Genomic DNA, 72089 nt, shown 5'->3' on the forward strand with positions numbered 1-72089 from the left:
TATCTGAGATTCAACACTGCAGCTACCCATCAAGCTTATGAACCCACCTGGGCTTCAGAGACACTGACAATAAAGGAGATGTTGCATTTTGGTGCTTTGATTTTCAGCATACCACCATTGCATTAATTTGGTTGTAATAGACAAAAAGTGAGATAGGGCAGGGACCTTGGCAGGCACCAAGAAAGTTGATAATTGAGAGCCCTTGGTGCCATGTTGTGGAATGTAAGTTTGTGTATCATGCGAATTGGCATGTGAGTGTTAATGTCCAGACTATAATAGGAATCAGTTACATTAGCTTACGATAACTATACTAATTCCCCACACTGGAAATACTCCTCCTTCCACAAGTTACAACAACAAACAATACCAAGCCACACAACACACAGACAGACTCAACCGCAGTTTCAACTGGGAAACTGTGAGCATCCTAGACCAAGCCAAATCTGAAAAGGCTAAGGAATTCCTGGAAGCTTGGCGTTCAGACTGATCAGCCCTCAATAGAGATAAACCACATTTACACACCATTCTGAAGAGTCAATAAAAAGCTAAGAAGGAAACAAAAAGAACAGAAGCCTTCCTCTCCAGCAGCCGACACCCAGATAAGCAGGGATTCACACCAGGCAAACAATCTAGCAGAAAACAATACCCTAATCAAGGAACTACCAAGGAGAAAACCACACCCCCACAACACTGGCAGGGCAAGATACTGTATATAAACAGAGAGTAAACCCCCACACTCACACTGAGGATGTTACCTAGTTGGGTAATGAAGTGTCTGCAAGCAAACCACCAAGCTCAGAGAGCACCAAGGACTCCACAGTTCAACCCTGAGCTACCTACAGTACAGTATATTCCCTTCTATTGGAATACAAAGCCATATCAAACAATAACATACATTTATCTCCTGACCCATCCTCCTGTTCTGATGGTCCAAGGGCAGAAAGCCTCAATCTTTTGTGGCTGGTTTACTTTGAAATGTTGGAAAATGTGGTGGATGTACAGCAGTGTCCAAAGGGGACCAAGAAGAAGTCATAGTGACACAAGTGGTGTGCCTTTCCTATATGTGGTGTGGTATCACATGTACACCTAAAAGGGCCAGAGCTTGCAGCGCAATGCTGCAACACTACTTCAATCACACTAATGAAAACGAGAGCTTGTGAATGCACTCATAAAATGGCTATTGTGTGTGGTTTGCATGTGTATAATGGGGCAGCCCTTCAGCAAAGGATCGTTACCTTGTCATGGTACTGGAGCTTGAGCACCTCAATGATGCCATGAGCTAAACCGTGAAGGGCCACCCAAGATGGGAAGGTCATGACAGAGAGGTCAGACTAAATGCGATCCATGGGGAAGGTAACGGCAACCCACCCCAGTATTCTTGCCGTGAAAACTAAATGGATCAGTACAACCAGAGATATGTCGGTATACCATCGGAAGATGAGACCCCCAGGTCGGAAGATGGTCAAAATGCTACTGGGGAGGAACAGAGGATGAGTTCAACTAGCCCCAGATGTGATGACGCAGCTAGCTCAAAGCCGAAAGGACGGCTAGCAGCCGACAGTGCTGGTGGTGAATGGCGAATCCGATGTTCTAAGGATCAACACACCATTGGAACCTGGAATGTAAGACCTATGAGCCAGGGCAAATTGGATGTGGTTCTTGGTGAGATGTCAGGATTAAAGATAGACATTTTGGGCGTCAGTGAACTGAAATGGACTGGAATGGGCCACTTCACATCAAATGACCACCAGATCTACTACTGTGGACAAGAGGACCACAGAAGAAATGGAGTAGCCTTCATAATTAATAGTAAAGTGGCTAAAGCAGTGCTCGGATACAATCCAAAAAACGACAGAATGATCTCAGTTCGAATTCAGGGCAAGCTATCTAACATCACAGTGATCCAAATATACGCCCCAACCACAGATGCTGAAGAAGCTGAAGTAGAGCAGTTCTGTGAGGATCTGCAGCACCTACTGGACAACACGCCTAAAAGAGATGTTATTTTCATCACAGGAGACTGGAATGCTAAGGTGGGCAGTCAGATGACACCTGGAATTACAGGTAAGCATGGCCTGGAAGAACAAAACGAAGCAGGACATAGGCTGATAGAATTTTGCCGAGACAACTCACTCTGCATAACAAACACTCTCTTCCAACAACCTAAGAGACGGCTTTATACATGGACTTTCCCAGATGGACAACACTGAAATCAGATTGACTACATCTTTTGCAGCCAAAGGTGGTGGACATCTATACAGTCGATAAAAACAAGACCTGGAGATGACTGTAGTTCAGATCACGAACCTCTTCTTGCACAATTTAGGATCAGACTAAAGAGATTAGGGAAGACCCACAGATCAGCTAGATATGAGCTCACTAATATTCCTAAGGAATATGCAGTGGAGGTGAAGAATAGATTTAAGGGAATAGATTTAGTAGATAGGGTCCCGGAAGAACTATGGACAGAAGTTCGCAACATTGTTCAGGAGGCGGCAACAAAATACATCCCAAAGAAAGAGAAAACCAAGAAGGCAAAGTGGCTGTCTGCTGAGACACTAGAAGTAGCCCAAGAGAGAAGGAAAGCAAAAGGCAACAGTGATAGGGGGAGATATGCCCAATTAAACGCAAAATTCCAGAGGTTAGCCAGAAGAGATAAGGAATTATTTTTAAACAAGCAATGCGTGGAAGTGGAAGAAGACAATAGAATAGGAAGGACAAGAGACCTCTTCCAGAAAATTAGAAACATCGGAGGTAAATTCCAGGGAAAAATGGGTATGATCAAAAACAAAGATGGCAAGGACCTAACAGAAGAAGAAGAGATCAAGAAAAGGTGGCAAGAATATACGGAAGACCTGTATAGGAAGGATAACAATATTGGGGATAGCTTTGACGGTGTGGTCAGTGAGCTAGAGCCAGACATCCTGAAGAATGAGGTTGAGCGGGCCTTAAGAAGCATTGCTAATAACAAGGCAGCAGGAGACGACAGCATCCCAGCTGAACTGTTCAAAATCTTGCAAGATGATGCTGTCAAGGTTGTTGTTGTTGTTTATTCATTTAGTTGCTTCCGACTCTTCGTGACTTCATGGACCAGCCCACGCCAGAGCTTCCTGTCGGTCGTCAACACCCCCAGCCCCCCCAGGGACGAGTCCGTCACCTCTAGAATATCATCCATCCATCTTGCCCTTGGTCGGCCCCTCTTCCTTTTGCCTTCCACTCTCCCTAGCATCAGCATCTTCTCCAGGGTGTCCTGTCTTCTCATTATGTGGCCAAAGTATTTCAGTTTTGCCTTTAATATCATTCCCTCAAGTGAGCAGTCTGGCTTTATTTCCTGGAGGATGGACTGGTTTGATCTTCTTGCAGTCCAAGGCACTCTCAGAATTTTCCTCCAACACTACAGTTCAAAAGCATCAATCTTCCTTCTCTCAGCCTTCCTTATGGTCCAGCTCTCGCAGCCATATGTTACTACAGGGAACACCATTGCTTTAACTATGCGGGCCTTTGTTGTCAGTGTGATGTCTCTGCTCTTAACTATTTTATCGAGATTTGTCATTGCTCTTCTCCCAAGGATTAAGCGTCTTCTGATTTCCTGACTGCAGTCAGCATCTGCAGTAATCTTTGCACCTAGGAATACAAAGTCTTTCACTGCTTCTACATTTTCTCCCTCTATTTGCCAGTTATCAATCAAGCTGGTTGCCATAATCTTGGTTTTTTTGAGGTTTAGCTGCAAGCCAGCTTTTGCACTTTCTTCTTTCACCTTCATCATAAGGCTCCTCAGTTCCTCTTCACTTTCAGCCATCAAAGTGGTATCATCTGCATATCTGAGATTGTTAATGTTTCTTCCAGAGATTTTAACTCCAGCCTTGGATTCCTCAAGCCCAGCTTGTTGCATGATGTGTTCTGCATACAAGTTGAATAGGTAGGGTGAGAGTATACAGCCCTGCCGTACTCCTTTCCCAATCTTAAACCAGTCCGTTGTTCCATGGTCTGTTCTTACTGCTGCTACTTGGTCGTTATACAGATTCTTCAGGAGGCATACAAGATGACTTGGTATCCCCATACCGCTAAGAACTTGCCACAATTTGTTATGGTCTACACAGTCAAAGGCTTTAGAATAGTCAATAAAACAGAAATAGATGTTTTTCTGAAACTCCCTGGCTGTCAAGGTAATGCATGCTATATGCCAGCAAATTTGGAAAACACAAGAATGGCCATCAGATTGGAAAAAATCAACTTATATCCCCATACCAAAAAAGGGGAACACTAAAGAATGTTCAAACTATCGAACAGTGGCACTCATTTCACATGCCAGTAAGGTAATGCTCAAGATCCTGCAAGGTAGACTTCAGCAATTCATGGAGCGAGAATTGCCAGATGTACAAGCTGGGTTTAGAAAAGGCAGAGGAACTAGGGACCAAATTGCCCATATCCGCTGGATAATGGAAAAAGCCAGGGAGTTTCAGAAAAACATCTATTTCTGTTTTATTGGCTATTCTAAAGCCTTTGACTGTGTGGACCATAACAAATTGTGGCAAGTTCTTAGTGGTATGGGGATACCAAGTCATCTTGTCTGCCTCCTGAAGAATCTGTATAACGACCAAGTAGCAACAGTAAGAACAGACCAAGGAACAACGGACTGGTTTAAGATTGGGAAAGGAGTACGGCAGGGCTATATACTCTCACCCTACCTATTCAACTTATATGCAGAACACATCATGCGACAAGCTGGGCTTGAGGAATCCAAGGCTGGAGTTAAAATCTCTGGAAGAAACATTAACAATCTCAGAAATGCAGATGATACCACTTTGATGGCTGAAAGCGAAGAGGAACTGAGGAGCCTTATGATGAAGGTGAAAGAAGAAAGTGCAAAAACTGGCTTGCAGCTAAACCTCAAAAAAAGCAAGATTATGGCAACCAGCTTGATTGATAACTGGCAAATAGAGGGAGAAAACGTAGAGGCAATGAAAGACTTTGTATTTCTAGGTGCGAAGATTACTGCAGATGCTGACTGCAGTCAGGAAATCAGAAGACGCTTAATTCTTGGGAGAAGAGCAATGACCAATCTCGATAAAATAGTTAAGAGCAGAGACATCACACTGACGACAAAGGCCCGCATAGTTAAAGCAATGGTGTTCCCCGTAGTAACATATGGCTGCGAGAGCTGGACCATAAGGAAGGCTGAGCGAAGGAAGATCGATGCTTTTGAACTGTAGTGTTGGAGGAAAATTCTGAGAGTGCCTTGGACTGCAAGAAGATCAAACCAGTCCATCCTCCAGGAAATAAAGCCAGACTGCTCACTTGAGGGAATGATATTAAAGGCAAAACTGAAATACTTTGGCCACATAATGAGAAGACAGGACAGCCTGGAGAAGATGTTGATGCTAGGGAGAGTGGAAGGCAAAAGGAAGAGGGGCCGACCAAGGGCATGATGGATGGATGATATTCTAGAAGTGACGGACTCGTCCCTGGGGGAGTTGGGGGTGTTGACGACCGACAGGAAGCTCTGGTGTGGGCTGGTCCATGAAGTCATGAAGAATCGGAAACAACTAAACGAATAAACAACAATGGGGCAGCCATGGAAACACAATCAGCATCTGCTCTACCAGGCCAACTGGCAGGGGCAATCCTGGCCGTTGCTTCCTAGCCCTTCCCGTAAGATGTTCCCATTTCTCCTGCCCCCTCTTTTATCTGTTTTTTTTCCCCTGGGCCTGCCTCGAAAGCACTGGCTTAAAGTTAATCTCCATTTTCATTTTCTGAAAATGATTCTGGCCCCTTGATTTGGAAATAAAGCCAATACTGGAAGCTGGTATTTTTCTTTGCAGGATGCCAACTTCCTTGAAAAAGAATTTAAACAAAACAGTTGGATAGATCAGGAAATCTGGCAAGCACCCATTAAAAAAATAAAGTGCAAGGCCAGGCTTTGCGGCAAGAAAATGGAATTACTACGTTTTGTGTTCCTTCCTGCAGTTTTCAGGATATTGCTCAAAAAGCAAAGGAATGTACTTACTTACCTCAGATAATAACAGGTAAGAAATCAATGATTTCTACATATTATTTATGTATCAACTTTAAGGCAAATTTGTTAATGAGGGAGTTGTAATAAAAATCATATGTCCAGATAGTAAAGCAATGAGGCAGACAGCCAGTTCTTTTTAAGGGTTTCTTAAGGGCTGAGAAAAAAGCACACATCTGAATTGTTCTAGATTATGCCTACTTCTTGTATTAAAGTGTTAGTTGATTTGTACGCAGCTTTCCCAAAGAATTGTGCCAAAAGTAGCTTGCAACAAGAAAAATGAGAACATATACTTATTTCTCTGGGCACATCCATTTGGGAGTTGTTACAATCCCAACAGATCTAGCAACCAGGTTGAGCAAGGCTGAATTGTAGGCTTAGCCATTAATGAAACAGTTTATATACAACTGCATTTTGATGCAACTGATGGTCCTACAGAGTGTTTCTGTATTGGAAGGCACGCTGGACTATAAAGTAGTCAACCCCAGTTTAGCACACCCAGAGAATTGGGATAACCAAATAAATGGTGGTGAAGTTAAAGATGGCTTCATGTGTTTTGTGAACATAGTCTTTGTTTGACGTTAATACTCAGGCTGGGGAGGGAGCATTCAATATCATGGGCCTGAAGCCCAAAATGGGACAGTGAGCAAGTGGCTGAGTACAAATTGTCAAAAAGAGGAAATGCAACAACTAAACAAGGCATATATTCACACAACCACTGTATATGCTGATGAAGAACTAAGTGACCTTCCTTGACTATACAAAAAAAGTATATTTACACTTCCTTTTAAAAACTATGTTAAGTGTCCTTGAGATGCTTCAGACATTTACATCAAAACAGGTTTTAAGATATTGCAGTGTTAATGAGCATATCAAGCTTCAGTCTCCACTATTGTATTTAAATTGTTTTCCATTTTGGGCTGAAAAATCTTCCCTACCATGCTGAGAACATTCTCTGAACTAAGTAACCAGCCAAGTCGATTTTTGGCCTGCTGGAAAGTGTAAAGTATATCACAGATGCTGGAACCCTTGAAGTAGTGGACCCTCTGTTCCAAGTCACCTAGGGCTGTACAAGATTGGAAATTTTTGATATGTTAATCAGTTTCAAAACTCTTTTATGTTATCTTTTGGGAATGGTATGACATTCTTTCAAGGGGAAATCAGCCAGCATCTTGGTTTTCCCAGAAAGCCCTGCTTAGTGGTGTTGTTTCCCTTTTGGGAAATTAAGAAAAAGGCTTTTGCCTTAAAAAAAATGTTGCTTCTTTTGCCACTGATTGGGGGTTCCCATTATAACTTGCTGATAATGTACAGGAAAAGGTTCATTTTGTAATCAAAAGGCTGAATCATTCCACAAAATAATTATTTGGTTTAGGCACAATAGGGTTTTTTGAATAGTAGCAAATAATTTATTCTTGCAGTATGCCATTTCCATTAAACAATATTGTAAAGCCTGAATTACTAGACTTCTTAATTGGTCTGCTTTTTTCCAAGAGATTTAAAAAGAAAACTAAAGATACTTCCTTCAAAAGCAAACCTAGTGGTTTAAAAGGTTCCCCATGCCAGATTTGTGGGAGGAAAAAGAGGGAATAAGAAATCAGCCTTGCAATTCTATGCCCAATTGTCACAAAAACATTTCTCCTCTTACTATATGAATGTTGAATCATATCGCTCTTTCTCCTTTGTTTTAACTGAAATGGGTCTGTTCCCTAGCTAATGCAGCCATGAACCAAGATCTTCCATTAAGCAGCATGAGGAACACCTCCAGTGGCAGATGTTAGGAGCTGTGCTCTTTTCATCTCAACAGCAAAAGGCAGTTTTAACAGTACAATAGGTGCAAGGAAGGGCCAGAAATATATTGCCCTGCAGATCTCTTCCATTTCTGAAAGCCCCCCTCAGAAACTGCAAGCAACAGACATCCATCTTTCCCTCTTGTAGCAAATCATGGGGTCTGGAATGCTATGGCTGAAAGCCGAATACCTTACTGACACAGGAAGATAAACAGAACCCAGCAGCCCGTCCCAAGAGGAGATGGTACCATGCTTCAGAGAAGAATTCCTCTCCCCACCCCCATCCCCCTATGAGCAAACACTTAGGGTCCCTCTCATCCTCAAGGCTTATACAAGGTGAAATCTGGAGTTGAGATGCAGTCTCAGGAAGTCAAAGGGATTAGTGAAATTTCAAATAGCTGAACAATATATAAAACATCCAAATGCTTTCTTGCATCTAAGTTAAAGCTTCACATAAGCAACAGGTCAGAATACTCCTTGGGATGTTTTGAAGACCTTTTTATCCAGTTGGAAGTGAAGGGAATATCCAGCATGTAAAACATCTCAGAATTCAATCTGGGAAAAAGAGGTAAATGGTTTTGTTCTTTCCCTCATGGGTATTCTTACACATCAGGGCCATAATCCCATGGTGCCCTCTTTTGCCCTCCTATTCTCTTATGGCCTTTCTTTCTTCTTCTTGTTTGGCTCAGGAACAGGCAGATTTGCCTCAGTTTGAACGGAGGGCACAAATAGAGAGCCGTTTAAAACAAACAGATGCAAGTAGCTGTAGGATCACCGGTTTATTTAGGAAATGCATACGCCACTCAATCCAACTGGATTCTAGGCAGCCTACCATGTAGAGAATAAAATACACTGAAAACAATAGCACAGTAATAGACAATATATAACTGTAAAAAAGTCCTAAACTTACATGGCTCCAGAATCTGTATTTCATCTGGGATTATTATATTTTTATTCTGCCTGTTATATATGGAATGGAAGCCTGATGATATTGGGTTGAAAACAAGAAACCAAGAGAGTAAAAAAGATGCTACTGGGAAAGATCCAAATTTACACACTACTGTGACTTCCAATTTGTGCAGGCATTCCCAGACTTCCATTTGTACAAGCTTTTGGTCCAGTTTCATTCTGTTTGGGGGAAATATAGCAGTCTAGAAAGAGCACTGTTGGATTTAAATTGTCTCATCATACCAAATCACTCTCTGGAGATAAAAGGTCAAGTTATATATTTAGTGAAGTGAAATTCTGAAGGTGGCAATCTCAAAAGAATGCTGGAAATATTCACTGGAGTGGAAAAGATTCTAAACCATGTTTGATAGAGCAAGTTAGTTTATAAATCCCTAGTATCAAATTCTTCCTCCTCCCAGTTCAGTTTCAGCAACTTCATTGCTAGTAATTGAAATAAAATGCCCAAACTATTGAAACAATTTAAGACATTTTAGAGTTTATTTTAAATGATTGTAGCTAAAACCATAGCAAAACAAAATAAAGCTAACTTTTAATTGTTATTCTGCAAAACCTGAAAAATACGGAAACTGTTGAAGCATTTTATAGTAAAAATATAAATGATAATTAAAAGGTACGAAAATATGAAATACAGTAGTAGAAACAAAACAAATGCTTTTTTTGATTAAAATGAACTGGATTCTCTGACTCTTTGGAGCACATCTAGAATTTTGAAAAAGGCTGACTCAAAATATCTGTCATGGGAGATAATGCTTATTATTCACAAAATGGCTGCTATAGCGTGTGAAGTCAGTCACAAAACACCCAATTTACAGCAAGGCAAACTTTTGAGATCAACAAGCAAACTGATCTCCCATCCTGTACATACACTCACTCATTCACTCACCTTCCCCTTACTTCTGCCACATGAGATCCATTCACCTGAACCATACATGCCTCTTACAATGACTTAATCAGGCAAAAATATAAAGAAATATGATTCTGTGTAAATTAACCCTGAAAAAGCTTATCAAAAAAAATTTTTTTTTGTTGCAACTGCCTGGACAAGTCCCTGCAGTTTTCTTGGCAAGATTTCAGAAGTGGTTTGCCATTGCCTGCTTCCTGGGGCTGAGAGAGAATGAGTGGCCCAAGGTCCCCCAGCTGGCTTCATGCCTAAGGTGGGACTAGAACTCCCAGTCTCCCGGTTTCCAGCCTGGTGACTTCCCCACTACACCAAACTGATTATCAAAAATTACTATTCTAATATTAATATATAGCATATTCATCTTTCATTTCTGCTGCCTTATCACCTTTTCCCTAGAAATACCACTTATAATGTATAATGGTACGTCCATGAAGCATTAGATCTTAGTACCTATAAGGAAACTATTTTATTATTATAGAGGCAAATGATACATACTAGCATAACACAATGCAATTGAGTGCATATTTATTTAGAGGCTAATTTAACTAAGAGAAGGTCATAGGCCTAGGAACAATGCCTTCATTCAGGGATAACAGGGATGGGGAACCTGCACCTCTCAAGCCACTGGATTCCAACTCCCATAAGCCCCAGCCAGCATGTGCATGTGCTTATGTCCCATAAGCCCCAGCCAGCCAATATGAACTGGAATCCAGCCACACGGAGGCCACTGGTATGTATCTAAGATTTAAAGGACCAGAAAATGGCTTCCTCCCTTCTCAGCATGTGTAGACAGTCTTTGCTTCTCTTCCTCTCCACTGTAACAACCACCGAAGAGCCAGTCATGAGGAGCAGAAGCAAAAACACTGTTCCACGTTTATGTCAAAATACGTAACAGTGATTGAATATTGACAGAAACCCCTTGAGAGCAGGAGCCTTTCCAGAAAGTTTGGTCAAGACCATCTATTAACACCAATGAACATCTACAACACACTGAAATGGCTGGCACAAGAATTCATCTCTCTCTATGAAGGAGCTCCCATAGATGTTCTGTTTCCACAAGCTCTTTCGCAAGCAGGACATGCTTGAGTTTTGGTTAGTTTTTCTCCTCCACTACTCCAGGCTAATACAAAGGATAAAACATTATTTCCGTAAGGAGAATATACTCCCCGCAAATAAATTGTTAGTTGTGTTGCAAGAAGACTGGTTGGGCAGTACAGTACGCAGCTCTCTTGAGAACGCTGAATTCCACTGACTGAAAGGCTGCAGGGGAACTGTGACTCAGAGTAGACACTACAGAGTAGACAGAGTAGTTCAGAGGGGAGCAGTAACAGGCAACTGGACTGTGTTCCAGAGTTTGATAGATTGGCACGCGAGAATGTTTTCAGAAGAGACTTCAATTCTGCTTTATTCGTGGAATTTTGTGAGGGGTCCATCTGACATAATCTTCCATTTGTAATTCAGTCTTTTTCCACCATCACCTCTCTCAAATGGCCATGGAGAAAACAACAATAGTTGAACACTGGGTTTTGATCAGTAAAGTGAAGAGCCCTCCATCTTGATTTCTGAAGTCCTGTTTACCCTAGGCAAGGGATAGGCAAACTTTTTGTGCAGAGGGCACATTTGGAATTTTGAAAGCATCTTGTGGGCACACTCACAAATGGCCACCAAGGGAGATGTGATTGTTGTCCATGAATATGATGTCCATAAATATGATGCCAAAGGCTGATGCTTTGCTTAGCGATATTCCAGCTTCCTCTTTTATCTATTTTTATTAAAGGAATCAGGCAGGACCAGGGTACCAAGGAGCCACCCTGGTGAGCACAATCACCTCTTGCCCTCCTATGCAATCCAGCAAAAGCTTCTTGTTTCCTTTCATTCCCATCCACCAGTTAATTTATGGAACAAGTCTTCATCCAATGTCTCATTCTGGTCTTTGGAACGGGTTGACAGGAAAATATAGCCACCAATGTATTCATGAACCACCTTGCAATTTGCGCTCAAGCAAGCAAAAGCAATAGATACATTCTGATCAAACTCAATGGCAACCTGAAGGGGAAAGACAAAGATGTCAAAGGAATTGAAATACCAAGAAGAATATAAGTGCTGTTGTTGCAGTTTTCTTACTGCTCTATATTCATTAGTTGTAAAAAGAATCACATGGGGCACAAACACCTTAGGGTTAAATTTGGGTTAAATTTAACATCTTAGGGTTAAATTTGGGTTAAATTTAACAACTTAGGGTTAAACTTGGTAAATCCTAATGCAGTGTTTCTCAACCTCAGCAACTTTAAGATGCGTGGACTTCAACTCCTAGATTTCCCCAGCCAGCATTCTGGCAGTTGGTCCACACATCTTTAATGTTGCTGAGGTTGAGAAACACTGTCCTAATGGCTCACTTTCTAAAACATTGTTTTCCAGAGAAAGCATTGCTTTTTCATTTTCCACCAAGCATCAGAAGTAGCATAAAGGAGAAGCTGCTTAACACCATTCCCTGTCGGGACTGCCGGCTTAAAACCTCCCTCCTTCAGCCTTTCTACACTTTTGGGAAAGAGTCCCAAAGACTCCTTGTTTTCTTTCTTCCTGCAGGGAGAAAAAAATCAGCTTTGGAAGGATAATTTTGAGTAGACTCATGACAGTAGGAAACAGGATTAAGCATCTCCTGGCATCATTTATATCCCTGCTTGAACCGGCAGCCTCACAGACCATTTTTCTTCTAAAATGTTTCTGTGATGATTTCCCTTCTTCAATATAGGCAACTTTTCGTGCAATACTGCAACTCAATAGTTAGAAATCAAACCCCGGGGACTGTTTGTTTGCCTTCTCTCTATTATACTTAGTTTCATCCTAATTGGAACCATAAGCTTTACTCTGAAACTTTCTCCTAAATGCAGATACATTTTGGCTGATAGCGATGATGAGGAAGCACTTACCGTAGATCATACATGGAATCACTGAGGCCTATTCCATGTATTAATGGAGACACTAATTCATGGCATATTGCTGTTCATAAGCAATCGCGTATGGACTGGGTACTGGAATTTGATTTAGCCTGTTGCCTAGATTGTACCCCTCTGGAAGGCAGGAATAGGAAGAGATGCCTCAGAAGAGGCTTTCATTATACCGTTGCTGTGCCTTAGCACAGAACTTTTCAGAGGGTCCAAAGGACACCACCGTCCATTTGGGTACGTCCAAAGTTTTCTATTCTCTTTTCTGTCCACTAATCATTCATTGAAAAAGAAAGGTAGAAAAGCGGTTGCCTTTGTTGTTGCCGGAGTGAGACGCCATGGGTCTGAAAGCACCCTAAGCTGCCTGCCCAAATGCAAACAATTGGCTCGGCATAGTGCCATGGAAATACGGGGTTCCCAGGTCTGCTGCTTTGTGGCATCCAGCAACCTCGTGAGCCTTTAGCATCTGAAAAAACTGAAAGATTTTTCTTCATTTCGCTTGGCAGATTTTCAGATGATGTAAAATATGGAGGTCTGGCTTTCCACCTTAGAGTTGGATCATGCTAATAGTTCATCTGGTCCAACAGTCTCTTTCTAAAATTGGCTGGTCTAATATAGCCAGAAAATCCACTCGACAGGTATGACTAGCCTTCCTGCTATATGTACCACAGCAAGCAGTACTGAGGAGTCTCTGAAGAGATCTGCCTTCCATCTCCACTGATGTGTGCCTAAAAGTCCTTTTATTGCTACCAAGCTTCCGTTTATTATATCTTGTGGCTGAATGATCAGTTAAAGGGGAAGAGCCATTCTTGGGGCTGGTTGACTCCCTAGTTCTGCGGAGACCAGTTTTATGCCCTTAGGGTTTGAATTAGATCTGCCATGGCTTGGATTTTATTGCATCTTATGCTGATTGATTAATTGTATTTATGATTTCATTGGAATTTTAATTGTTTTTATTGTGAACCGCCCAGGGTCCCCTGTGTGGGGGAGATGGGCAGTGATAAAAATTTGATAAACAAACAAACAAACAATTTATTTATTATGCCAAATGTTTTAGCTTCTCTTCCTTGAATCTTTTAACAATTCTAATGAGGATATTCTGACTGCTGTGATATCTCTTCATATATTTCAACTGGATCCAGAATTAGATGCCTATAATCAGACTGGCCTATTCAGCCAACCCTCCCTTCATGTTATACAAAGTATGCTTGGGACTATGCTAAGATAGAGCCAGTTTGGTGTAGTGGTTAAGGCACTGAGCTAGAAACAGGGAGACTGTGAATTCTAGTCCCGCCTTAGACACAAAGCCAGCTGTGTGACCTTGGGCCAGTCCCTCTCCCTCAGCCCTATGAAGGAGCCAATGGCAAACCACTTCTGAAATCTTGCCAAGAAAACTGCAGGGACTTGTCTAGGAAGTCACCAGGAGGCAAGACTGACTCGAAGGCAACAACAACAATAAATGCTAAAGTAAGATTACGCTTGGGGGAGGGGGCTGAGGGAAAAGGGAGATTCTTGAATATCAGATAAGAAGCATCTTCTGTCAGCAGAGCCCCCTCTCAACCAATAAAATAGTTGGAGAAGGTTGTGGTCAGGAAAGGAGAATATATGTTTCCACCCACCCCCATTTCATTTTCTAGATCCAACTCGTTTTCTTCTCTGCTCCAGAGAACTTTTCTTCCACTAGCAGTAAACAAGATCCTTTGCAATTCTTCAGTCAACTATTCTCAGGTGAAGAAATTTTTAGTCAAGTAGCAACATAGCAGAAATGGTTGCCATCCAGGAAATGTTTCATTTTACCTGCTGTATCTCCCAGTTCACATTCCATTGTTTCATATTTGAGTATCTCCATGTTGTAATTGGGTCCCCAGTAGCTGTGTCTATCCTAATCAGCCTGTTATAAGAAATCCCCAGGAGATCATCCTTCTTGCTTCCTTTAAATCTAAGGGAAAGAAGAAGAGAAAAACCCAACTGCTTCTGTTTCTCTAAACATTTATTCCCATGTGCATTAGTTCCACCCAGACTGAAGGGCAGAAGAAGAGAAAAGACCTATAGCACCCTTTTCACAAAGCTAGTGAGTTAAAAGAGCATGTTGGGATTTGCATTTTGGGCATATTCCATTCAACTTCTCACCCCCAAATCCATTCTTGTGAGTCCAGGGGTTACCTGTATTTTCCTACATCCCTTTTGTTAGTGTGTGTATGTGTGTGTAGGCATTTTTCTTTTAAAAACTCTGCTGTACCATTTGGGAGAGTGCAAACATTGAATGGCAATTGCACTTTGGTTTGCATATCAGTTCAGGAAATGCAAGTATTATAAGTTAGCATGCAAATGCAAACTGGAGAAACTTCCCCACGCCTACTGGCGGGAAGAACTGACTCTAGTGCAGCCCAAGCTGAAGCCCCTGCAGAGGAGGAGGAGGAGGGAGGAGACAGGGAAGGGTGCCATCAGTCATAAGCTACTCCATGGCCAGAGGATGAATGGCAAATTATAGGATGCAGCAGTGGAACTTTGCTCCTATCCTTCTCTTGCATCACAGAGACATTGTGGAAAGGAATATTTCCTTCCATTTCAAACTAACAACCAATAAAAAAGGATGAGAAATGGTTTCAAGGAAACAGAATGTTTAAAAGAGAACGCAAGCATGTATTACTGTCTTCACATCATAGACTGTGCTTCCCTCTACTGACCAAATACAGAAATGCTAAACAGTACAGATGATTTTGCACTTCTGCATTTTTATTTTTATTTTATTTTTATCCTGCCTTTATTATTTTTTATATATAACTCAAGGCAGCGAACATACTTAATACTCCTTCATCCTCCTATTTTTCCCACAACAACAACCCTGTGAGGTGGGTTGGGCTGAGAGGGAGGGACTGGCCTGAGGTCACCCAGCCAGCTTTCATGCCTAAGGCGGGACTAGAACTCTCATACCATGCCTGATTGGCTCTTGGGCTGAGAGAGGGACTGGCCCAAGGTCACCTAGCCAGCTTTCATGCCTAAGGTGGGACTAGAACTGTCATTCTCCTGGTTTCTAGCCTGGTGCCTTAACCACTAGACCAAACTAGCTCTTGCCTAAAAACAGTTGATCTGGATGATACTGTGTTCTGCCTGTTAACTCTTCTGTATTTCTCAATTGCTTTTTTACTTACTTAACACAAAACCAACCAACCAACCAACAAATCTGTTAAGCAGGGAAAAACAGAATAATTGCATGGTGTTATCTGAGAAAGCCATTGTTTGTGTAGTCCTGCTGTGATGCCTCATCTTGACTCTGTGTGCATTTGTGTGTGTGCGTGCATACATGTTCCTGGGAGGGAGGAGCAAAGACTGTTGGGAGTGAATGCCAAGAGTATATATTCCCAGCAGGGTCACCCAAGTTGTGAAGGTTACCCCAAAAGCAAGCAGGGACCTATATTGGCCAGCAGCGATGTAGGAAGATGCTGTAGGCTAATGAACACATTAGTGATGATGGCAAAGCTATCATTTCATACTGCATGGAAGAAGGCAGTGATAAACCACCCCGTATTTTAGAAAGAAAACCCCATGGATAGACAAGATAAAGTGATTGATGATGTAGTGCCGGATGATGGGCCCCTCAGGTTGGATGATGGGCCTTCTTCAGGTCACTTAACATGAGGAAGAGCTGAGGATCTTTCAGAATAATCAAGATGCTTATGATGTGGCTAGATCAAAGCCCTTGGGATGTCTAGTTGCTGATGTTGTGGTGCAGGAAAAGAAAAGTCAAAGTTGCAAAGACAGAATTATAAGTGGGAACATGGAACATAAGAAGCATGAACATGGGAAAGTTCAACACAGTGAACTATGAAATGAACTGATGACACATTTACATCTTAAGCATAAGTAAATTGAAATAGATTGGAACTGGACATTTTCAATTAGGGGACCATATTGTTTACTACTCAGGACGTGAAAAACGAAGAAGGAATAACATTGCTTTCATAGTCAAGAAGGATATAGCAAACACAGTACTTGGGTACAGTGCAGTCAATGACCAAATAATATGAATGAGACTTTGCAGACAACTCTTTAAATTGTGATATCCAAGTTTATGTTCCAACAAGTGGAGCAAGACCAGGTTATATGCTCTCCCTTTATTTATTCAACTTATACGCTGAATATATATACAGAGGGAGGTTGGATTGGAAGAAGATGAGCAAGGTTTTAAAACTGGAGGGAGGAACATCAATAACCTGTTCTATGCTGATGACACTACTGTGGTAGCTGATAATATGAACAATCTGGAGCACAGTGAAAAAATGGGACTAAGATCAAACATAAAGAATACCTAACTAATGAAAACAGGTATATCAACAGCCTTGACAATGAAGAGTTTGAAATGATGGATAACCTCTGCTTTTTAGGGTCAACTACCAACAATAAAAGAACTAGCAGTGAAGAAATACATCATAGACTAGCACTTGGTAGAGTAGCAATGAAGGCCTTGGAAAAGATATTCAAATGTGATGTGTCTATACCTACAAAGGTCAGAATTACGCAGGCAATAGTTTTCCTTGTGACACACTATGGAAGCAAAAGTTGGATTTTCAAGAATCAGGATGGAAAGAGTATTGACACATTTGAATTTTGTTGTTGGAGAAGACTCCTGAAAATACCCGGGATACCCAAGAAAACAAACAAATGGATCAAAGAACAAATCAATCTAGAATTCTCATTTAAGGCAGAAATGACCAGGCTCAAATTACCATATTTTGGACACATTTGTGAAGACCTAGCTTTCTTGTGAAGTTTATAATGCTGGGGAAGATGGAAGGGAAGAGAAGAGGAAGATGACCAGCAGCAATGTGGATGAATTCAATTACAGTGGTGATGGGTGCACAGCTGGAAGACCTGAAGGGCCAGGTTGGGAGAGATCATCCTAGAGAAAATCTATCTATGTGGTCACTAAGAGTTGTCACTGATTTAATGGCAGATAATCAATCACAGTCAATAGAATATCTAAGTCTGGGTTAGATGCTGGCAGAATAACCTAAAAATGATGGGGGAGCTGTCAATAATCAATTCCAGAATAGGTATGTAAGTATGTATTGTAAATATCTAATGCCAGGTGCTAAGAACAGGGGGAACTCTAGTGTTGAAAGAAACTTTATACTCCAGCAGTGCTGCTTATTTAATCAGATTTAATAACCATCATTTTCATGTTCTAAAATAACCTCCACTTTGAGTCATTGTGGGAAATGAAATGGTAGCTGCTTGATACTGAAGGGCAGAGTACATTTTTTAAGGGATGCCACAGGGCAGATGCTGCAGCCCTGAACTCTCCCTTAAAGGTACCAAGAGTGATATAGGAAGAGATCATATTGTATATAAGCCAGAAACAAGAGTTACTTTACATAGAATAGTAATTTTAAGAAGATTTCCAAATCAGAACTCTGAAGTGTATTTCAACTGAAAACAGATAATTTCTATTTTTAAAACTGAAGTAGGAACATTAGAATTACCTTACAATATAATAGGATAAGCCGAATTCTGGAAGGGATTGCCATGCCTGGATAAACCTCAGTTTGGCTTCCATAAGAGACAGGTGCATGATGTTCTGGTGGGCTTCTAGAATGCGAGCTGCCAGCTAAGGAAACATGGAAAGGAAAACACAAGTTTTAACTGAAGTAGAAATGAACAAACAGCATTCATATGGTCAAAATACACAGACCACATACTTTTGCAGCCTTACAAATCTGCTACTTTAAGGAAGCAAACCAAATACTGAGCGTAGAATACAATGGGAAAACCCAGCAGATGTGAAGAAAGGATGTGAAAATGCTGGCAACTCCATCAGTATGGACACCCTTTAGCTTGGCTCTTCCTCTTCTCCTTTCTTTCCATATGTGGATGGCAGTGATATCCTCCTGACCACAACAGTACTTCTGTAACTTGGGTGACAAGCAGCTGTGGTTTCCTGCCAGTTTCCTACCACTTTCTTCTCTTTGATTCCAGCAGGGATTCAAGATCTGTCTGGTGTACAGTATCCAAGAGGACTGAAGGTCAGGGCTGCATTGTAATACCTGGAGTTGACCATAAGACTCCAGCTGGTAATAAGAAGTATTGTATTTACATATTTTTGGTATACAATAGTAATTTGTTATAGATCAATTAATGATGGACTTTAGTCACAACTGTGGTTGCTACGTTCATCGCATGGTTTGAACAATTGGTTTTCTGATAGCTTCTCAGAGTGCTTTGTACACACTGCTCAGTAAATTTCCTGCTCTAGTAAAGTTAGCAGGATTTGCAGCTGCCTGTGTGGGCATGCAAGGATCTGACTACTGATCCATTCTGTAAAATGCTGTCCTATCGACGACAATTTTTTTGGGATTCTGAATTGGGAGTGTCTGGGGAAATTGAGGGGATTATTTTCTTCCTCAGCGCCTGCTGACCAGGATCGTTTTTGGTTGAAGAGGATGAAGATGGGAACTTCTGAACATGGAAGAGCCTAATGGTATCCCTTCTTCCTCCTCTACTCTATTATCCTATTGCTATTTGCAGATGGGAAAACTCAGGAGAACAATTACACAGAATCAATACACTGAGATCATGGAAATGCAGTTTTTGAATCCCCATCTCACAAATTCAGGTCCAATATTCCACTTACAGGATCATGCTGGCTCTTCAGACTTTATCTGCAGAGTTCCTAGATTTTGCTGCAAAAAAAGTACTCCCTGAAGTTCACTTTTTGACCCATTAAGCAAGAATCCTCCATCAATCAGACCTGAGTCAGTCTGAGGACACTGCCTCCTGCAATTTGCCCAAGATTCCGCTGTTCCTGCATTCTCTTCTGCCTCCATTTACCTGCTTAGATTTGTATTTCTTAGCATATCGTGGTGAGATGAAGCATTCTGGTTTCACATCCATGCTTTCTACATCCGAAACTTCCTGGGGTGCAGCCGTTCTGCTTTTCATTTTCAGGAGCGAGAGGATGTTGTGGACCTCGGATTGATAAGAACTGTCTGCCATTGTTTTCCCTCTGGAAGCCAACACACAAGCAGCCATCCACCTGGCATACTGCTCTTCCTGCAACAGACAGTCCATTGAGAGACATTAAGAAAAAAATCTGGCACCTATTTTCACTTGCACTGTTTATCTGCAATCATTTGCAGTGCTTTGACTAGCTTCAACACAGGCTTCTCCTCAGAAAGCATCACATATACAACCACATGCCATCAGCATTATTTGTCTGTTTATTAAACTTCTATCCCATCTCTTCCTCAGGAACTCAAGGGAGCAGCTTTCAAGGACCCATATATGAAGGGGATGAACTGGTTGGTTTCTTCTTCCCTCATGTTTGCGTCTGAGAACAAAAATGTCCATAATATTTTTCATTCGTCAGCAAACAGGCAAGGCTGAAGCTAGGGAAGAAATGTTTGCAACATTAAGAGGAAGATGGAATGTAAGGATATTGCAGGGAACAAAGAGGAGCTGTGAAAGCCCATCGAAGTTTGATTTTCATGTCCTTGTAGGGTCTGATTTAGTGCATGTGCATGCAAAGGTTTATAGAAAGCAAATGCCTTTTCAATTCCCTCCAGGGTGTCACAGTACTACAGGACTGAAGTACACTAAATGCATCATTTGTGTGCTTTCACATACCGATAAATGTGGAAGCAAGACAGCGGTATGCAGGCAAGACTTTCCTCTCCCCTTATGGTGTTCTGGAAGGAAAATCTCCTAGCGCAAAAGGAAACTTCCCTTCCAGAACTGAGACAAGCTTTGGCACAGGGGTGGGAATTTTCCTCAAGACTGTAGGACAAAAGTATCAGTGACTGGAAACCCCTTATGGACTTTTTGCTGGAAAAAAGAGAAAAATGAACTTGTGATTTATGGGTTTGAAGATTAGAAAGGGCAGGAAAGAAGGAAATTATGATGTAACTTTAGAGAGAGGGCAACATATAAATGTATTTTGTAACTGTAAATGTCCATGGAGTTGTCAGAAGTTGATGACTTTAGGGAGGCAAACTGAGTTTCACAAGAGTTATTCTTCTTCGGCCTGGAAGCTCGTATGGGGCAAAGGACAAACACCAACAAATTTACAGAATCTTTTGGCAAAGCAACTCTTGACACAGACCTTTAGACAAAAATCCCCTCTCACAAGTGGGGGCAGGCAGGGGGATAAACACGCAAGGCAACCTGGGGTTTGGTTCACTGTTTTTTCTATAAAACCTTGTTTCGTTTCCCTGCACAGATAGCTGGGAATATTTGTGTGCTGTGTGGGTTTGCGACGCACTGAACTGCCAGCCAAGCACCTGGGCCTTAATGAGGTTTCCCAAGGGTTAATGCAGTGCACAAAAAGCACATTAACGCCCTTCCTCTACACACACAATAGATTCATTCAGCTTTTTTGCTACTCACATCATTACACCTCAAATGTATTTCATTCATTCCATCAGCAACCGGGATGAGTAATTTAATTCTGTATTTTTTCCCTGACACACTTACATCTGGGACAATTTCACATCCTGAACAACAGAACAGAAGAGAATTTATATGTAAGCTTATGTTTCATCTTCATTTAAGGACAACCTCTGAGAAAGGCAGGGAAAACAAACAGCTTATAAAAAAAAGTAATTCGGCCAATTTTAAAAGGTTAAATTATTAATTACTATACCACTATGGGGATAAAAGGTGCTAACATTGCAGACCAAAGCAATTTTATTCTGGTGTGTGTTCTGCCTTAGTTTACATTGTTTAGTTTGAAGGGAGCCCATGATGTTTATTGATGGTCTTTTGATGTTTTTCAAATGACAGAGGACTGGTGCTGTGAGGATGTTTTCCCAGACAGACAAGTATGAGAGATGTTGAAGCATGTAATAAGGCAGATGTTCAATGTGGGATTTGCAATATACACAGAGCCTTTACACCAGTGGGATTTACTCCATGGCCTCCCATTGATCACTACTGTTGGTACAGTTTGAGAACTTAAGGCAGTGAAAACCTGGCACAATTTATATGCAGCTATGTAATACAATTTCTGTGGCCAGAGGTGTAATCACAAAGTCATGTGGCTTTCATGTGTCCTCATCCTGATGTATGGCAGTGATATCCACACTTTGACACATATTATGTGGACAACAATGTCATAAGGATTAAGTATCCTTTTGTCAGCAAATGAAACTAAAGCACTTTCAACAACACAAAGAATAGTTTACAGTAAATATTGTATAAAGAAAGATTAATCTGTGTGTATGCATGCACACGTGTATATCCATGTGTACACAGACCTATCCTAAGCAAAGAACAAAAATGCTTATTGTGTTAGGAGATCTCTGTAGATAGGACAGCATTTCATAAGATGCTATATGAAAACATCAGCTTCTACCTCTTAGGTTGAGCTTCTCGATAGGTTCTCCATGCTCAGCTTCTTTGTTTTTAAAATAAGACACTGATGTGTCTTTAAAGACAAACCAATATTGCTTGAAGGCTTTCAGCACCAGCTTTTTGGATCTGCAAATGAAGAATTGCTACATCAACTCTCTGTCCTCAGGAGAATACTTATCAACCCCTTTGGCCAAATTTTATTCCCAATATATTATGGAAGCCCATGTGGCTGTCTCATTCTGAGGTATGTATTTTCTCTATTTTGGCTGCTTAGCTAAACCACAGGTGCCTAGGACAAACTGCAGTGATGCCCCACCCACCCCAAAAAGACAAAACGTGTGTTGTAACATCACAGTGCAAACCCTGGACTTTGAACATACTTCTCAGTGTCAGATGAAAGCATATAAATTGTGGGGCTTGTATTGTGAGATCACAATGCACATTTTTTCACCTGCCCCCTCTTGCTCCCCCCCACTGGGACACCTATGGAGCAAACATGCTGAAGGTTTGGAATGAAAACTGATTCATTTTGAAACAGAACTAATGAGCATGTCAAAATGCACTATCCGGAATGATAGACAATTTATGTTGCTGATCATTCATACAAGTACACACATTTACATCTATATCTATCCATTAACATATGCAAAATCCATATAAATGTATGGTTTTCAGTCAGTGCATTTTGTCGCTATGTAAGCAGCTACCTTATATGAGGTAATACCCCAAACTCCACCAGACAGAGGGCCATCATGGAATTCTACTTTCACAAAACTCTGAATTGCAAAATCTTTTGGTTATTCATTTTTACGTCTTCATGTACAAAGATTGCTTTTCTGAAAGATTTCAAGTAAACCATCTCTAAATGAAAATACAAGTTTGATCATTTTTCATGCAGTAGTATTTTAATTGATTTAATTATTGAGTTTTATTGTGTGGGATATATTATTTTAATTTTGTAAAGCATCCTGGGAGTGTTTCTTATACTAAGGATGGCTTATAAATATATTAAATCAATTTCCAATTCAACTGAAATGACATTGATACAACATTATATTGAATTTTGAAAGAAATTTTGGATATTGATCGCTTTTGAAATTCAATGTAATAAAAACAAAAGAAATATGCTTAAGTAAACAACATCATTCAATAGATGGGTTGTTATCATCCCTCCTTTTCCTTACCTAAATAGCTTGAGGTTATCAGCAAGCTTTGGAATGTCTGTGATATCCTCCTATGGAGAACCAACAATTATGCTAGTAACAAGGCACAGCCAGATATTTTCTGTTGCAGGGCAATGATTGGCCCATATTATGGGGTCTTCTGGTGCATGTTATGGTTGCTAATTTGCTATTTATTTTCCCTACCCTTTAATCCCAATTCAGCAGTACACTTCAGATAAATTTAAAAGTTCACCTCCAAAAGAAACCCACAGATCTAAATTTGGGAGACATGAAATAGCCAAAAGCTATCTTCCCCTCAAATTATGCAATATTGAAAAAAGTTTATACCTCTTAATATCCCAGGTGAATCAGAAATTGGGTACAAACTACTATGTACCCAAAATACATAGTGAAAAAATACCTGAGAAGCAGAACTAGAGGAAAGAGATAATATGATGATAAGGTTCCCTTCCTCTTGGATAATGAGTTGCTCCTCCAGATATTGCTCAATTCTCTTTAGCTCAAGCAGGTGACTGATGATGGATGTTGCAATTCATCAGCTCCCAGCGGGCCATGTGATACCCATCCTGGGCTACCAAATGTGGGAGATACGCTCAGTGATAAATCACAACCTAATTTCCTAATTTTCCATAGGGATGCGGTGGCGCTGCGGGTTAAACCGCTGAGCTGTCGATCGGAAGGTCGGCGGTTCGAAACCGCGCGGCGGGGTGAGCTCCCGTTGTTAATCCCAGCTCCTGCTCACCTAGCAGTTCGAAAACATGCAAATGTGAGTAGATCAATAGGTACCGCTTCGGCGGGAAGGTAACGGCGTTCCGAGTCGTCATGCTGGCCACATGACCCGGAAGTGTCTATGACAACGCCGGCTCCAAGGCTTAGAAACGGAGATGAGCACCGCCCCCTAGAGTCGGATTCGACTGGACTTTACGTCAAGGGAAACCTTTACCTTTAATTTCCCACACCCAGGATATTACCTTGACTCTGTGCCCCCTGCCCAAATGAAGTGAATGACATACCAGTATATTCTCTGATTTTCCACCTTCTAGTGTTGTTTCAAGATTGGAAAGTGCTGCTTCCACTTCGTCGGTTTCGCTTTCAGCTGTGAAGTCTTGCGACCCTGATGATAATGTCAGCTTGCTGACATGGTACTGCAGTCAAAATTTCACGGAAAAAGATACCCAGATGGGCTTAAGAAGCTTGTTTACTTCATTTACATGAAACAAACAGAAGTTATAGTAAAATCTTTAAAATGAAATTTAACTTTTCCATTTGACCAGTATATTGTGGCTCATCACATGTATAAAATCCAATAGAAGTAGATGTGTCTTTATTAATTATTTGAACCTTTTTTTATTAGGTATTTACTGAAGCCATTTAGTGGCCTGCTAGAACCACTGAAATGGAGCAGAGCTTAACACCGCTGAGAAGCTGCACACAGAAAAAGAATATTATCTTAAAAATAGCTTTAATGAGCACATCAGAGAAACACAGGTTATTGATCTTACACATTCAGCCCTCCCAAGCATAAAGAATCACATGCTTAGACAGAGTAGGTTAAGAAGTAAAAAGAATCTTACTGACTTTATTGTTGTTACATCCATTTTTGGTGGAAAATGAAGTTCCTTGTATCTTCTGTTCTTTCTAAATTTAATTCACCTTAAACTCTCAGCCCTACAGCTGCCAAGAGCTGCGTGGAAGAAAGGGGCAGAATCCTTCTTTTCTTAGGCCCGACCGCATGGCCCAAGATGGAGGGAGGAGCAGCCAAAAGCATGCTGCTTCTCCCTCAGTGGAAGGAGGAAGAGAGAGAGAGAGGAAGTGGGAGTGGCAACAAACAGCTTCCTCAGAGTTGCATTGTGGGACAAACTCAATTTACATGCTAATGCACATGCTAATGAGGCATGCTGGATTTGCCAGGACCTTCAACATTTACAGCATCTCTGGAAAAGACTGTCAATTCTAATTTTACCCCCTGGGCCACTGAATGACATATTTACCAAAATCAAACAATTCTTGGCTGTCTATACTCTCAAAAAAGGTAAGAGCTATCCATACAAATAATTAAAACAGACCTAATAACATGGCTTTGTTTCAACCCAGGCTCTGTTCTATGCAGCCTTATCCCCCTGTTTTCCACACTGCAAAACACATGCTAGCTGCAAAACAGAAGCAGAATAAGTCATCATTATGCAAGCAGCTCTTTCTGCTTTCCCAGCAAGGTATGTTTTAACTAAGGCTTGCTAGTGAGGAAAACCTTTTGCACTGTTTGCTTCAGTGCTCTTTTACTAGGCAGTTGGGCTAGTGTGCTCATGCATGAAAGAGGAAGGGGCAATCCACCTGAAACAGAAGCACATACAGGGCCTCTTTTTATTTTTTGCATCTCCCTCTTTGGATTCTGTTTCACTGAGCAATCTGTGGACTCCAGATCCCACTTACAGGCCCAGGGAACCCTGAGACCTTTTGCAGCCAAATGTTTGTATCATTGTTCCAGTGATCTCATTCTAGTTTTACTTTCCCTAATCTCTTCCACGCTTCCCTTCCCTTTCCTGTTTATTCATGCAAAGGACAGAACAGACAGAAGCTGCACAGGTTTATCTGAAGGGACACCATCTCTTTCTCACTCTGGATGTAAGAGGAAGAGAGATGTTTAAAGGAAAAATGGTCCTTTCCAACTTTCTGGTAATCCCTTTTCCAAAACAGAGTTCATCATTTTTTGCAAAGGTTGTTATCAGGATCCACTTAACCAAAAAATTATTCACCAATTTCTTTACTGAACAACAACTATAAAATATTTACTATGGCTCTAGCTGAATGAATGAAAGGTATTTTGCAGGACTTTATACATGAAGATCTAGTGGATTTCTGCCTAAAAGACAGTCGAGGGACAATATAAGAAATATTCTTAATATACTAGAATATTTGGAACAACATCATGAAAAACAAGCCGTGTTGATATTCCTTGATGCGGAGAAAGCATTTGATAATTTGAACTGGATTTGTTTAAAATTTTGGAAAAATGGATTTTGGAAATAACTTTATTAAATGGGTAAAATCAATATATACCGTATGTCACAAAGAGGGCAAATTATAGTCAGTGGCGAATTGACTAAAACCTGTGAGATACAAAAAGGGACAAGACAAGGTTCCCCACTTTCACCACTGCTGTTTACTTTGGCTTTGGAAATTCTTGATAGAGATATAAGACAAGATGAGAGAATAACTGGGGTGAAGGTAAAAAAAGTATACATTTAGAGCATTTGCAGATGATTTGGTTTTAATAGTTGAAAGTCCCATGAAAGGAATAGACACATTAATGGAAAAGGTGAAGGAATTTGGTGCACTAGCTGGATTTAAAATTAACAAAGAGAAAACGAAAATGTTAACAAAAGGTATGAGGATGGACGATTGAAAAGAACTGATCGGAAAAACTGGTTTTCAGGTTGAGAAAAGGTTAAAATATTATGTCCAATATGAATTGTATGCTATTTCAGAATAATTATGATAAGGTAAGGAATGATATTAAGGAAGATCTAAGATGGGAAAAGTTGCAATTATCATTGTTTAGAAGAATTTCGGTGATAAAAATGAATGTATTACCTAGAATGATGTTTTTATTTCAAACAATACCAGTTTTGAAAAATGATGCACCTTTTAAACAATGGTAAAAAGATTTATCTAGATTTCTATGGCAGGGCAAGAAACCAAGGGTTAAATATAAAATTTTGCAGGATGCAAAAGACAGAGAAAGGCTAGGATTGCCTGATTTTAAACTGTATTTTGCATCTTGTTGTTTGGTTTGGATGAAAAAATGGATTTGGCTGAGAAATAAAAGAATGTTACAATTGGAAGATCATAACCTGAGGTTTGGTTGCATGGGTTTTTATGGTATGATAAAGTTAAAGTTAATGTGGATTTTAACAATCATTATGTGAGAAGTGTCATATTGAGAGGATGGAATAAATACAAGGGTAGGTTGTGCCTTATGATGAAGGTGAAAGAAGAAAGTGCAAAAGCTGGCTTGCAGCTAAACCTCAAAAAAAACAAGATTATGACGACCAGCTTGATTGATAACTGGCAAATAGAGGGAGAAAATGTAGAAGCAGTGAAAGACTTTGTATTCCTAGGTGTGAAGATTACTGCAGATGCTGACTGCAGTCAGGAAATCAGAAGACGCTTAATCCTTGGCAGAAGAGCAATGATAAATCTCAATAAAATAGTCAAGAGCAGAGACCTCACACTGACAACAAAGGTCCGCATAGTTAAAGCAATGGTGTTCCCTGTAGTAACATATGGCTGCGAGAGCTGGACCATAAGGAAGGCTGAGAGAAGGAAGATCGATGCTTTTGAACTGTGGTGTTGGAGGAAAATTCTGAGAGTGCCTTGGACCGCAAGAAGATCAAACCAGTCCATCCTCCAGGAAATAAAGCCAGACTGCTCACTTGAGGGAATGATATTCAAGGCCAAACTGAAATACTTTGGCCACATAATGAGAAGACAGGACACCCAGGAGAAGATGCTGATGCTAGGGAGAGTGGAGGGCAAAAGGAAGAGGGGCCGACCAAGGGCAAGGTGGATGGATGATATTCTAGAGGTGACGGAATCGTCCCTGGGGGAGCTGGGGGTGTTGACGACCGACAGGAATTTCTGGCATGGGCTGGTCCATGAAGTCACGAAGAGTCGGAAGCAACTAAATGAATAAACAACAAGGTTGTGCCCGAAGATACCTTTATTGACCTGAGCACAGGAAGCATTCTATAGAAGAGAAACAGCAAATAGAGAGAAATGGTTAACAAATCAAGACTTATTAATACAGGAGGATGGAGAAATTAAGATGAAGTCAAGAGAACAATTGACTGCAGTAGGACATAGTTTTCAATGGTTTTTACATGCACACTTAAAAGAAAAATTTAATAGGGATGATTGGAATTGAAAAACACAAAGTGGAATTTGAAATTGAATTATGTACAAATGGTGAACATGTAATAGAAAAAATGTATACTTTTGTTAAAATTTGAAACAGAACGGGTTGAAGATTGTATGACAAAATGGGCTATCAATTTGGATATAACATAGAGATGGACACTTGGGAGAGAATGTAACTGTTACTAAATTTACACAGTGTCATAATTTAAGAGAAAATGTTTATAAAATGATGTATCATTGGTATATGACACCAGAGAAATTATCAAAAATGTAGAAATGCTTTTCATACCAGTGCTGGAAATGTGAAAAGCATGAGGGGACATTTTATCATGTATGGTGGACTTGTGAGAAAGCTAAGAAATTTTGGATACAGATTCACACAATAACGCAAAGGATTTTAAAGATTAATATTGCAAAGAAACCAAAATTAATATTTTGGAACTTATGGACAAGGAATTAGAAAAGACTCATGGTAGATTGATTTTATATATGGTAACTGCAGCAAGATTATTGTACGTACAACGATGGAAGAATAATGAAAGCACCACAGTGGAGGAAGGGATTGTGAAAATGTCAGAATTTGCAGATACGGCAAAACTGACCTGTTTGGCCAGAGAAAAAAACAAAAACTTTTCTGAAAGACTGGAAACCTTATATGGATTTTTTGCTGAAAGAAGAAATAAATGATGATTTATGGATTTGAAGTTTAAGAAAGACATGGATTAAAGGAGGGGCTGAAGGGACTTGTATAACAACTACAAGGGAGGAGGGACGATTGTAATTATCTGTTGAAAAGGTCAGAAGTCATTCATATATTTGCTAACTTTAGTTTTTTTCTTTTTTATTTCTTGCACTGTCCTTTTTCTCTTCTTTCGATTTGTCTTTTATTCAGTGAAAAAATTCTTAGTAAATATAAATTTTTTAAAAATGAAAAAGTGGTGAGCAGAAAAGAGATAAAAGAGCAGGGAAGTAATATTTCCAATGGCCAACAAGGGAATCATCCTGCTCCATGAATATGTGAGTTCTCGCAATCCATCCATGGAGTTGCTTCCCTAGAAAGTTTGCCTTGTGCACCCAATGAAAACAATGTTTGCTCAGGTACCTTTAGGGGATAACCCTATAAACTCTTTCAGGGTGTGAAATCCCATTCAATTCCATGGGGCTGCCTCCCAATTAGACACGTGGAGAAATGCAGTCACTGCTGATTTAATGATTGTGTGGGTTTATATCTGAAGAGCTAATTTGTGAACTGATCTGAGAACAACTAAACCTGGTTGATAAATGTATAAAAAGGCCTTCTGCCCTTTTGTTTAACATCCAGTCTGAGGAAGGGCTCAATAAAACTCAAAACTCAATGTTTAGCACTTTGGGGATTAATTATATTTTCTGATCATTTGTAAATGGGATTATATCATCACTTATTTACTGTATTTGGGAGGTAACACAATTCAGTGTGTTTGTGGTTACGGTTGCTCTACAACAGTTGAAGAGCCAGCTGCCCTATAGAATATCCTCTGTTAATCATTGACATATGTGTAAACAGAATTTGAAACAGCAAACTAGTTTATCGCTACTGAAGAAAGGCGGGGAAAGGTCTCACTTGGAACAATCAATCCAAGTTCCGCTCCTTGGGTTTTCACGTCCTGGCAAGTGGCTGCTTCAAACAGAAAAAACTGGTTTTGTAACTTAGGATCAAGTACATGCCTGCAATGCAGCAAAAATGAAGGTTTCTTCTTCTGTGCAGTCTATTTCTTCCAGCAGAATAGCCCAGCGGGCTTGTTCATATAGCTGGTGGATCCGTACTGCATCATACTGCCAAGGAAAGCAATATCAGGTCGCATTAGAAATAAGCAGACTTTGCCATAAGTCCAACAATTAAACAGCCCAACCACCTCCAGATGTACAGTCCTTTGAAACATTTTGTACCCAGTTACAGCAATGAAGGATGCACCATTGGAAGACCGGAAGGACAAGGTTGGGAACAGATCATCCTGGAGAAAATCTGTGTGGTTGCAAACTTGATGGCACACAATCATGATAATCAAGAGGGTGCAACTTTGGTTAGCTTGAGGGCTGCGTCAAGTTTTGCACGGTACGTCAACAGCTGCACTACAAAAATGAGCAGGGCCAGGACCAGATTTTTGGGGAGGGTTTAATGGCTTTAAAGAGAAAAATGGGTGTATAGTATTTTAGAGAGCTGTATGGAGGTGATACTGATATGTTCAAGTGTGAAATTGGAACAGTGCTACAAATATTAATATCCAAGAATAACTGATGAAGAGGAAGTGATAATGTCGAAAAATGAGAAGGCTGCAAGTATAGATTGAGTATTGAAGAAATGTTAAAATATGGACATGGTTTGCTTATGGAGTAGCTATGTGACTTGCTTAACATGTGTGCGAAGAAAGCACCTGTGCCAGATGATTAGAAGAATGCTATTATTGTTCTCATATACAAACAAAAAGATAGCAAGAATTAATGTAAAAATTAAAAGGGGATTCATTTGTTAAGCAATGTGCAAAATTTGGGAAGTACATTATGGTTTTATGCTAGGCAGCAGGGTATTTTGACCAGAGCTCTTGCTATTCAGCAGGTCATTTAGGCAAAATGTATGTTGAAGAGTATAGGCTTGAATTAGGGAATGTTTTGCACAGATACGGAGTTGAAGGTTGGCTGCTAAATTTGGTAAGAGTGGTATATGATGGAAGTAAATTATGCATAAGAATAAATGGAATGCCTTGCAGATTGTTCAATATTGAGCAAGGAGTAAAACAAGGATGTATGATGACCTTCTTGTTGTGGAATGTATTTTAATGGATAAATGTATAAGGAATGCTTGCGATGATGTTAGAGATATTTTGCTTGGGGACATGAATACAGCGGGCTGTTGGGAGAAATGAATGTTTATCAAAAGAAGTGAAAAATGGCTGTGTGTAAGAACATGCTTCTGCCCACTTACTTATATGGACTAAGAGTTGGGTGTGTCCAGAGAAACATATACGTAAGTTGAATACAGTGGGAATGTAGTACTTAAGAAGTATCTAGTATCTAGAATGAACTGGTTGAGAGAAAGAGAAAAACAAAGGAAGTTGTTGTTAGATAGAGCTGGTAACAAGTTTATGTAACAAAAGACAATTTATGGAGCGGTACATGAACATGGATGAAGCAAGGCTAGTTGGCAAGGACAGGAAGGTATGGAGAAGCATAGTGAGGGGTAATGCTACAAACTAGTGTGCATTTCTATTTCTTACTCTTTATCTGCACTCTGCTCACCCTAAAAGGGAATAGAGAGATGCATATACCGGGTGTACCAAGTGTCAGGCCCCATAGGCCAATCACAATACGTTTTATTAATTAACAGGTTTTTTAGAGAAATGTCACTGTACTTAGCAATGTTCAAAAACCATGGGTAAAATGAGTAAGGAGTTATTTGTAAAAAAAATGGCAACCAATTCAAACATTTAATGTAATTTATATAATAAATTGTCCGTGGGGCCTGACGTTTGGAATGCCCTGCATCTGCATACCCCGTCTTGCTCTTGAAATAGTTGTTCAGTAATCTAGCAGTAATACTTGATCTCACTGTGCAAGATTAGTCAATCTATTTAAAATCAACTATAGACTCCCCTTAGGTTTATTAAAGAAAAAGATAATTTTAATATAAGTCTTATCTTTAAGGTAAGAGGACTGAATACTTGTAGAGGTATTAAGGAAAATATGGTTGGACTGCTACAAAATAAAATTTTAATAGAAGATGGTGTACCAGCTGCGCCCCTTCCTGGATCAGAAGGCCCTCCAGATGGTCACTTGTGTCCTTTTTGGCTTGACCATTGCAATCCACTCTACATGGGGCTGCCCTTGAAGACCCCTCAGAAGCTTCAACTGGTCCAGAATGCAGCAGCTTGCCTTGGTATGCCCATGCCCCTGATTTGAGAGTTGCACTGATTGCCAGTATACTTCACGGTGCTGATTATGATCTACAGAGCCCCATACAGCTCAGGCTACGATTATTTGAGGGTCTGCCTATCACCCATGGTATCTGCCTGGCCAGTAAGGATTGACAGAATGGGCGTGCTCTGGGTCCCCTTGATTACACAGTGTCATTGTTTGGGACCCATGGAGAGTGCCTTCTGTGTCAGGGCACCTGCCCTCTTAAACGACGTCCCCCTGAGATCCAGGTGGTTCCTACTTTGATGGTGTCGTGGAAGGCCTTAAAGACCTGGCTGTTTTCCTATGTCTTAGTATAGGGTGGGTGGAGCCCTTTGTTATATGTATTTGGCATATGTTTGCACACACTTGATGTTTTGTGACTGGATGTTCCATCTGTTCATTTGTTTCCACTGTATTTCTAATTTGTTCTTTTATATTGTGAGCCACCCCAAGTCAGCCTGGAGTTGCTTGGTCCCGAAATCAAATAGATAACATAAGCCAAACTAAAGAGTATATTCAACAAAACCCATTATACTACTTCATTTATTTTATTTATGTTAAAATAGAACTGGTATAGTATTACTGTATTCAGCGATCTATAAGCTGTGGCTTGACAACATTCAAATAGTGAATACAAAATGAAATCCTTAAACTTGCTTTTTAACTGACACATCAGAAATCTTAAAGAGCTTACTTTTGCATTCAAATCGAAGAAATCATAGTATTTAAAACGGAGTAGAAGTTGATCGTCCTCCTGGATATCTTGTTCCATAAGTGATCGAGATGAATCTAACCATCTGAAAGAAGGAGGACACCAAGCACTTTTAGTAAGTTGAGCAGGAATAAAATGCCAACCTGTAAAACAGCACAAGACATCAGCACTCTGTGGGGAAGAGAGAAATGCAGGGTTTAGTAAGAGTAGTCATGGTAAGGAAGCCTGAATTAGATGTCTACACACTTTAATGCTCCTGCCTATTACTAGATGTTACCTCTGACAGTGTTAGCCTTGATCAGATGGGACAGCACTTATCAGAAGTACAGGTAGCTGTGTAGTATTTCAGTTTTCAATTTTAGCAAAGGAATACACTCAGAAATTACAAATGCTATGTATGTGGGAGGACAATATATGTGTGATATGAAGAAGAATTATGTGTTTGAGAAGGGAGGAAATCCAGTTATGAACAAGAAAAAGTGCAAAGAGGAATTTGAGCCTGGCTTTATTTCTAACACATTAAAACATGTCAAGGTGTTACTTTTCTTTCCTCCCAAATCTTACTAATGGTCTTGTTTCTATGAAAGTTCTAAATTATAAGATACCTGGGAAGGGTCCTTTTTCTGGCTTATATTTCAGAGAAAACTGCTAGGTATCCTGATTAACTATATAATACAATATCATCAACATGATCATATTTTTTTAAGAAGCACCTCTTTACTGAGTGATACAATCTGAAGACAACCAGCAACAAGAACTGGGAGACATATTTCAGATGAGTTACCTTTCCTTTTTAAATTACTGAATAATTGAGTTGAGACAACCCAACCAACCCCAACCCAACTGAATCCAACCTAAAGCAACCTAATGTTATTCCTGTTTGCTCTGAGATATATCCCACTGAGTTCAACAAGGCTTAGTTCAGAGTAAATGCATCAAAGAATTACAGTGTTAGGTTCAATATCGCCTGTAAATACTTTGAATGGACACACAGCACACACAGTCAGGATTGCCCTTGGCTTGTCAAAATGGTCTAATGGCAGTACTCAAGGAGAAGGATTCCTCACCCAGCATTCAGTTTTGCTTTGTCGACCAATGTTCGAGGCTGATACATTTTGGCAAGGGTTTCTGGCGCACAGCTAGGATGGCTGAAAGCGAGGGTGGTCCAGCTCTGTTGTGCCAAGGGGCTGTCACTGAACCATGCCACAGTGGAAGAGACAGGCGTACCAGTGATGGGATCATAAGTGGGAGTCATGGTTTTGCTGTATAAGCCAGGACTAGCTGAAATATGGAGAACAAAAAATAAAACAATCAGCTTAGAACATCACTGAATCTCAAAACAGGAGATGGTTTTCTGATATAAACTACCTTCCTAAGCTTGAAAAAAAGAAGCTATTGGGGGCTCTATTTAACAGTTTTCCACACAACTTTCAATAGAAAACTAAATTCTAGCAGCCCTGGCCACCTAAGTCTGCAAGGGCAACTGTGCTTGCTCAAAAAACGAATTAAATATACATTTATTTTTCTAACTTCAGGTGCACCTAAGCCCAGTATAATATGCCATAGTTACAGTTCATAGTATCTCTTTCTTTATGTGATTTATACCTCTGCTTTCGTTCAGGTGCTCAAGATGTGATACACAGCACCCTTTCCTATTATTTTCCCACAACACTCCTCCCCTGAAGTAGGCTGGGCTGAGAGAGAGAGTGGCCTGCTCAGTGCCACCCACAGAGCTTCTGCGACCAAGGATGGACTAGAACCTGGGTCTCTCTGGTCCTGGGCCAACACACTCACCACTACATCACTCTGTTTAATGCTGGAAACTGTAAAGCCAATCACAACACCTGTCAAGTAGATCAATGGAGCAAATGAATGTAGCTCCCTATGGTTGCCAAGCAGAATTTTACTGACAGTTAACAAGCAACAATATTCTGAATCCTAAGGAGTTCTAATAGGAAACCAATATAGTAACACTCTGCTCTGCTCTGCAACTAATCTTTTATTAGCTGCAGTTAGAATAACCATTAGAATTAGAATACATTAGAATAACCATCTTTAGCATCCTATTTGCAGGGCTGCAACTGGGGGGGGGGGGCAAGTGGGGCAGGTGCCCTGGGTGCTGCGCTGGGGTGGTGGTGCCAAAATGAGCACCGGGGGGTGGGGGCGCTAAAATGGGTGCGGAATCCATGTTTGCCCCAGGTGACACAGACTCTAGTTGCGGCCCTGCCTATTTATTAGCTGCTAATATTACTGTAAACCTTCCCGGTTCTTGCCACAAATAGTTTCTCTAGTATGTATAATATCACTAACCATAATTGTTCTACAGAAGATATTGTGCCAGAGCTGAAACGCATGGCCCTCAGGTTCTTGCAAGTCTCTCTCTCGAAAGAGGGGTGAATGCTCCCAAGGGGACACACAGAGACAATAGTGCTAAACCTTTCATGATGCAGAACAGGGCACTGAGTTTAAAAATACATATCAATGAGCAACATCCAAATGCTGGATAGCCATTATGTGGAAGCAAAGAATTCCTGCCACCTAGCGACCATCTGGATTTTTGCAGCTCAGATATGGTGTGCATACCAGCAAAGCAGAAGGAAAATTACTTATGCAGCAGGAGACAGTGTGTGGTTTTAACTGGTATTTCCCTTGAAGACCCAAGTCTTTTAAAAAAGCTGCAACTGATGAAGAACTGTTTCACTTCCCCAACCTACAAAAAAAATGCATGCATGCGGTTGGCACGACTTATATTATACTCATCTCTCAAGCCTAAAAAATGTGTAACTGAACTGAATACCCATTCCTCTCCTCTCCTCTCCTCCTGATGGCAGCATTTCCAATCTGGAAGTCCCCAATAATCCCCACCATTCTCAGTCAGAATAGCCAGTGCTAAAACCAGCTGTAGACTAACAAGCTCAAAGGTTTCTTTAACTTACACTGGCCTTTTGTTCTTACTTTTCAGAGTTCAATGTATAGAGAAGGCAGCCAGTAAATAAGTAAAATTGATAAAGTCAGTATTGTCTATTGCACTGTTACCTGGCAATCCCAAACTCACTGGAGAATTATGCAGGTTTAAAATATCTTCTACGACTGGTTCATTGTCTTTGTCTTTTTTCTTTTTCTTTTTTGTCTCATCGGTTGGCTTCAGCAGAGACAGTTCTTCTGATCGCCGAATACCTGCAATACAGTTGAAAATATGAACAAGCTGGAAAGAGAGGGAAGGGGTTTTTCCTGCCTTGAAAGAGATGGTGGTGTGCCCCGTCCTCAAGAGGCCATCCTTGGATCCAACAATGTTTGAATAATTACCGACCATCCAACCTTCCCTTTTTGGGGAAAGTTGTTGAAAAGGTGTTTGGTCTGCAGCTGATGAGAACCCTGGAGGAAACAGATTATCTAGACCCCTTTCAGTCAGGTTTCAGGCCAGGATTTAGTACTGAGACAGCCTTGGTCGTGCTTGTTGATGACCTGTGGCTGAGCTAGGATGGCAGTGGTGCATCCATCCTTGTGCTTCTTGATCTGTTGGTGGCTTTTGATACAGTCAATCATGGTATCCTTTTGAGTCAGCTCCATGGGTTGGGGATTGGGGGAACCATTTTACAGTGGTTCTCTTCTTTCTCCGGGCCAGTTCCAGTTGGTGTTGGTTGTAGGAGAACTGCTTCTGGGTGCAATTCAAGGTGCTGGTTACCTAAAAAAGTCCTACATGGCATAGGCCTGGTTACTTAAGGGACCGCCTATCACCCATAATATCTGCCCAGCCAATTCAATCCTGCAGGACTGGGACACTGTAGGTTCCTTTACAATGAAACAATGTCATCTCTTAGGACCCTAGAAATGCACCTTCTTTGTAGCAGCGCCTGCCCTCTGGAACAAGGTTCCCCTGAGATCCGGATGGCCCCCACTCTGCTGTTGTTTAGAAGAGCCATGAGGACCTAGCTGTCATGTTCCTCGTTTCAATGGTTTGAATCCATCGTAATGTTTCTCATGTCACTTTCTTGTTCCGTGTTTGTCATTTGCGGGGAGGGGAATTTCAGCCGTGCCGGGCTGTAATCTCTATGCTGCTCGGCTGGAATGTGTGTTTGGGTTATGACATGTGTTCAAGGTCACTTTCCCAGGCCGATGTGGGACAGTTGCTAACACCTGGGAGGGGGTGGTTGCCATGGTGGGGCGAGGGGCGGGATTGGGTTTGAAGCGAGAGTATTTGGTTTGTATTTTGCGCGCTTTTGCTCATTCTCAGCTTTCTCTGTATTTGCATACTATTCCTTTAATAAATCAGTTATCTTTAAGCTCGGGCTTGTGAGACTGAGTATTTTGGAGTAGGCAATCATTACATAAAGCTGAGAATCCATAAGTACATTTTCCGCTAGCCCCATCCAAGTGTTTGGTGAAGGGGAACGCTAGCGATGTCCGAACCCAGACTGCAAGAGAGCGAAGGGGGCGAGGAAGAACCAGATACCACAAAGGCGCTTGTGGCACCGAGCTCCCAAGCTCAGAGGGCAGCCCGCCGGGATAAGCGGGGCACTCAGAGGGAAGACCAGGGGTTACCGTCTGAAGTGAGCGGCGCTACAGGGGATGACTATCGAACCGGGGAGGAAGGAGACTCTGAGGTCGAATCGCCCCAAGCGTCCTGGGAACCGGAGATCCCATTGTCACCTACGGTTGTGGTGACCAAGGGGCCATTGGAAGAACCGGTTACCCCCGCACGCATAAAAGCACTAGAGGGAAAAATCGAATCCATACTTGTCATACTAAAGGAAACCCCCCGAGGGTCGGGGTCCCCACGAGAGGGTTCGGAGGAAATGCCAACCCGACAGCCCAATCCGGGGGCGAGGTCCCCATCACCCAGGGGAAGAAGTAGGACTCGGGTTTTCTGACAAGTGAGGGGAAGAGAGTTGGGAGTGTCCAGGGAAGGGTCACAGTTGGTGGGCAGGCGATCGTTGGCTTTCGCCGAGCCAGTTGAGACAAAAGAGTCAACAAGAACCCCTCCGCCTTTCATGGTAAAGTTTGATGGCGATCCCACCAAGTTGTCCTTCTTCGTTACCAATGCCAGGAATTATATGGAGGACTGGGGGCGAAGCTTTCGCTCAGAACATGGCAAAATCAATGCCATCGCCAACAAACTAAAGGGGAGGGCAGCGGATTGGTATGTGCAGCTATGCCAAGCTGAAGCCACGGAATTGGAAGAATTTGAGGAGTTTTTGTGGGCATTAAAACAGCACTTCGAAGACCCCTTGGCCCAGGAACGAGCGAAACGGGCGCTGAGGAAACTTTCCCAGGGATCTCTCTCCGTCGCGGACTACGCTTTGGAGTTTAAAGCCCTGGCTGGAAAGGTGGAGGATTGGTCCCAGTCAACCCTAGTGGAAATGTTCAAACAGGGACTGGAGATGAAGGTCCTCCACTGGGCTTTGGGACGCAACGATCTGAAAACGTTGTATGGGTGGATTCAGCTGGCGGGCAATGCCGAAAACGCCCTAGAGACTTTTGCACATAACAAGGAACTGAAGCAAGGGAAGTCAAGTAAAAGTGCCCGTGCCCCGGGATTCCCAAGCCGGCCCAAACCGAAAAGTTGAGAGGAAGAAAAGGAACGGCGGTTTGTGAAAGGCCAGTGCCTAAGATGTGGGAAAGAGGGACATCGCGCAGCTGCGTGCCCAAGAAAGCGATCCGAGGAGCGGCCAGGGAAGTCGTCCGGCAAGTCGCCTTCGGGGCTGAGGAAGGTGAGGGCTGCCCGCGCGGAGGTCGATCCTAACGACAACCCATTCGGGGGAGAGGAAGAAGAGCTGTATTTTGAACAGCCGGCGGGAAAAGGCAACCACCTGCTCTGAAGGGTGCCGTAGGGCAGGTGGAAGGAGATGGGCACGGCCACGATTCGGTGAGTGGGAATTTTCCTACCCTGACGGTCAAGGTGAAATTGGGATCCAGTACTCGAACTGTGGAGGTGTGGGCTATGCTTGACTCAGGCTGCTCGCGCTCGTTGATGCACCCCGATCTCGTAGCCGCCTTAGACCTCCCCAGGTTTCCGTTGAAGCGGCCAATGATTTTTACCCAATTGGACGGGACTATGGCTGGGGGGAAACCGGTCACCCACTCCACGGGACTGGTGGCACTGCAAATGGGTAGTCATTGGGAGAAATTACCCTTCATCATAGCGCCGGTGGGGGGGCCATTAGTCATTTTGGGGATGCCCTGGTTTGTCAAGCAAAATCCTGTTATCAACTGGCTGCATAGAACTGTGACATTTGCTGATGGATTTTATAAGGTGCCAGAGACGGATTTATTGGGAGACAATGAGGGTGGACGGGCAGCCACAACCACAGTACAGATGCTTGAGCCGCTAGAAGGGCTGCCTGCGCAATATCAAGACTTCGCAGATGTGTTTGGAGAAAAGGAGGCGGATCGTTTGCCGCCTCACCGAAAGACGGACTGTGCTATTGAATTTCTGCCCAATGTAAAATTGCCTAACCCAAAAACCTATGCTATGTCCCCGAAAGAGTTGGCCACATTGAGGAAGTTCATTGACAAGAACCTAGCCAGGGGTTTTATTGAGCCAGCTAACTCTCCGGTGGGGGCACCTGTTCTTTTTAGACCGAAAAAAGATGGGTCTTTGAGGTTATGTACAGATTTCCGTGGGCTCAATGCAGTTTCAATTTTAAACAAATATCCTTTGCCCCTCATCAAAGATATGTTAGCACATCTGGCCAGAGGTAAAATTTTCTCAAAACTGGATTTAAGGGAAGCCTATTTTCGTGTTCGCATAAGGGAAGGGGACGAGTGGAAAACAGCGTTTAATTGTCTCCTGGGGGCTTTCCAATATAAAGTGTTACCTTTTGGTTTGTCGGGGGCACCTGGGGTTTTTATGCAGCTCATCAATGAGGTCTTGCATGACCACCTGTTCAAAGGGGTATTGGTATATTTGGATGATGTATTGATTTATACTGAAACAATGGCAGGAAATCTCCATGGACTTTATAGTTGACCTACCTCCCAGTCAACGTAAAACAGTCATTTGGATGGTCAAAGACTTCTTCTCCAAACAAGCGCATTTCATCCCCTGCGCGTCCATTCCCACCGCGCAACAGCTGGTCCGCCTATTCCTCGTACACGTGTACCGCCTTCACGGAAGCCCCTCCCGTTTGGTGAGCGACAGAGGCTCACAGTTTACGTCACGATTTTGGCGGGCATTTATGAAACTGGTAGGAACCACACAAGCCCTATCTACGGCGTGGCATCCGGAGACAGATGGATCTACTGAGGCTGTTAATTCCACACTGGAACAATATCTACGTGCGTTTGTTAATTATCAACAAGACAACTGGGTGGACCTGCTTCCCTTTGCTGAAGTTGCTTATAACAACGCCGTCCATCAAAGCACTGGCCAGGTTCCTTTTAAAGCTGTGTTCGGCCGTGATTTTGTCCCATACCAGAACTCCCGCACCCGCAATCTCTACCTTCATCTCTAACGGATTGGGCACAGAATCTGACGGACTCGTGGCAGAAAATTCAACAAGCACTGCACCATGCCCAATCCTCTTATAAAAAACATGCGGATGCAAAGCGCTCCCCCCAACCTACATTTAAAGTAGGGGATAAAGTCTATCTCTCCACAAAGTTTATCAAATCACCACAGCCATCCAAGAAACTAGGTCCTAAATTTGTTGGTCCTTTTTCTATTGTTGCTCAAATAAACCCTGTAACCTTTAAATTGGATTTGCCACATAATCTTAAACGTTTGCATCCTGTTTTTCATTGCAGCTTACTCAAGCCGTTTCTCTCGTCCGACCAATGGCATCCCCAGCAATCACCTCCCCCACCCATTATGATTGATAACCAGCAACACTTTGAAGTCAAAGAGATACTCGATTCTCGACGCCAGCGCTCTGCCTTCCAATATCTCATTCGTTGGAAGCATTTTCCACATCCTGAGTGGGTCACCGCTCACGATGTCCGCTCTCCGGACCTGGTTGCTAAATTTCATGCTGCTTATCCGGCCAAGCCGGCTCCTTAGCAATTTTTTTTTTAGGGGGGTGATATGTCATGTCTTCAGCAAAGGATCGTTACCTTGTCGTGGTGCTGGAGCTTGAGCACCTCAATGATGCCATGAGCTAAACCGTGAAGGGCCACCCAAGACGGGAAGGTCATGACAGAGAGGTCAGACTAAATGCGATCCCTGGGGAAGGTAATGGCAACCCACCCCAGTATTCTTGCCGTGAAAACTAAATGGATCAGTACAACCAGAGATATGTCGGTATACCATCGGAAGGTGAGACCCCCAGGTCGGAAGATGGTCAAAATGCTACTGGGGAGGAACAGAGGATGAGCTCAACTAGCCCCAGACGTGATGACGCAGCTAGCTCAAAGCCGAAAGGACGGCTAGCGGCCGACGGTGCTGGTGGTGAACGGCGAATCCAATGTTCTAAGGATCAACACACCATTGGAACCTGGAATGTAAGATCTATGAGCCAGGGCAAATTGGATGTGGTTATTGGTGAGATGTCAAGATTAAAGATAGACATTCTGGGCGTCAGTGAACTGAAATGGACTGGAATGGGCCACTTCACATCAAATGACCACCAGATCTACTACTGTGGACAAGAGGACCACAGAAGAAATGGAGTAGCCTTCATAATTAATAGTAAAGTGGCTAAAGCAGTGCTTGGATACAACCCAAAAAACGACAGAATGATCTCAATTCGAATTCAGGGCAAGCCATCTAACATCACAGTGATCCAAATATACGCCCCAACCACAAATGCTGAAGAAGCTGAAGTAGAGCAGTTCTATGAGGATCTGCAGCACCTACTGGACAACACGCCTAAAAGAGATGTTATTTTCATCACAGGAGACTGGAATGCTAAGGTGGGCAGTCAAATGACACCTCAAATTACAGGTAAGTATGGCCTGGGAGAACAAAATGAAGCAGGACATAGGCTGATAGAATTTTGCCAAGACAATTCACTCTGCATAACAAACACTCTCTTCCAACAACCTAAGAGACGGCTTTATACATGGACTTCACCAGATGGACAATACCGAAATCAGATTGATTACATCCTTTGCAGCCAAAGGTGGCGGACATCTGTACAGTCGGTAAAAACAAGGCCTGGAGCTGACTGTAGTTCAGATCACGAACTTCTTCTTGCACAATTTAGGATCAGACTAAAGAGATTAGGGAAGACCCACAGATCAGCTAGATATGAGCTCACTAATATTCCTAAGGAATATGCAGTGGAGGTGAAGAATAGATTTAAGGGACTGGACTTAGTAGATAGGGTCCCGGAAGAACTCTGGACAGAAGTTGGCAGCATTGTTCAGGAGGCAGCAACAAAATACATCCCAAAGAAAGAGAAAACCAAGAAGGCAAAATGGCTGTCTGCTGAGACACTAGAAGTAGCCCAAGAAAGAAGGAAAGCAAAAGGCAACAGTGATAGGGGGAGATATGCCCAATTAAATGCAAAATTCCAGAGGTTAGCCAGAAGAGATAAGGAATTATTTTTAAACAAGCAATGCGCGGAAGTGGAAGAAGACAATAGAATAGGAAGGACAAGAGACCTCTTCCAGAAAATTAGAAACATTGGAGGTAAATTCCAGGCCAAAATGGGTATGATCAAAAACAAAGATGGCAAGGACCTAACAGAAGAAGAAGAGATCAAGAAAAGGTGGCAAGAATATACAGAAGACCTGTATAGGAAGGATAACAATATCGGGGATAGCTTTGATGGTGTGGTCAGTGAGCTAGAGCCAGACATCCTGAAGAGTGAGGTTGAATGGGCCTTAAGAAGCATTGCTAATAACAAGGCAACAGGAGACGACGGCATCCCAGCTGAACTGTTCAAAATCTTGCAAGATGATGCTGTCAAGGTAATGCATGCTATATGCCAGCAAATTTGGAAAACACAAGAATGGCCATCAGACTGGAAAAAATCAACTTATATCCCCATACCAAAAAAGGGAAACACTAAAGAATGTTCAAACTATCGAACAGTGGCACTCATTTCACATGCCAGTAAGGTAATGCTCAAGATCCTGCAAGGTAGACTTCAGCAGTTCATGGAGCGAGAATTGCCAGATGTACAAGCTGGGTTTAGAAAAGGCAGAGGAACTAGGGACCAAATTGCCAATATCCGCTGGATAATGGAAAAAGCCAGGGAGTTTCAGAAAAACATCTATTTCTGTTTTATTGACTATTCTAAAGCCTTTGACTGTGTGGACCATAACAAATTGTGGCAAGTTCTTAGTGGTATGGGGATACCAAGTCATCTTGTATGCCTCCTGAAGAATCTGTATAACGACCAAGTAGCAACAGTAAGAACAGACCACGGAACAACAGACTGGTTTAAGATTGGGAAAGGAGTACGGCAGGGCTGTATACTCTCACCCTACCTATTCAACTTGTACGCAGAACACATCATGCGACAAGCTGGCCTTGAGGAATCCAAGGCTGGAGTTAAAATCTCTGGAAGAAACATTAACAATCTCAGATATGCAGATGATACCACTTTGATGGCTGAAAGCGAAGAGGAACTGAGGAGCCTTATGATGAAGGTGAAAGAAGAAAGTGCAAAAGCTGCCTTGCAGCTAAACCTCAAAAAAACCAAGATTATGGCAACCAACTTGATTGATAACTGGCAAATAGAGGGAGAAAATGTAGAAGCAGTGAAAGACTTTGTATTCCTAGGTGCGAAGATTACTGCAGATGCTGACTGCAGTCAGGAAATCAGAAGACGCTTAATCCTTGGAAGAAGAGCAATGAAAAATCTCGATAAAATAGTTAAGAGCAGAGACATCACACTGACAACAAAGATCCGCATAGTTAAAGCAATGGTGTTCCCCGTAGTAACATATGGCTGCGAGAGCTGGACCATAAGGAAGGCTGAGAGAAGGAAGATAGATGCTTTTGAACTGTGGTGTTGGAGGAAAATTCTGAGAGTGCCTTGGACTGCAAGAAGATCAAACCAGTCCATACTCCAGGAAATTAAGCCAGACTGCTCACTTGAGGGAATGATATTCAAGGCCAAACTGAAATACTTTGGCCACATAATGAGAAGACAGGACAGCCTGGAGAAGATGCTGATGCTAGGGAGAGTGGAGGGCAAAAGGAAGAGGGGCCGACCAAGGGCAAGGTGGATGGATGATATTCTAGAGGTGACGGAATCGTCCCTGAGGGAGCTGGGGGTGTTGACGACCGACAGGAAGCTCTGGCGTGGGCTGGTCCATGAAGTCACGAAGAGTCGGAAGCGACTAAACGAATAAACAACAACAACATGTCATGTTCCTCGTTTCAATGGTTTGAATCCATCGTAATGTTTCTCATGTCACTTTCTTGTTCCGTGTTTGTCATTTGCGGGGAGGGGAATTTCAGCCGTGCCAGGCTGTAATCTCTATGCTGCTCGGCTGGAATGTGTGTTTGGGTTATGACATGTGTTCAAGGTCACTTTCCCAGGCCGATGTGGGACAGTTGCTAACACCTGGGAGGGGGTGGTTGCCATGGTGGGGCAAGGGGCGGGATTGGGTTTGAAGCGAGAATATTTGGTTTGTATTTCGCGCGCTTTTGCTCATTCTCAGCTTTCTCTGTATTTGCATACTATTCCTTTAATAAATCAGTTATCTTTAAGCTCGGGCTTGTGAGACTGAGTATTTTGGAGTAGGCAATCATTACACTAGCTCTTTGCCTAGGCCTTTAGTGAGGGAGAGTGCTGGCCATATTTTTTTCTTTATTTTTAATGTTTTATTGTAATTTCTTTGTTGTGAGATGCCAAGAGTCACTGAGATTCAACTAGCATAATAATAATAATAATAATAATAATAATAATAATAATAATGAAGAAGAAGAAGAAGAAGAAGAAGAAGGAGGAGGAGGAGGAGGAGGAGGAGGAGGAGGAGGAGGCGAAGAAGAAGAAGCAAAGCAGAACTGGGCAAACATCCTTCACCATCGCAGTACTTCCTCTACTTAGCTTTTGGTATCAGCTATGGGGTTAATTTTTAATAAGAGGAACAGAAAAGAATGTTATCTTTCCCTTAGAGTATTTGTTTCAAAAATATCAAGAACAAAAGTTGACTAGCACATATTAAGAAGCAAAGAAACTGGATTATGGAGTACATAACTGAAAAACTAGTGACTGGAAGTGCATCTTTCACTTCAACTTTATTTTGTGAACATATTTAGACACCACTCTCCAGCTAGAAAGAAGACAACGAATAAAACAAACCAGCTTTTGTCCTTAAGTTTACCAGTGTAAGAAGACTTTACCGCAAGGTGGGGAAGGGGCAGGGAGGGAAAAGGAAAACAAGCAGGAATCAGTTCTTAACTTTAACCTCTTATCTAATGATAAGCTACAATGGAAGCAGGCTGCTCTAATTCAAACACCAGGTTTGACAAGATTCAGACCAATTGTCTAGAGACGACCTTCCTTGAAAGAGTTCTAAGACAGCTAGAAATGGTTGGTCTTGGCCCCCCAGAAACCATGTCCTCCTTTCACTCCTTTCACTGCAGTCATTGTTTAGGGGAGAGGCATATTCCACACCCGTCAAATGGAGATAGTCCTGCTGTTTCTGCTCACAGGGTACTCGGCTCCTATGGCCTCTGAGAGGAAAAAGGGACTGCTTAGTCCAGCTGATAAAAGCAGCAGCAAAGGAGATGGGAGGTGACCAAGTCTTGATCTCTGCCACAGAGTACCCTCCTTACATTAGTGTTTTATTCACCCAAACCTCTTATTTAGATAGAACAGCAGCACCTAGCTGACCTTGGATGATTTCAATAAGCTAAGGGGAGTTGGGCCTGCTTAGCATTTAGATGGGAAACTACAGGAACACCAGGCTGTGAGAGAGACTGGGACATTTACAAAACCATCCTAAAAAAAGGCAGGGACCATCCACTTCAATACTATTACCAAGAAAGTGCCCTTGAAGACCAGGATTTGAGCTTGATTCGAAGGAGATTTTACTTTTACAGTGCCTTATTAAATAGCCACCAATTAAGTGTACTTTGGTAACAGTCCTTAGTCTGCAAGTAAGAGGTAGCTAGAACAGATGCTTGCCTTTACAATCTTCACCTGAACCTTCTCACATGCTAAGCTCGAAAGAAATAGCATCTGGAGGATACCAGGCCGGGGAAGGCTACTTTAGGGTTAAAATGGCCATAATGTCAAGCTCTAGTTCACAATATTTCTTTTCTCTTTTCTTTTCAACTACAGTATGAGCTCAGATTCTTCCAGGCTTCACAATGGCAAACGTGCACAGCAGATTTTTGGAGAGCTGAGAGAGGTTTTAAATGGGAAGGCAATGGTCTGATTTTTGCTGCTGTTTCATGTAACTGAACCATTTATGTTTTAAGAAAGAGTTTAACAGTTATCATCTGTCTTTATATGTAGTAAGCAACTGTGAGATCTCTTGAGAGCCATGCTGGCAAAGTAGAAAGTTTACTGTAAATATCTATTATGCAGACCCCTTTTGCTGTATCTTCTCACACCAGCCACAGTCGGATATCTACTCAACTCTCCATCTGTCTCTCTGGTGTGGTCTTCTCTGAAGCTATTAGTGGACAGCTAGGACCACTGAATGGAGCAGAGCTTAATACAGTGGAGAAGCCGTGCACAGAAAAAGATTATCTTAAATAGCATTAATGAGCTCGTTAGAGAAATACAGGTTATTTATCTTACACACTTAGCCCACCCAAGCATAAAGAATTATACACTTAGACAAAGTAGTCCAAAAGTAAGTAAAAAGAGTCTTACTGATTTATTTGGTCCAGTTACATCCATTTCAGTAGAAAAATGATGATTCTTTCTTTCCCTAAACTGAATTGACCCTCAGCCTTCATTGCTGCTGAAGGCTGCATGGAGAAAGGGGGAACATCCTGAATTCTAGGCTCACGGCATGGCCCAAGATGGAAAGAACTGCAGCCATATGCTCCCTTCCAGGATGGTGAAGAAAGAGGAAGACAGCAAATGAATGTGGGAGGGGCAACAGCTTCCTCCAGAAGCACATAGAGAATTTGCATCCTAGAGCGAACTCATCCACATGCTAATGAGGCATGCTAATTTGCTGGGACCTCCAACATTCTCTGAGCTGGGAATTTCCAGATACATTGGCCCATAATTCCTCTTCTTTCTGTCTAGAAAAAAGGATGTTTTACTCTGCTAAGTCTCTGGCAAATCAGCAATGTCCCCAGATGTCATGAGTACTGATGGTGAGCAGGAGGGGGCCTCTATCCAGGGAGGAAAATGCATGTGTAGTTTAGAGGCTTTGAATTGTCCTTCAAAGAAACTCAGAGCAGACTTGCCTTGAGTTTTGGGTTTATCTGTGTGGATTTCCCATGCTCTTTCAGTTTGGCAGGATTTCTACCTACTAGAGCAGATAATAAACACTAGAGACCAAATCTCTGTCTCAGCGTGGTTTTTTTTTGCTCTAAGTCAGGACATCAGGTTATGGAAAAGCCAGAAGAATTCATTCAGTCATGTCATCTACAATGTGCTTGGGAAAACCCAGCAACATCCTACTCTTCTAGTCAATCCACAAAGAAACCTCTCCATCAAAACCATTCCTCCTTGTTCTATACACATCTCTTAACTTTATCTACCTCACCCACATTCTTATCTAAGCAGGTGAACAGCCTGCTAAGAGTTACTGGTGATAGCCCAGTAACTCTTAGCAGGCTGTTTCCTGTTCAACCAATACAATCCACTGAGGTGTTATTGGCCGTTATGTCTGCACGTGAAGAAAGAATGCGATCTTATATCTATGACAGAGTGCTTGATTTCCTCAGACCTAGCAAATGTATCAGTGGCTAGTGCTTGTACTGTAGAAGACTCCAATGCTATAGAAATTTATAGAAAACGTTTCATTCTGTTAATATAGTCATATACACACATCTACTCACCTACACACACCCACACCCCATTCCTGCAGGTTGCTACAAGTCTTATTTGTGGTTAGGAATATTTTAGAGACAAATTCCTGGTTGAGCAGTACCTGAGGTTTTAATCAGTGTAATTGTGATGTGTTTACAGACATATGCTAGGAATTTATATTGTGAATTGCACAGCTGTTAACATGGCCTGGGGTGATATATTCCATCTGTAGAAAATGTTGCATGTCACTGGCGATGTGAACAGTAACAAACTGAAGTTATGCTTCTGCACAACTTCACAGCCATAAAGCAACAGTCCTCAACACTGACCCAACTGCTGAGTTCAAGGGCCTCTGAACCTAGGAATTGGTATGAAGTTAGCGCAATAAGCCCACTACAATTATTTTAGAACATTTCCTGCTCTTTATAATAGAGCTGTAAATAAATAGATCTATACATAGAACCATAATTTATTTTTATCTTACAGATGTATGCTTTATTTAGCAAGGTGAACCAAGAGAGCTCATGACATTAAAAAATTTGATCAGTACCAAATACACAAGGGAGATGGTGGACTCTCCTTTGCTGGTGATGTTTGAGGCTGATGGTCTCCTGTTTGGGATGCTGTAATTGTGATTTCTTCGCTCAGCAAGAGCTGGACTAGATCAGGCTTCTCCAAAGTGGTCAGTATAGATCCCCAAAGGGTGATGGGACTATTCATATTGTTGTTGTTATTATTTTTAGTACTATTAGTTAAAGTAGTATTTATTACATTATTTTAATATAATAAGCGTTTGGGGGTTGATGAACAATCTGAAACTTCAAGAAGGGGTTGATGAGCTGAAGAGTTTAGGGACCCCTGGGCCAGATGATCTACAAGGTACTTTCTAACCCCTTTCATTCTAAGTTTGTATGACTCTTATTTATTTTTCAAACTTCTATTGCCACCCATCTCTCCCAAGAAGGGGGACTCTGGGCGGTTTACAATAAAACCAGAATTAAAATCATAAAATATAAATTACAATAAATACACCAATAAATAAGAATAAGATAAATACCAAACCCAAGCCGCAATGTTCTTATTTGGTGGGAAGGATCTATGGTGCTAGCCGCCCACAAGACGAGCTATTACCTCTCCCGCCCCAAGTGAGGCGGCAGAAGCAGGTTTTGCACACGAGAACAGAAACAAAATAAACGCTGTTGATACATTACAGGGACTAAAGACTACAGAGTGAATATCCAATGTCCCACTAGGAATCAGCAACCTGAACTTGTGAAATTACCCACGTTCAGGGGTTTTAAACACACTTTTGTTTTTTAGGTTCCCACTGATCACAGACAGGGAGTCTTGTTGCTGTTATTTGGTACTTTACCACTGAATTACACAGTGTGATTTGGGGGACTTTGAAGCATGCAAAATACAGCCTTAGGCAGCCTAGATGTCTAAACATATGGGTGGATATTCTCCTGATGTCTGAAGGGCTTGTGTTACTTCCCCTCATGGATGATGATTCCGCCGACTGATAAGATTCTCTTGCGGATAGAAGGAATGGCTCCTTGCGTGGCAAGTCCTAGCCTGCCCCCCTCTTCATCCTGAGGTATGTGCGGAGACATTTTGTTCTGCTTTTTAAAACATGCAATTGATGTTCCTCTTGAGTGGATGAAAACAATAAGTAGTAATGGGCAGCTATGCAGGAACACCTCAAAATAAAGCAAATAATTTGCTTAGGGCGAAATGAGCTCCAAATAATTTTTTCATCAATCATTACACTCAGATGAACAGACTTGATTGGGCATTGGTCAGTAAAGATCCCTTTTTTTATATTTGAGAGAATGTGGTTCAGTGGTAATTTCTCTCAAGACTGCTGAACTGAAAACTGTAAAAATTGTTATAACATGGATAGGATAATTTCCCAAGCTGTCAATGCAGCTGAAGGGCTGAGCTAAACTGCCTTTAAAAATCAAACTACCACCTTACACTGCTTACATTTTCCCCGCTTTTTTCCTTTCAAAGGATTTTAGAATTGCAAATCAAGTGTGCAAAATTTAGGATCTTGAACTGGTAATGCACAGCAATTATGCACTGATTTGGGATCTAAAGGAGCTTTCCCCAACTCCTTTGTTACATTGAAGATGAGGATGTGGTTACATTGCCTCAGAATTCAGGGAGTGAATTCCATAGATGAAATGCTTAAAAGAAGCAGAGTGGCTGTGTCCATATGCATATGGTATGCAAATGCCCTTGCCACCAACTATAGTTTGCATGGCAAGGTACTTGTACTGAAATGTTAAAATTAAAAATGTTAAAAATTCAGGAGCCCTCTTCTCTTCCTCAGCTGGCCACTCAGTGTGGGAAGATGCCAGTGTTGAAGCAAAGTTCAATCACAGCTTGGTTAGCTTGGGTAGGTAGAAGTGGGTGGGCACCTTGCCCTTCACATCAGGCAGGCAACAACTTACATCTTGGACCTGCCATAAAAACTTAATAGCAGAGAAAGGCATGCTATTCTAAAAATAAGTGACTCGGTGATCGTATGAAAAATTGATGAATAGATTACAACTGTTGAGCGAAATCTATTCTCTCATAAGCTAGGGGAAGGGTCTTCCAAAGAGGGAGAGGCAATATTTCTTCATACCCTTAGGCACTGCTGTTTTACAGCAATGAAGGCTGCATCTGGAAGGGACGTGACTGAAAAACTTGGAATGGGTGAACATGATGCATGGTGGCAGCCATCATATTGAGTATTAGGGTATTAATTTCAGATTAACTTATTTAGAGAATTTGTTTATGCCTTTGAGTCAGTGTTGACTCCTGGTGATTGCCTGGGCAAGCTCCTGCAGTTTTCTTGGCAAGATTTCAGAAGTGGTTTGCCATTGCCTGTTTCCTAGGGCTGAGAGAGTGACTGGCCCATGGTCAGCCAGCTGGCTTCGTGCCTAAGGTGGGACTGGAACTCAGTTTCCTGGTTTCTAGCCTGATGCTTTAGCCACTACACCAAACTGGCTTTCATACTTAGAGAAACATTAGAGAATATTTATGAAAGTAATGAAGAAGCCGAAATAATTTTTGATGATAAAAAATAGAAATATCCTTATTACTTCATTGAAAAAAACAAGTACCACCTGTATTAAATGGACCATGTTCATCAAATCATCCTGTTGAGCATCCACTACTGTTGGTAACAGTGGTTCCATGAGAATTCAGACATAAAGTGGAACATTCCCAAGGCAGACATCTGGACATCAGTTACAACTGTGTGCCAGAAGCACATCAGGGCAGAATATGTGAATGCCACTTACCAAGGCTCTTGCAGATGTCCCCAACAACCCTGAATACCACAGAAGAGAAGCTAACATTCAGCCTCACAGTTTTCATGCTTGGTAAGAGAAGGCGCAGGATTTTGTGCTGAGGGGTAAACAATAGCATGGCATCTGCTTGTACTCCGTATTTGTCTAGTGTCCAATGAGTTTTCAGAAGCCAGTATTTCTTCTGCTCCCACCAAAGGGCATAGTCTGACCAATCTTGCGATATCCCTAAACAAAGGAAAAACAAAGCAAAGTTCAAAGAATACCACCAAGACTTCTTTTGATAATACCACAGAGCTGAGGATCTGGTTACACCTGACATGCACCCCATTAGAAGCACCTGTAAGCTATCTGGCCTAAAAAGAGGCAGAGAACACAACAGGCTCATAGACAGCAGCTGCACCAGGTTAGAACTCTCTTTCTGTATCTAGTGTTCCCTGGGCCACTTTCTCTCAGCCAAACCTACCTCATGGGTGGTTGTTGGGAGAAATGGGAGAAGGAAGCCTTTGTGCCCACCTTGACATTCTAAATCGAAGGTGAGATACAAATCTAACAAATACTAGCTTCAGCCATCTCTATAATTTACTGACTTCATTTGATGGAACAGGTGCCTTTTTGGTACCTCCTGGGCTTGACCAGTACAGTGGCGATGGCTGTACCATTGGAAGACTGGAAGAACCAGGTTGGGGACAGGTCATTCTGGGGAAATGTGGTTGTTAAGAGTTGACTCCCACTTGATGGCACATAATCATCCTGGGCTTAACTTTTGTCCTTTCTTTCTTGTGTTTTACTATTTTATAACATATTCTAAATAAATAGAAACAATGTAAAATATGTAACTAATAATTTCTGTTCTTGCTTTTCATTCTGCATGATGGCAGAGCTGTCAGATTTTCCTAGGAGGCTTCCTCACTAGAAGCCCATGATGAATGGAAGTATAAAATTGTTGCTCTATCCTCAGTGATGCTATCTGCTTTCAGGGATGTGAGTTCACACACCCAGAAACCTGTATGTTATTTGCAAGGCTCCAATTTGACTTGCATATACAGTATAGAATGAGCTGCTCATAGAATGAAAAAAAAAAGATTATACATTTTGGGAGTGCTTCAGGTTGCCTGAATTCTTCTGTCCTTTAAAAAACACTGTACTCACCAATTCGTTCCACAAGCCTGAGCATCAATCCTCCAACATGAAGGTCTCCTGATACTTGAAGGGTAGTCTCTTTTTGTTCTTCTCCATTGTGATGATCAACCGTGACTCTGAGCTCCCAGGAATTGGAACCATATTCATTTAAAGAAATCATAGCCCTGCTGAGAATTCCAACATTTGTTCAAAGTTTTAAAAAGAGGGGAAATATTTCTTCTCTCACAACAGAGTTATGTAAGAGCATTTGAGTCTGCTTAACCTGGCTGAAGACCAGCTGAAAAGAAAACACCAGGCTCCTCTGTTCACTTTTTGATGTGATGAATCAGCTCCTGGAAATTTGATCTGATCTCCTAACAGGCCAGTTCTAGAATGTTTGCTCCCTGGGGTGGACAAGTGCACATGCATGCACAGACACCCACACACACACTGTGGAGACATAGCACCTAAGGCTGAAGATGTTACTTTGGCACCTGAGGCAGAAGATTCCACAAGCATTCCTCCCACTGCCTGGCAGTAAAACACACAACAACCTATTAAGTAACTAACAATTTGCGGTCTTTTCAGACACCCCTTAAGAGTTGCTTTACTTTGCTTGACTGCAGGGGCTGACTTTCATAGGATGATCATTGTTCGGGAGTATTTTTCAGCTTGATGATGGCTCCAGCTTACACTTTTTTTCTTGAATGGTGAGTAGCAGCCTCTTCCCATGTTGGGATACATTCAAAAGAAAAGTTTGGGGTCCTTTAAGGACTGAGCATAATATCTTTGAACTTGCGGTACCAAGTTCCAAACCATCTAGTTTGGAAACCACAAAAGCAATCACTCATAAACTTACTGTACTTGTTTTTAATATCTAAGTAATGCATGGCATCCCTAATCAATTATTTAGAAGTGCTTCTGTACATCACATTCAATATACGTATTTTATCTTTTATTATTAGACTGCAGTGGAGCATTATATCCCTGCAGGATACCACCTCCTTTTTCAGAGAACGAAGAATGCATATCATTTCCAGCATCTTTTTCTAAAACTGCAGAATAATCACATTCATGTTTTTGTAAATTTTCTAATCTGATTAACCAAAGTATGGATAGATTCAACAGAATTAATGGAATAGAATGTCAGCCATCATCAGCATATAATCATTTAAACAAAGAAAAAATAGTCTGGCAAATAAACAGAACAGCTCCACAATCTTTTACCATATTGCTCAAAAGGCTTCCTTATTCCTTTGTAAAAAATAAATAAATCATTATAATTCAGATGTTGTCAGACCACGCATATCAAAAATCCATTGCTGCAAACCAGGTGTAAATTTCTTCTTCCAGTGCTGTATAATATTTTTTAGTCAACCCCATGCCGGAAGATCTAGAGTTTCTGATATCCTTGTAGAACAACCTCATTTTAAGATTGTTGGAACCCAATTTTGTATAACTAAGAGCTTTTCTACTGTTCTATCAAGACAGGACAAAGATTTAAATTAGTAAAATCTTGTACTGTACCTCAATAAACAGCAGATTCTAATACTATCCTATTTTATTCAGTTCTTTTCCCAGAATTATATGTGAGAAAAAAGCAAGCTCTAATCCTCATTGTTCATTTTTTGGCAGGTTAAAAAAGTGAGTCTCTAGATCAGGGTTTCTCAACCTTGGCAATTCGAAGATGTGTGGACTTCAACTCCCAGAATTCCCCAGTCACCCATGCTGGCTGGGGAATTCTAGGAGTTGAAGTCCACACATCTTCAAGTTGCCAAGGTTGAGAAACCCTGATCTAGATACAGCTGGTTCATCTTCCATCATCATCTCAGAACGGCCAGTGACCAGAATGATGGCAATTAGAGTTCAACACAATCACTCTGTTATTTAGCTCCGGTTTAAAGGCATGCCAGATTAGCAGGAAGTCCAATACAACTGAAGGAGACCACCCATCTCAGAAAAGCATCCTAGCATTGAAGTTGAAAGCCATTGCTTCCTCTCTCACTTTTTACCCGCCCCCCCCAGCAAACAAGAGCCATCACGTAATTTCAGGATAAAAGGTTACTCTGAACTTCCTGAAGTATGGTGAGAGAGAAGGAAGTAACTCCTGGCCAATTTCTCCAGGGCAGTCCATATTTCAAAGGTTCCCCCCCCCCCCGTTGTTTTGGCATTACAAATATATTCGCTGCATTGATACAACCGCATCCTCTCTCAAAGAGAGAAATGGAGGGCCCTTCCATTGAGCCTCGAGAAAGGCAGGTGCTGTATCGCTTTAAGCATTTTAAGGGTCCCAACGAGTTACGGCTCTTGGCTGGCTCGGCTGCCGCAGATTACCTCAGTTCCCTTTTGCGACTCAGGGGCCGCGTTCAGACGCCGCGCGTCCTCCTGCTTCGTGCAACTACACTGAGCTGTGGGACCAGGCTAGCTGAGGGACCGCCTTTGTCCATTGTTGCCGTCCGTGCCGTAAGACTTGGCCGGGGGGTGGGGGGCGAACGCCAGGCCCCAGTGCTAAGAGAGAGGCATCTGATTCAGGTGGGACCCAGGCGGCGCGCCTTCTCGGCCCGGCGCCTGTCCTTGGGACAATATCCTCTCTGACATTCCAGTCGCCGCCGTCCTATGAACGGGCCTCGAAGACCTGGTTTTTCTGCCAGGCGCTAGGTTAGGAGGGTGTTATTAATGTATCTTCATCTCCAGCTATCCCTTTACTTTCTTTGCATTATTTTTATCTTGCACGCCGTGCAGAGTCGCGATGAGTTGGGTGGCCTGGACATTGGCTTCTCAAATGAATAAATAATCGTATCCTAACCAAGCGCCCTGGGTTTGCCCGGTGCCCTGAGGCCTCCAAATCAAAACACGAGATTAACACCAGGCAAGCGTTGCATGTTACGGGGATTTACCTCACCCGGGTTAAGCTGGTTGTATGAATACAGCCAATAAGCTAGTACGCCACCCACCACGTATTCACAGAGCACATGCGCACAGATACCCCATTGGTACAATCAAGCTGGTAACTCCCTGCCAGGAGAGAAATCCCCGAGTTTAGGGGTTCCGGAGCGGCCAAGTTAGTCTCGGCTGAGATTCCCTACCTGATCAGACTCGCCGCCGCTGCCGAGAAGAACTTCCCGCAGTTCCAAGCAATTCTGACGGAGGAGGTGGCTTACCTGAGCCGCGCTCCCAGCTCCACCTTCCGAAGCGGCGGGGCAGTGAACGGCAGCAGGTGCCCCAGTTAGCTGCTGCCGCCGCCCCCGCCTCCGTCGGCTATCTGGGAGACCCCCGCGGGCGTGGGGTGGGGTATTTGAGCTTGGCCACGACCAGATTGCTCGCTTAGTCTGGCAGCAGGAAGCAGGCAGGTAAATACATGTGAGCCGGTAGCTCAGACGGCGCTTTCGCCGGGGGGGGGGGGTTGGCGCTGATGTGCCGCAGCCTGCGAGGGTTGCAGGCCCGCAACGCTAAATTTTAAACAGGGCTACCCCGTCTAGGCTGCAGAACTCCGGACGAGCCCTAGAGGGCAGCAGAGGGAAATCTGCCATCAGTTGCTAATCCGGATTTACACCGCCCAGATCTGATCGTTTTATTTGATATGAACTGAAAAAAACCCACTTTCCCCTTCAAACATTTACAAGCCTCTTTCCCAAATTTTCTGAAGGCGGTGTGGAAAATCTGGCACTTTGAAACCAGAGCAGCAGAAGCGGTAATGCTGTACTATAGCCTCTCTAGGATCCTTTGGTTAGGGAGAAACATTGTGATTCTCCCAGGCATGAGCTGCTCCCTTTTTGTGTTACTGTGAATTGCTTTTAACACTGCAGGGTATGCGATGAAAGGCAGTGTAAATTATTATTTAGTAAAAGAAATAAATGTCTATGCAGAGTTCAAAGGCTATAATTGAAGAATAGATTCTAAGAGGAGTAGCTGTGTGAGCCTGCTGCAGCAACAGCAGCCAAGAGGTGTCTATAACCTTGCAGGCTAATAAATTGTGGTATAATCTTACAGATACAACAGTGCAGTGTGTGGAATATTTGTGTCCTTGTTAACTCATGCTTGTGTCATCAGCGATGGTATCTTGCTGCTCTGTCTTCTGAAATTAAGTGCTTCTGAAGCCTGTAAGAAATCCAAGCTTAATTTTTTTGAAATTGGATTCATCTTTGGCAGTTGTTGTATTTATGGATGGCCACCTTGTGGACAGTGACAGATTGTTCCATGAAGCTAAATATGCTCCCTGTTGTTTTACAAATCAAACTGAATTATCCATTCAGTCGTATCCGACCCTTGGTGACTCCATAAGCCAGCTCTCTCCATGATTTCCGATCTTGCACAGCTTCTTTCAGTTGCTTTATATTTTGGCCTGTGTCTGCTTTGATTACATCCAACCAGTGCATTCTATGACGTCCTCATCATCTTTTGCCACTGACCGTCCCAAGCACAATGTCTTTCTCCAACGATGTTGATCCCATGACATGACCGAAGTAATTAAGTCTAAGTTTTGTTATTTTTCCTTCTAGTGACATGACTGGTTTTATGGCAACCTACCTTGTAAAAAATTTTGCCAAGAAAATTCCTTGAAAAGGCACCATTTTAATGTCAGATGTGGACTTACTTATTCGGTGATGGTGATTATTCCCAAGAATTCTAAATATTTACACACTTTCCCCAGTGTTACTATGCTGATTCATGATCTATGACCTGCAGTATAACATATTTCAATATAATGAAATTATACTGTGGAAGAGATAGGAAAATGACACTGACAGCATTTGCTCTGCATCTAGGAAGGGATTATCTGGAAATCACAGAGGAATAAAATTTACCTTTTAAATTCAAAAGCTGCAATCTGGGCAAACACTTCTTTAGGAATAAGCTCCCTTGATTATCTTGCACTTACTGTTGAGCAGATGTGGGTAGACGTAGCAGAAGAACGGACAAAACTTGTGGACTGCTGAGTGGCAGGTCTCCAAAGCCAAATGCAGGAACAACTTTAGGCTAGACAAGGCATTTATTCTGGTCCAGCTTGATCTTCCACAAAGAGCTAGAAAACGGACAGAGAAAAAATATCTACAGATTTGATAAACATGTGTTACCTTCTTGTGCTTAGCAAACAATGTTTTCTTTCGGGTTGTTGATGTCATCAGATTTGAATGATGTATGAGCTGATTTCCAAGTCTTGTGGATGTAATGAGTTTTGAGACGTCTGGCTTCTTATATTGCCATTCAAAGGCATTCTGCTGCTATTTTTCTCTTCAACACAACTTTTGGAAAGATGGAAGAGGTGACTGAGAAACAATGGAAACAAGGCTTTCTAGAATTCTTTTAAAATTCTATGACAGTTTTGCTTGGAACCATTGTTTGTCTCGTTTATCTACCTTATGCATGTCAGTCAAAACTCAGTTCCTGGTAACTAAATTAAACTGGTTTGCCATTGCGTTTTTCTAGGATCTTTTTGTGACGTCTTAGTCTAACCCACAGCCATAGAATTCCCCTGTGATATTCTGTCTAAGTACTAATCAGGTTCAAATCTGCTGAGTGTCTGAGGCCCATAAGAGTAAGTCCTATTCAACCCAATGTGATTTTCAATGACAACATTCCTTTAGATAGGATTTATCTATGGATATATAAATAGACTTGGCTGCAGTTATGTATGTACTTAAGAGTTATTTTCCATGAACTTGGTGAAATGGCTAGGTAAATGTTCATAAGATTAGGTTGTAAGTAAAGTCTACTTTCTTTGGATGAGTAAATTGTTTAAGGGAATGAAAACTAACAAGTAGTAGGAAATCTCTCCAGTGGGAAGAATGGTTTCAGATTTATTCTTCCCATTGACAAAATGTCGTCTTTCTATAGCTGAGACTAAATGAGATGTGACTGAAACTTGGCTCAGCACTGTGAACAGTAGCCAATGAACATCTTCCCCTGAACAGTAAGTCTCAGCAGAGCAGAGTTTCCCTTCCTGAAGCAGGTTGGTTGATCTAGGGAGTTGCAGGAAGGAAGGAGAGGAAATCAAAGCTTGCATTTGAAAAGTAGCTATTTGGAAATGACTGAACCAAAAAAAGGACATACATGGAAAGGGAAGAGTTGGCTGAAAAGCTATCCCTCTTTTTAGGGATATGAAGAGGACAGCATACCTACTAATTAGTAGCAGTGGGGTTTTTTTGTTTGTTTGTTTTCTGGTCTTGCATTGTCTATAATTTTGTAAATAAAGACCACGGTATGAAAACACCAAGAACCTCGTGTGGCGCAGAGTAGTAGGCAGCAGTATTGCAACCAAAACTCTCCTCACAACCCGAGATCAATCCCAGCGGAAGCTGGATTCTCGGGTAGCCGGCTCAGGTCGACTCAGCCTTCCATCCTTCCGAGGTTGGTAAAATGAGGACCCAGCTTGCTGGGGAAGGTGACGACAGGGGAAGGCCATGGCAAACCACCCCGCTCTATAGTCTGCCAAGAAAACGTCGCGAAAGCGGTGTCCCCCCAAAGGGTCAGACACAACTTGGTGCTTGCACTGGGGACCTTTCACACATGAAAACACCAGATGTCGCCAGTGCATGGTCTTCCAAAAGAAACCAGACCTTTGTAAAACTGCTGCTTCTTACCAGCTGAAGGACCAGAGAGCGCTCTGTGATAATTCTTAGACAGCCAGAAACGTGTAACTAAAGGAAGAAAAGCAGGACGAGCAGAAAGCAGACCCACTCCTATTGGTAGATCCCTGAGTGATCTGAAATAGACCAGATTTTCTCCCCATGAAACAAGACTACAACAAATACAGGAAAATGTCGTGGTCTTAATTCCAGGGGCTGGGCTATGTGCTTTTGTGGGGGTGGGATAATCTAGTTCTGAGGGTCCTAGTAACAATATAAGCAATCTATTCCCCAATTTTTGGTGCAGATAAAGGACCTTTGGGAGGTGGATCAAGTGAAATGGCACAAAGGCGTGAGCAGGCTTTCAAGTTCTCCAGAAGTTTTCATCAGGCAAGATGTTACCAAATAGAGAAGCCAAAAGTTGAAAAAATCAGGCTGGTTGATACATGAGCAGTGTTGGTCATGGGTATTATCACCCAAACACATTTTGCAACCCGTCTTTGTGGCTAGGAGTGTCTGTGAGAAACCCTGAAGTCAATAGCTATGAACTCATCTTGTATCTAAATTAGAGGATAACCTTTACGATGTTACCTGAAACTCCGGGTGCAGCGTGCTAGTCCTGGTTTAGGTGGTGTTGCTCCAACTGCATCTGAGAGTAAAGCTGGGAGATGGACATATTTTCCATTTGCTTAGAGTTTGCTGGTGTCCATTGCTGGGAATGCCACTTAGTACAGAGGATTACAGGCAGTCATCGCTTAACGACCATAACTGGGACTGGAATTTCCATCGCTAAGCAATGCGGTTGTAAAGTGTGACATCACATGACTGCATTGCTTAGTGATGGCAATCCCAGCAGTCCCCATTGCCATTGTTAAGTGAGGATTGTGTGTCGTTAAGCGAGGACCTTATGTGACCACAACTTGCGACCTTCCTGCCGGCTTCCAACAAGCAGAGTCCATGGGGGAGCCAGCAGGAAGTCACAAGTCCTGGGCAGCTTGCAGGCGGGCGGGCGGGGGGGGCAACGGAGTGTGGCCAGGCAGGGGGGGTGTCTGCTGCGGTGTGGTGTGAGTACAGCTGGGCAGAATGGCTGCTGTGGAGTGTGGGAGGGCACACAGGTGGCTGTCATGGTGTGACACAAACTTGGCTGTGGAGTGTGGGCAGGGGGGTGCTGTGGGCAGGCATGTGCTATGGAGCACGAGATCCCTGGGATCTCATAATCCATAGTGGGGTTCCTCAGGAGAAAAAGAGGTGGGACTGGGAGCAACTTACAGGAGACTTTGATGTTGCTTATGGGAAGCCAGCAGGAAAGCTTACAAATGGTGATCATGTGACCGCGGGATGCTGCAACTGTCGTAAGTGTGAGCCAGTCACCAAGCACCCAGATTGTGATCATGTGACTGTGGGGGTGCTGGGACGGCTGGAACTTTGAGGACCGGTCATAAGTATCACTTGTTCAGTGCCATTGTGACATTGAATGGTCACTGAACAAGTGGTCGTTAACTGAGGACTACCTGTATGAAGGGAATTTCATGAATGGTTTCTGTGTGAGGCTCTGAAAGCCAATACATGGGGATTTAAAAAAAAACAAAAACTGACATTTTCATAAAGGAAGAACCTGACTATGCATAGGTCTGAAATACCATCTTCTGCAACAGCTTCATCTGCCTGTGTGTGTGGCATATTTACAAAATGCAGCCTCCCTGGAGCACCTGTCAAGTTCCCTTGCTGTTGTGAATTTTACTGATGATGTTCACCACATATTCCATCCCAGGTGAAATAGGTTTGCTGGGTTCAGAAGTTATGTGGGTGGAAATACATGGTCCCTGTAACATACTTTGTCATAGCACTTGTCTTCTAGAATCGGGTTCCCCTGGCATCTAGGTGGCTCCCACCCTGTTTACATTGGAGGGCCTGGAGGGCCATAAAGACCCGGCTGTTTTCCCAGCCTTTGGCTAGTGTGGCTGGAGCCCTCTCACTGGATGTTAGATGTTGGTGAGATGTTTTGGAATGTCTACCTGCTCTGCCATCTTTTTCTTCTGTTTTTGTTTGTTGTTTCTTATTATGTTTTTATTTTGGAGTCAGGTGGCACCAAAACAAATAAAATTAATTAATTAATAAAAGGCAGAGTATCATTCACAAGGTAGACCAATGCAGGCATTTCAATTTTGATTTTGTGAAGTGGGAAATCTTGGTATAAACCTGTAGAGCACATCTGTTTGGGATAACTTCTACGTTAAAAGTAGTGCTGTAGACACTTAGTGGCATATCCTGTTGAAGTGAACACACAATGCATGTATGATGTCAGGCTTCCCAAATTCTACTCCTTTTAGTTCCTAAAAGATGGACTTGTGGGGTTGTACATTCGAGGAATGATGAGGTCTTTGCAAGCTTGTGGGAATGCTGACATTATAAATATGAGCTGCCTGTCAATCTCAATCTTTATTTCTGATCTTTAAATACGTAAGTATGCCAAGCTACACGGGGCCGTGCTGCTGTATTCTCCTGATGATGCAATCTCAACATTAGCGATTGGGGCTGAAAACACTCATAGGCAAATAGTCTGCTGAGGCAAGCTCCTGCTGAGGCATTACCTACAGCAGCATTTCTCAACCTTTTGACCCTGGAGGAACCCTTGAAATATTTTCCAGGTCTCCGGGAACCCCTGCACATTCAGGCTCAAATACAGGCCAGAAGTTAAAAAATTATTATATTCGTTTCATGGCTTGGCCTGTATATATGCACTAACAGTGTTCTTCAACTAAAAATGAAGAATGAAACTTACCTCTTTAATGTAAAGTTGCCGGAATTTGAAATAATTTTTAAAATAAATTGTGATCTCTCAGGGAACCCTTAGTGACCTCTTGCGGAACCCTAGGGGTCCACGGAACCCTGGTTGAGAAACCTTGCGCTACAGAATGAATTGACATAAGATTCAGTAGACCATTATGTAAACCAGGGATTTTCAAACTTTTTCAGGCCATGGAACCTGTTAGTTAAAAAAACATAGATCCTGGAATTCCTGATCAAGAGACAAAGCTCCAGTAATGGAAAATCAGCCTCACCTGAGAGAACTTTTTTGCCCCATCAAGTTCTCATGGAATCCCAAGGTTCTGTTTGAAAGACCCTGATGTAAACAGCCAGCTGCAACTTCTCTGCTGTCAGGGAAGAAACCCACCTAGCCAGATAATAGGAGAGCTGTTACAAAGGAATTAATCCTGTGCATGCAAAGGCAGAATTGGTGGCATTAAGGACCAGTTTGATCTGGTGGTTAAGGCAACAGGCTAGAAACCAGGAGACCGAGAGTTCCAGTCTTGCCTGAGGCTCTTGCCTGAGGCATGAAAGCCGGCTGGGTGACCTTGGGCCAGCCCCTCCCTCTCAGCCCAACCCACCTCACAGGGTTGTTGTTGTGGGGAAAGGAGGAGGAGGAAGGAGTATTAGTTATTCATAAAAATAATAAAGGCGGGATAAAAATAAAAAAATAAAAATTAGGGAGGTCAGTTTAGACCTAGACAATGTCTCATTTGCTGGCTAGGTCCAGGACATCATAGATAAGTTCCTGTTCCTTCTGGGCAAAGCTAGCATGTCCTTCCCTAAGAGGCTGGTTTCCCCTCATCTCCCAAGGTGTATGAGTTTGGAGACAATTGCTTAGAAGGGAAAAAGAGGAACAGGGGGAAAAAAAGGAGAAAGAAGGGACCAGAAAGGCTTTTTTACAGGCATTCAAGCTGGAGGCCCAGAGAATTTATTCAAGGAGTTAATGGGTGATTAGATGAGCTAGAATGGCTGTTTTGATCTCTCTCTTTCTCTCTGAGTGTGTGTGTGTGTGTGATACACACACACACACACACACACACTCTTTCCCTGGTTTTCCCATCACTTTTAATTTCATTTCATTCCCACCATTTCATTTCTACACACTTGCATGGCTACACAGCTACCTCTTGTGTTCCAGTAACGTAATTTCTCTGTGCAATGTTCCCCTAGTATCAGGCAGGATGGTTATATAGCTACCCCTCGTGTTTCAGGATCATCAGTGTCTCTTATGTGTTTCTGAACATTGCAGGAAGATCCCAAACACCTTCCTTTCTATTTTCCTAGAGCTGGGATGAAGGAAGAAATCCTGGGTGGAATTCCCCAGCTAGATAAACAAGTTGGTTTCAGGGGGTGCAGCCTGACTGATGGCAGTCTGTGATCATTCTCTTTTATGGGGGAATCTGGGGAAGAAGGTCTCTGACAGAAAGTTACAAACTATCTCTTCTCCTGATTGGCCAAGCATTAAAAGTTTTCTCTGGGCTACTTAAGCAGAGCAAAGCAAGGCAAGATCTTCCTGATATAGATGTTGAAAAATACACACTGGGTATAGTCTTCTTCCTCCTGTTCCATGTGGTTCCATCAGGATGAAGCCTGTGGTCTGCATTAGTTACGAAAAGAGCTGAGAACAAGGAGGCATTAGTTGCAGCTCACTGCGCCCTACACTGGAAATGTTGGGCAGTATTCAATACCTGTTCCCTTGGAGCCGTATGATAAGCATTTAGCTCCTATCTTCAGATTCCCACACCCCCAGGTATGGTTAAGTTGCAGGAGTATAGGTCTGCGGCTTCCCCACAGAGGGGAAAAAAGTAGGCCTTGTGCTGCACTTAGATACAAGCGCATACTGAATGAAAAGATTGACTATTAAATACGGTAGATGCAAAACATGGGAAGCCTAACCAAAAAACTGTGTCCTACCTATAAATGCATTCCTGTGTGAGATTTTGATTCCAGCCGAAAGGACAGTTTTCATATTTTAATCTCTTGGATGTAAGTAAGTGTTGCACACAGGATCAATCGAAGACTTAATTGGTGCTTTGTGCAAGTGGAATCCTTGTCTGCTGAACACAAATGGATAGGGACTGGCACAAAAAAGAAAGAAAAAAAGAAATTTTCCACATGCCCAAGCAGCCACTCCCTTGCATGTGAGAAATAATCTTGGAAAATACAGTAAGAAAGGCAAACTTTTAGTTAACTACAGTTCGATAATCTCTCCCCACTTCCACATTGGCCAAGGCCTCTGGGAGTTTTGGGCCACAGATTCTCCTTCCTTAAGTTCCAATTACCTTTGCATTTGTTTATATGGAAGTCAGAGGTGAAAATGGTCTTTTTCTTGCCTAAGAACTGCATTCACTTGGATAGACCATTTTTCCTGCTGCCTGCCTTCTGTCTTTCTCCCTAATTCCCTTTCTCCCCAATTCCCTGCCAGCCCCCATCTCTCTTCCTTCCAGCAAGACATTTCCCATTTCCTACTTCCAATCCCTGTCCTGTCCCTGTTATGTCTGCATGCCACTCATGATACCAAAGACACCAATTGACTTTGCTGTCCTCCATCTTCAACACATCATCAGCTGGCAGAGGAAACATCCACTAATCAGCTCTTCAGCAGGAATGGTGTATGGTATGGTGTGATGCTTGCATTATTTCACCTGCTTTGTGTGCCCCAGTTCTTGTAGCCCATTTGGTCACACCTTGAATAAAATGCGAAAAAGAATCACAAAGAAAGCTGAGTACGAGCAGTGTGGGAAAGCACTTTTTAAAAAAAAGGTTTCTCTCCCTTTCATTTCACTGTTGCAGTGTTTCAGCCTTGCACAAAACAGGAAAGACCATTAAAGTGAGCCAGAACAGTCCAGTGCCATTGCAGCAGACCCCTGACATAGCAGCAGCTCCTGCTCCTTACATTTAAATACAGGCAGCCCTCAGGTTATGCAAGATGCGACTCATTAATTTGACTGTAGCAAGGAGGGCAAAACATTGCAGTTGCCACGTTTGTGCATGCGGAAAAAAGCCCGATCACCATTTTGCATATGGTGTGTGAAGACTGCTACACAGAAGCGATGACTGTGCTACACAAAATTTGACTTGTGCAAGGGGTCTCAGAATGGAGTGGTGTTAGAAGCTAGGATTGTCTGTAGTAACTAGAAGTCTCCATCATGTCAGGTTGAGTCCTGGTGATTTGCTTGGCAATGGTACCTTCCCCCCAGCAATTTTTTTTTAAACATTTCACATGTCAAACTGTACGTATCTCCCTCTATCGGGAGAGTATTGCAGAATGGTGGTGGAGGAGGCTGACTGGGGAGCAGAAGGGAGGAGAGGTGCTTGCACCCGTGTGAAACACCAAACAAACACCTCTCTGATCACACCCACTACTAGTTCACCTCTACACCTAGCAGATTTTACCCACCTTGAGGCTGTCCTTGGATGTTATCATGGTAAACAGGAAAAATACTACTGTACTTTATTATTGTTACAGCTGATAATGACCTAAGGCAATCTGAAGCACATCCTGGGGACAGGATGAAGGCAATATTTTGGGGAAAATTGGTGTTGCCAGGATATGATTGCGCTATGGCCAGGTACAAGTAGCAACAGGGCTTCAGCTGTAAGTTGTCTACCTTGTTGTAAATGATTGATGAAGGTAACTGGGGGAAAAAAAAATTCTGCAAGTGACTTACTGGGATTTCAGCTGTATGCTTTCCGGATTATTAATACCTGTATCCCGGTTATTTATTTATTTATTTATTTATCAAATTTGTCACCGCCCATCTCCTCTGACTGGGGGGACTCTGGGCGGTTCACAACACAGAATAAATATACAATAAAAACTCAAAACACAATAAAATTCCAATAAAATCCCATTAAAAACCAAAACAATTTCTTGACTACCCCAGTTATGTTTCTAAATCAAACAAATCTAATCTAAAAGCCAAACGATGGAATATAATGAAAGCTTTCTGGCTTTTCTTACTGCGCCTTTCCCCAATCTCCAGTTACCTTAATCTCCAGCCTGCCTGACTGGGGATAATGGGAGTTGGTCTATCTCATTGGGGGGAGGGGGATAGGAAAAAGCTCCCTTACAAAACCTTCCAATTTCTAAAGGCTTACTAGATTTATGCCCTCTTAGCAACGATGCCTTCTTCCTTACAGTACTGAACAGAATTCCTGCCTTGAGTGACAAAACTGAGCTGTGATGAGACAGTAGCATCCCCTTGTAAAAACTGATTTCCTGTGGAGCAGATGAGGTAAAGAAGACTTGGACATCTTTCCTTCCCAGCTACTAGTGGTTGGTCTGTTTTCAAAAACAGAACCACAGCGAGGCCTTTTGTTTTCCATTAATCCCAGTCGTTAATCTCAAAAGGTGTGAAGGATTTCCATTTCTGTCCTTCCCCCCTGCCCTGCCTGGAAAAGTACCTGGGCACTTCCACCCAGCTCCACTGCATTTCTGCCAATGGAATTGCTCAATAGAGACAAATATATTCCAGTCCTGAGGCAAATGTTTAGTGATTTGTTTCTGAAAGTGTTTCTTGGCATCAAAACAGACAGCTGTATAATCATGCCCAAGTTACACTGATCCAGAAGTACATCCCCAGACTCTATGGCTCCAAAACTTACTAGCAAGGAAGCCCCACTGAATAAAATGGGACTAATTTCCCAGCAGGCACAGCTAAGACTGTCCTGGAAGACCAGCACATCCTTTCCTAACTTGGTAACTTCTAAATATATCAACTGACTCCCAGAATTCTTAGGAATGGCTATTACTGGCTAAGGAATTTTGGGAGTTGAAGTCCACACATCTGGAGGATACCAAAATTAGGAAAGGCTGTTCTAGTAATTCTAATTTAAAGGCATTGTCCTTGTTTGGTCCTTAATAGATTGTAGAAGAAAAGCAGAGAGAGAAATTGGGGAGGGGGAACACAACTTTGGGATTTCCTGGTGGTCTCCCATCCTAACACTAACCAGGCCTGACTGCTTAGCTTTGAGCCCAGACAAGGTTGGTCAGGTGCTACTACCTGTGGAGACACCATAGTGAGCATTATATTCTCCAAGGAATCAACAGTGCACATTTATTTGTGATAAATACATTTGATTTATTATAGAATTTCTGCCCTACTTTTTTATTATTAAAAACCACATCAAATCAAGATATAATTTGTTAAAAACAAGAAGTTCCAAATAATTACACAGGATAATAATTTAGTAAAATTCTAAAAAAGCATGTTGAAAACTTTAACAAAACTTTCAAAAAAGGGTCAGTAATCCAGACCAGAAAAACACAACACTTGTAACTAAAAACCTGGGTGAACATATATAGACTATGGTATATTTGCACATTGCTTCTGAACACACACAAACACACACACATATGTTAAGCCTATTCATTTCCCCCCTTGTTTGTTTATGCTCAGTTGGAGGAGCCCTGGATTGTGCCCTGTTTATTGGCGACAACTTCAGGGAGACGTGCCTGCTAGCGAGCAAGGGGCATCGTTCCAAAGCCTTCCCTGAGAAACTCTACAAGCAGGAGCTTGCCCAGCCTGAAGTTGGGAGGCCAGCCTGCGAAGGATCAAAATGAAGGAGCCATTGTGGCTAGGCATGCGAGAAAGAGGCAGACAAGAAGTTGTGAGAAGCAGCCAGGTGCCGCCGTGTGAATTTTCTGCCCAAGCTTTGCAGGGCTGGCAGACTCTCTGGCAGCTTGGTTTGCTCAAGCAAGGAACCAGTGGCTTAGCTTTCTCTGTCTAAAGGTCTTTTCTCAAGATTTTGCCTCACAGACTCACTGGGAGTGGCAGGGAGGCCCTGCCTTTTCATTGGCATGCGCTTCTTCAGATCCCACAGCACAGGGATGGCGAACCTGGGGGGCTTTCTTGTGTGGCTGAACTACAGCCTCAGTGAATCTAGCAAGCGTGGACAGTGGTGAGGGATGCTGGGAGTTGTAGTTCAGTCACACAGTACCTTTGGGCAGGTAGAAGCAAGGCCTAAATTTAGGGAACACACCTAGACCAAAAAAAGTTGTGCTTCCATGTACCTTTGGGAACTCACATGCTAATTGCTGGTTATTTTTCCTATGGAAAAAATGTGAAGGAAAATGGAGCGAAGAGGAGCAGCTGTCGAAAGCCCAAGTGGGAGACTGTCACACGCTCCCAATTCCAGAACAGGTGAAACCTGCTTTAATCTTTGTTCCTTGAATTTCCCAGTTTGCTTCTGCTCTATAGAGAAAAGAATGAAAAAAGCAAACAGGTTCAGGCACCATTTTAAAAAGCTAAATAAAGTTACATAATTTTATATGGACCAGCTAGAATCGAGGAAACGTTCTGGGAGAGGAAGGGTCAAAATGGCAGCTGGATTGTTAGTCCAAGGGCCGAACCCTAAATTCTCCTTTGACCATTTTGGCTGAGGCCATGGGAGCTGAAGTTTGGGAGGGTTGACATAGGTCATAAGGAAAAAAGATGGGCTTGTTCCTGTAATTCATGGGCTTCCTTCCAGATTATCAGTATATTCAGCCTCTATAACCTTGAAAAGAAAAGTCCATTCTTCAGTCATCACCACAAAGACTTGAGAATAATATTATGTCAACACTATTCATAAGGTAATCAATAATTACAAATGCAACTCATCTGAGTAATTCCTTTGGTGAATTTAGGAAAGTACCATCTATAACATTTACCCACAAATGAGAAGGATTTTGTTGCTATAACAGCTGTTTTGAAAGTGCTTCATATTATTTTCTAACTTCATGGATCCCTTTTGAATAAACTGTTAATGCTCAACCAGCTTCTAGACTCTGGACACGCTTGTAGGAAAATGGCACAATGGGGGAAAAAATCATTCACTGAACCAGAAGGTCCCTTCCCAAGTAGGCTACCTGGGAATTTTGGATTTCAATTTCCATAGTCCCCTGGCTACAGATTATAGAATTTGGTCCAGCATAGATGCTAGGTTGGGAAAGGCTGGAAAAACAGATAAAGTGTGTGCTTTTTATGATCAGTAGATGTCACTATACACCAACAGTCAAGATTGTCTTTTAGTGTCCAGTAGCTTTGGCCCAAAGGATAATTTGTTAGCAGATTTGGGGGAAATGGAGGGCTCACTCATGCACTTCCTGCAACTTCATGACTCACAATTGAATGTGTATGAACAGATTCCACTGAATTTATTGACTAAAGTTAGTGACTAACTTTGTTCTGAAGACGTATTGTGTATATACATCACTGCTAAGTGGATAAGGGATGAATCAGGGATGAAGGGATGAAGAAAGCTGTAGTATTTCTAGCCTCTACAATCTAGTCCCACATCCTCACCACATGACTTTTTAAACTTATCTTGTATAAAACAGATAAGTTACCTAAACATGTTAACAGATACTGATTCATTCAATTGCTCAGAGGGCAGAGTAGAGGAAATGAATGGTTCATGGCTCATTGATCTCTTTGAACAGTTGATAGCTTTACTTGATGCCAGAGATTTACAGTTCAGAGGACCGGAAGATGTTTGCAGGTTTATTCTTCTTCCTGAGGAAAGTTTGTCACAGAGGAGTTACACAACACTGTGAGTATAGGCACCCTTAGCAGCCGTCATGAGTCTGGTTAAGTTGTTGTGGTTTTGATATGAGCAATAAGCTCTCAGAGCAAAATGTAGCTTTAGAATAAATTTTGCAGTAACATGTCAGTTTTGTCACTTATTTCGCATCAGTCCTTTTAATGCTAAGACACCTGCCTACTATCACTTTACAAAATATGAAGTAGTACATTATTTATAATATGCATAATATGTGCCATTAAGTCAGTGTTGACTTGTAGCAACCACACAGATAGATTTTCTCCAGGAGGATCTGTTCCCAACCTGGTCTTTCAGGTCTTCCAATGGTGCACTCATCACCACTGTGAGTGAGTCCATCCACCTTGCTGCTGGCCGTCCTCTTCTTCTCTTTCCTTCCACCTTTCCCAGCATTACAGCTTTCTCCAGAGAGCTGGGTCTTTGCATATTTTAAGACTAATTTGTGCTTTGAGGGAGAACTCTGGGTTGATTTGTTCGATGATCCATTGGTTGTTTTTCTGGCTGTCCATGGTATTCTCAGGAATTTTCTCCAACATCAAATTTCAGACAGATGAATACTCTTTCTATCCTGCTTCTTCAAAGTCCATACTATGTATATATGTGTGTGTGTGCATGTGATTGCATGAACTGTATCTATTAAACATGTATCTTTTTAAAGTAATTAAATAATGAAATTCCATTTAAGTGAAAGAATACTGTTTCTTTAAGTTAATTATCTGATCTTCTGTCATCTCTCCCTGTGTGTGTTTGTACTGCATGTGTTTCTCATTTCTAAGCTCATCTTGCCTTTTTCTTGTTTTGTTGCAAACAGAAGCAAAAGTGCCAATTTTCAGTCCTCTCAGCCTAAAGTTACTTTCCTTCCTGAACTATATAATCCTTCTGCAGGTGGCAAGCACTTCCCCATTCCCCACTTGATGAGACTTGCTCTGGAAACTAGATTAAACTGTTCTTGTTAAACTGCTGTTGTGTATAAATATTTGTTGAGCACCTTTGGGTTCCAGACGGAAAGTATTCTAATAAAATTAGAGAATGTACCAGAATCAAACCAGTTTTCCTTCCCTCTGTCATAATTGGTAGAGATTACTTTTATTGTACAACTTATAAGTGCTTGCTGTAGGTTTTTCAGGCAGAAGTCCTGTTGAGATTGTGCTCCATCAGCTCACACTGGGAAATGGCAAGTATTTCCACAGAAATAATTATCCCAAATTATACAGGAAAAATATACAGACGGTGTGGCTGAGATCCAAAGAACTACATTTGTAATCTTGAGTTTCTGAAATATCAGCCACCCCTGCTACATGGCAATCCACTTGTGAAACCAGCAGTAATTTCATAATCAATTGAGGATATAATACCAAAGGAAGGGAGAAAGCTAAAAAGCAAAAACAAACAAACCAACAAACCCCAAACCAACTCTGTGAATAGTATCCAGACCTTCCCTGTCAGCCTTTCCCAATCTGGGTGCCCTCTAAATATGCAGATTTCAACATTATTCTCAATAGCCTGCTTAACTAAGTATTCTGTGAATTGAAATTTGCACATCTGGAGGGCACCCAGGTTGGTGTAGGGTGGCCTATACTGATAGTTTTCCTTGCTACTTTCCATGTAATATGCAAAGTTGTAAATATATAAGTGATCAAGTTAAGAAAAAAATCCAGTGAAGATATCTAGTTTGAAATATTGTGCCATGTTTTGAAGTAATTCCTCTCTGGACCCTAGAGAGAACATCTGCAGTGGTGTGCAACATGAATAGCTCCCTTTGCTACAATTGTTCAGAAAGCAGTTTAGAGCAGTAAACATCTTGTGATTAATGTAAGTTTCATAACAGAAAAAATATAAATGCTTGGGAGTTAGAGAGGATCTCTATGTACACTTCATGATGTCTTGCATACATCCTGAAGTGCTAGCTTATGATTACTTTGAGAGACAAAAAAATGGGGATCTGCAGGGGAATAAGGGGAGGCAAATGACAACCCGTGCATAATGACATTAGGGCACAAATGCTTCCCGTTTTTATATATGTTTGTCAAATCTCAGGATGCACATACAAAAGGGTGGAGTTTGCATCATAATGTGACAACATTTCATCATTTTGACACAATATTAACTTGCTGTAGACATTTCTGCCCATCCATGTTTTCTCATAGGCCTTTATATTCACGCAGAAAACAATCTCCTTTCAAGGAACAGTTCTAGTTGCTTGCCTTCTTTCCATTGGTATCCCGCATGCAAACATCTAGGTCCTAGCTGGCTCTGGAGGTAATTATCAGGATCATCTGGTTCAGGATGTTGGGACTGTGGGTGAGTGCATAGTATTTTAGAAGTTTTAGCAGACCAGCTAAACTGGCTTTGGCAGGTGATAGCTTCCCAAGGACAGGGGATGGGCTTTTTCTAAGTGTTGGGTGAGGTGGAAGGCATGGGAGAGATGGCCTTGTGGGAAACTCTGTTGCTGGCAATTGAATGGAAGACGTCTCCTTATTTGGGTTGATGGGAGAAATGATATGGGAGGTGAGTGGATTTTGGTTGTTATGGAAAGAGGGAGATATGGTTGGAAGTATATGCCAGGACATTACAGGGGAAGGGATCTCCACTTCAAGCTGCACAGTTTCATTCCTGAGTTCAGGAGGCCAAATTGCTGGTGACCTTGGTTTCAGGTCTTGGTCATCCACAATCTTGTGTGGGATGAGCAAGTAGACCTGCCATGTATCACTGAGACCTGGTTGGATGAGGGCAATTGTCTAACCCTCTTGGAGATCTGCCATCCTGGTATTGGCTCCTGGACCAATCTTGACATCAAGGAAGGGGAGATGATATGGCAAAGATCTTCCAAAATAATTTACCTGTGACCAGAATCCTCACTCTGGAGCTGATGAGGTGTGAATGCCTATATATTAGGTTGGAGTGTAGGGACAGGATGGGGATCCTGCTTGTCTGTCCACCTTACTGCCTGGCAGAAAGCCTTCTTAAGCTGCTGGGCCTGGTTATTAGTGTTGGAGGGCTTCAATTTCCGTGCTCTGGGGTAGAGTCTAGTTTTAGTCTGCACTAAATGGCATTGGTTGCTCTGGTAGATGACCTTTGTTTGGACCTGGTTAGGGGTAGTCCACCACTCTTGGTCCTACTTAATCTCCTGGCAGCCTTTGATACCATTGGCCATGGTATCTTTCTGGCCACCTACCAGGATTGGGGATTGGGAAGGCACT

The 72089-nt window shown here is 42.2% G+C and overlaps 1 protein-coding gene across 3 annotated transcripts; it reads right to left on the bottom strand.

The window, feature by feature from the left end:
• Positions 1 to 7972: 7972 nt before the first annotated feature.
• FERMT1 (FERM domain containing kindlin 1) lies at positions 7973 to 52177 on the bottom strand. Of its 3 annotated transcripts, XM_063316063.1 has the most exons (14): positions 51998 to 52176; positions 50840 to 51073; positions 35743 to 35883; positions 33774 to 33987; positions 32689 to 32791; positions 29769 to 29876; positions 24161 to 24292; positions 23148 to 23197; positions 21965 to 22089; positions 20998 to 21104; positions 19444 to 19665; positions 18099 to 18223; positions 14413 to 14554; positions 11049 to 11716 (listed from the first exon to the last, which is right to left on the bottom strand). In XM_063316063.1, exons 1-14 carry the CDS (start codon positions 52146 to 52148, stop codon positions 11543 to 11545), a joined length of 2028 nt encoding a protein of 675 aa, XP_063172133.1. In that variant the 5' UTR covers positions 52149 to 52176; the 3' UTR covers positions 11049 to 11542. The 3 variants fall into 3 exon arrangements, with proteins under 3 accessions (XP_063172122.1, XP_063172133.1, XP_063172113.1); XM_063316052.1 differs by lacking the exons at positions 11049 to 11716; positions 29769 to 29876 and adding an exon at positions 7973 to 8355 and having other exon boundaries at positions 51998 to 52177; XM_063316043.1 differs by lacking the exon at positions 29769 to 29876.
• Positions 52178 to 72089: the final 19912 nt, after the last annotated feature.

The sequence above is a fragment of the Candoia aspera genome, chromosome 1 (genome assembly GCF_035149785.1).
Source record: "Candoia aspera isolate rCanAsp1 chromosome 1, rCanAsp1.hap2, whole genome shotgun sequence".
In the NCBI taxonomy this organism is placed as follows: Eukaryota; Metazoa; Chordata; class Lepidosauria; order Squamata; family Boidae; genus Candoia; species Candoia aspera.

Coding starts and splice junctions, on each gene's coding strand:
- FERMT1 (XM_063316063.1), bottom strand. CDS start 52,148: ATGATTTCTTTAAATGAATATGGTTCCAATTCCTGGGAGCTCAGAGTC. Junction 18,224..19,443: donor AGAAATACAAATCTAAGCAG/GTAAATGGAGGC, acceptor ATGTTTCCTTAG/CTGGCAGCTCGCATTCTAGA. Junction 11,717..14,412: donor TGAACTGGGAGATACAGCAG/GTAAAATGAAAC, acceptor TTTCCCCTTCAG/GTTGCCATTGAGTTTGATCA.